Source organism: Salvelinus fontinalis, chromosome 9 (assembly GCF_029448725.1).
Source record: "Salvelinus fontinalis isolate EN_2023a chromosome 9, ASM2944872v1, whole genome shotgun sequence".
Taxonomy (NCBI): Eukaryota; Metazoa; Chordata; class Actinopteri; order Salmoniformes; family Salmonidae; genus Salvelinus; species Salvelinus fontinalis.
The window spans coordinates 16,788,748-16,860,836 of NC_074673.1; the positions used below are offsets into that span (position 1 = coordinate 16,788,748).

The following is a 72,089-nucleotide window of genomic DNA, read 5'->3' on the forward strand; positions in this document are numbered from 1 at the left end:
GCATCACTTGTTTTAGTGCTGAGAGGCAGGTTTGTATGGTGGGCTCGGTCAGTGGGGCCTGACTGCTTCATTAGTCCCTGTGGCTATGCTGAGCTGGGTGCTCTTTGTGACATTTCCCATCTTGACTGAAATGAAAACCCACTCAGCAGCTTTTGCTCCTTTCCTCTCCTCCTCTCCCCCCAGGAGCCATAGCACTGGAACCAAGACCTGTCACAACAGAGTGCCTAAAACAAACCTCTCCACACTGCATGGGCCCAGAAAAATGCCCCTCAACTAAAGGGAACTAAATAGCACCAGGCGGTACTAACTGTAAATGACTCATGAGGCCACAAGACCATACTGCACATTACTGCCATAGAACCCACAGTCATTGCATAGAACACACATGTACATACATGTTTTGAGCACTCCTCCTATTAATCCACAAAAAGAAGATCAAATCATTTTGCTTATTATTTCATCAATAAAACCTGGTAAAAAGGGATATTACAGAACATGTTGCATTAACATCAGTAACAACATTACTGTGGGTATAGGCTGCTAGAGGCAAAAGGCACAGTTACAGCTCTTCCCAACCACAGCTGCACCAGTCCTCCACACCATGCCAGGCAGGTTCTGTACCAGTCAGCTATGCCCTCATGCCTGCAACCTCTCCCATCTGTCACACACACACACACACACACACACACACACACACACACACACACACACACACACACACACACACACACACACACACACACACACACACACACACACACACACACACATTCACATACACACACACACACACACACACACACACACACACACACACACACACACACACACACACACACACACACACACACACACACACACACACACAAAACAACATAGACAACATGTACACTAAGAAACACCTTGTTTGCACAGGCACCTGCAGTTGCATCTCAGATAGCCCTGTAAAATATGAAACAAAAACTGGAGCAGCATGATATGGTGCAAGGGAAAGAAGCTTTTTCTCCTGAGTTCACAGGTAGGTTAAGAAGCGGAGTAGAGGAGAGTGGTTCTGGAGGGAGAGAAGGCTTTAGGCTGGCTGCACATCCATGTGCCTGTGTCTTCTCTCCTGCACCAGGTCTGTTGGGGTTGTCGATGGTTAGGCATATGCTGACTGGCAGGGGAATCTGCTTTTGTTCCAAGTCTTTCTCTCACTCCCTGGCTGTATACATCTCTGGCACAGGGTGCAATAACATTACTGTGACCTTAGCCCGTAACCTGGAAGAAACTGGAGGAAACTTCAGGACCAATAGATCACACAGGACTGATTAGACATGAGAAAACATATCTTCCTTTCAAGAATTCAACACGAGTGGAGGGATGGTAGAGTAGTGATATCACCTTGTCAGCCTAATGAGTGGATAATTAGGTCCAAGTTAATGGAATTAAACACTGCAATCTAATTTAATCAGAATGTGTCTCACTTTGTTCTCTCTTTTATTTCTGAACCAGATTATTCCTGATCCTGAAGCCGAGGATCATTGGGCTGCTAAGCCTTCTCTTTGGATGCTGCATTCAATTCATCAGTGGTGACGATTCTGCATTTCCAAGCACTTAAGAGCAATGCAATCAATGCAGGATGGCCACATTAGGGCAAGCTGATCAAGGGAGGTAGTGAGAGTACTGTTAGAGACAGAGAAGGATGCAACTCTGATGACGTGGCTTGCAGGTCAAAATCATGTGTGTGGCGGGGGGAACAATTTGGACTGGGCTGTTATGGTCAAATCTGCTGCAAAACGTCTGGCCGCCAGCAGTGTTTGGTTGTGAAAATTAGCATGTGTTCATCAACCTCGTTTGTGACATCAGAGAGACAGGGTAGGAGACAGAAAGGGGGGAGGAGGGTGCAGTCCCCTGGGGCACTGGGGATGGGAGGGGCATGGGATGGCAGGTGGGGGGGGGGGGGGTAGTTTAGGAGGTTGGGTAAGTCTTCTGGTCAGCACTGGCTGCTGTGAGATGTCAGTCCCATCTAGCACAACCCTGTACCACAAGGTGAGTCAGTTAGACTGACACATTTGTTCTTTAGACTGACACATTTGGTCTGTTTTTATGTCAATACAAATACTCGTACAGTCATTTACCTACAAAGGATGGATTTTCTTCCACTGAAACAATTCAGTATTAAGCAGAAATTACATCTACAATGGTGTGTTCATATTCCTAATGTAAAGACAATAGGTATAGCAGGTGAGAAAAGAGATGGCATCACACATTGATTCACCTGTTAAAAAGCCCTGTCTGTAACAAAGCCCAGACAAAGCTCAGTTTTCTACATTTCCATAGGGCATCCTAGAGAACTGGAGCAAATTACGCTGACTATCAAGATCGGCATCAATTATGGTATGACGTTTCACTGGAGTTTTGGGAAAGGACTTTAAGAGCAACTTGGATGGGTGACATTAAGAGATTGCAATTGCCTGTTAAAGTGTCCCATGTGTCAGCTATTTGTAGCTGCAGTAAAAAACAGACAGGATGGAGTAAAGGGATGTCAGTGGCTGCCACTGCCAGTCCACTCACAGACATCAGATGTAGCTAGCCTTTTACTGCTGAGAAAAAAAATGTCTTCTGACTCATATTTGACTTTCATTTGACACAGATAAATGCACTTTATGTCTCTTCACACAGATTTCACCACAGGTAAACATAAGCATGATGATGTTATTTGTTGTCACAGTAATTCCTAGCAATTAAGTTAGTATTCAATGTGTTATACCGTTGTGTCGTCCGGAGTTTTGACCTTGCTAATGTATGACCTTGGGTTCACTGGTAACAGTAATCTGCATTTTTATTATCTGCAGATTTATTGTCGACTACTGACTTCTACAGAGTCTAAATGAAATCTTTCTGCTGCAATGATTTCACAAATTTCATTAACAGAGTCCATCAGTAGGAATATGACAAACCTAATTGGAAAAATATTGTGTAAGTGTGTCCAGTGAAAGATAAATCTTTTAATTACATTTTCTTTGAACCAAATGTGTTTATTATGGGTGAATAATGATTAACCTTTCAAATGGGACTGACATTTCCCTTTTTCCTCCAAATGCAGAATTAATGTACATTTTAAAATCATTAGTTGAATTTCCAGGATGATACTTTGGTTCTTTTGTCTGTTGAACTGTTATAGATGTTACAACCCTTCAGATTGTTTGCCTCCTTCATCATGACTTAAAAAAATAAAAAAAAACATTAATAATTTTTAGCCAAGCGTGCAGCACCTCATTTAGCAGAGCATTCTTTCTTTATGTGTGCCTCCTGACATGCAATCAAAGTTTTTATCAGTCCAGAAAATCTGCAGTTTAGAAATATACTTGCAGCAATCAGATAACCCAGGATTGGCATGTTGGGGGGAGAGATAGAGGATTAAATGAAGTGGAGAAGAGCTAGGCATGGTTAAACAGAGCAAAACAAAGAGTCAGCATCTTCAAAGTGATAGGGTGATAATAGGTTCTTGTTATTAACCTACTGCCTAACAATCTCTCTGCATGAAAACAGCTTCATTTCATCTACAAGTTGCAGTGAATAACAACCATAGAGTAAGCCATTTTCACGCTGGCTGCACATCTGCCTGCATATGTTTTCAGAGGAGGTCTCAGAGGTCTTCCTAATCATGCCATCTCTCTCAAGCACAATTACAATGCTCATAATGAAGGGCAGTCAAAGTCTAGAAATGTAGGCTATCCCTACCCTGTGTAACTGTTCTAAAACATGTCTGTGGCCCCATGGGGCAATTCCGTCAGGCTATTCAGGTAGGGCTTTACTTGTTCATATCAATATTCACAATCCAATAAACTACTGGAGTTAAAACTATTTGATATATTTTTTGAGTGTTTCTATCGTCGGACGCGCGCGCGTGACACACAAACAGAGACCGAGCTGCGGACCCGGTTGCTTAATACTCTGGACAGTAATGTGGTGAGGAAAAACACGGGTCCATTAAAACATCTCCCACCCTTCCCGACCCTCATTAAATACACGGCCAGTCTTGTTAAAATACAAGCCATATTTGCGCTTAATGATCTCGAAAGAAATATAATTGACTGTGCATTACCATCCAAATGGCCTCCCAGCACACGATGTGTACCGTACATATTTCTGGAGCGATGGCTGATTCATTCAACATCAACTGTTTGCGTATGAAGAAAGTGTTTGACCAAATAGAACCATGGATTTGACCCCTCAGTCCATTACTCGTTACGTAACAGTTCCAAAGATACAAACGGAGAAATAATATTATGTTACATAATATATTATACTCGTGCATTGCAGTAGACTACTAGGCTTCTAAACAGTGATGGCTCTGAAGCTGCGACCTAAAATGAGCTGTCCTTTCAGCACCACATATTGTCTTTCAGTCCACAACTCAAGTAATTCAAAAGTTTTGTTAAATGCAAGTGGTAGTTAGTTTGGTTCTAAAGAAATATAAAATTGTGCTTACTCACAAGTTTGAACCTGTGCCAAAAAGTTTTTTAAAATCATTGTGTCATTTCTCAGTTCCATCAAAACGTAACTATTAAAAACTAAAAACCACAAAGAAAGTGCTGTCAGACTATTTTAATCGTAGGCAATCTAAGACATCCCATGGATTTATGCTATTTTCTACCGCTAGAGGGCATTCCAACATTATGCACCAGGCAACCGCTGCAGCGTGAGTTTGAGAAAGTACCAGCGGTGGAGGAACCCTGCGTACGACGGAGGCAACTGAACAGTTTACCACACTGCCACGGACTCTCAAGTGAATTTTCAAAATCATTCGACCTCAAACGTTAACCTTACTAATTACTTTACTAAGAATAATAATTTGGTGAGACTCAAAAAAATGCACAGGAAATGCACAGAAAATGCACAGAAACAGAGCGCTTAAAGTGAAGCAATAAGCAAAGTTTTTATCCACAAAGTTATTTGTTTTCTGAAAGAGTTAGTCTTATTGATCTCTCTACTTCGGTAAACTGCTTTGGTGTGCCTATAGGACAATCAACTGAGCATATATTTTTTTAAATGCTGATTTTGTTCTATGCAGAACTCCCTAGTGTGTTTTTAGCACTTGATTGTAGTCCTTGATTTGTGGAGAATTGTCTGAAGTGTTGTGTAAGCGTTAAGGACTGTTGAGTGTCCGAACTTTCCATCTGTTGTCTATATTAGAGCTAATCAAAGTCCTTAGGCCTGGCACAAGTGGGCTAGTCCACTATTCCTGCAGACAATACAAAAATAACAAGAACTTTTATTTACAATTACTATTCCTTGATAAGCAGTGGCATGTTTATCCTGTCTTTGTGCATGTGAGAGCGTGGACCCAATCCCTGAATATATGCATTAATTATGGGACAGAGAGAGAGGAGTCTCTTAACATCTGTAAACACTGTGTTGATTGTATGTGGCAATGGAGCATCCAGCCACAAAATGTTTCTTATTTTAGAGTTCTGTGGAATAATTTGTGTTTTCAGTCAAAGTGCAGCACAGATCATTAACAAAGGTATGTATGTCCAGACCACATTTCCCCCACGTAGAATACATTTTTTTCCCCAAAAGTTACACCAAAGTAGCCATAATTCATGACAGACAATTGACATGTTCATTTTGCAAACTAATGGCTGATCCTAGTTTGAGAAACATGCGGGCAACCCAAACTTACGCGAAAATCTCTCGTTGACACATGAGTAATGCGTAATTACGCGCGCACGTTTGACATTTTTGTGTGTATACACAACCACTGTCATGGAGAAAAGTAGTTAACATTTATTCAAACCAGTTTATCGTCCTTCCTGTTTAATCGTTTGGCCTCTACCATACATGAGCAACAAGCTGATTTAGTGTAGCTGTAAAAAGGCGGACACAGTCATGGCACAGTGGTCACCATTTTGGATTCTATTTGTATCATACAATAAATGTCAGTATTTGCATTGAGTATGGTCATGCAGCTGAGGAGATGTGTTGATAACATGAACATGGGTCAATGACCGTGTTATCATGTGCTGCAGCCAGAGGGGAGGCCCGGATCCAATGATGGATGATATGATCAAAATAGAGAATGACATATGTAGTCACCTGACCCCAATGCATTAGATAGTATTTTGAGATTGTGCAATATGGAGCTACAGAAAGCTTATACAAGTGGGTATCATACAACATGAATGTGTATTGGCAGTATAGGCCGCTGAGCGGTGCATAGAATAGTAATGCTTAGCCTATTATACAATCTTGGTTCCCTTTAAAAAATGTATATATTTGCACACACTTACAAGGAGAAAAAACGGCAAAGTGATTAAGAAAATTCAGAATCCGAGGAACAGCATTTACAGCATTACAGCATTTCTAAACAACTTGGAAAATTAATTTTATGGCAAATGTTTAAATGTATTATAAAAAGATTGGTTGTATTTGCTTGTTACATTTTTATAATAAATAAATAATTACTGAGCGTTATTATAAAGAAGAAAATATGCCACTGCTCACGTGGTCCGCTATCTCCCAACGTTCGAGTTGTGCCATTAAACTAACGCGTTGTGACTGCTCCTCTCTCTTGTGACAAAGTTTTACAGCTGCTTCGAAATCAATAGATGTCAAAGAAATATGAAAACTATCATGACGACGAACCTGCAAGATTTACGAAAAACGTGCCCCTATTCTCAAGACCACAGATTAATTCAACTCAAATTTAGGTCGAATTGTATTTAGTATACATTGTTTCATCCCGCAGATAATGTCAGTCAGTCACATATGTTGGGGTTGTAGTGTAATTTGTAATGTTCTTCATGTGGTCTACAGCTTTAACACTCTTTAATTAAAAACATAATTAAGGGTCTATCTTAAGCAATACCATAACCAGATGGTTTTCTGTCAACAGTAGCCTAGACGAAGTGAGGACTTGTGCTGACTTGTCACTAGGCGGCCATTCATGCTCATTCAAAGTGAGAAAAAAGCCTCTGAACTTAAAACGAAACCAGAAAAAAAAGTATTTCTAGGATTTCATTAATAAATGAAATCAATTGATTCAAAAATGTCCCACAACCAAGGGAACGTGTGTGTGTGTGTGTGTGTGTGTGTGTGTGTGTGTGTGTGTGTGTGTGTGTGTGTGTGTGTGTGTGTGTGTGTGTGTGTGTGTGTGTGTGTGAGAGAGTGAGTGTGTTTACCTGCCTATGAACTACAGATAGCACTCAATGGGCTCGATCATAACCAAATAAAGGGATTCTGATTCCCCCATGCATTAACAGGAATTACATTCTATATAGGATATAGTCTATATATTCTTCAATTATCTTCAAAATATCTACTTTTTATCAAAATGTCTATTCTACAGAAATGGTCATTCTCCATGTAAGTCTATTTTCCAGACAGTTTGTCGTTCTTATTTTCTGATTTAGTGTGTTGCTGTTTTACATACCATGCTTACCTCTGTTTATTCTAAATACGCACTTATAAATGTCTTTTGTCATATAAACATAGTATTATTTGGTAACTAAAAGGAGAGAGAAAGGAGATAAAGAAATGTTTGTTTAACTCTAATGTAGCATGACTCCTTTGTAGTGGCTATGTAGTATGTAGTAGCTGAGAATAAAACGGTTTTCTTGGGAGAGATATTGGTGTCATTTCATTTGAGCCATGCTGTACCCCCTTTCTGTGGTACACAGCACGCACACTTTGCTTTCACTGCAGTCTACTGGACTGTAGCACCTGGAGCTGCCTCGACGGGGAAATTAGCATTGATATGGATTTAGTTGAAATGCAATCTTTTAAATCTTTGCGAGAGGGAGGAAAATAATTACACTTTCAGCAAATTGCCAGGGGTCACTGTCGCCGTGGACCCAACATGCTGATTCCATCACAATAGAGTGTACATGGAGCAAAGCACCGGCTGAGATTGCAGTGTTAATGGAAGAAGTCGCTGGGGAATGGGGAGTGGTGGGGGTGTATCAGGCATAAACTAATTCAACGCTCAAAGCATCTAGCCTGCATTTGGTCTACTTTATATTTTCACTGAGTCTAATGTAGGGGAATGGACTCGTGATCACTGCAAAGGAGAGGATGAGATTCTCGGCTTGAGGATTTGCCTTGTGTCCATTATACATGAGAACAGGTGATTTGTTCCTAGTCAGCTAGAAAACATATTACATTCACTTTATATACAAGGCTAGCAAGCAGTTTTGCTGAGCAACATTGTAGTAGGCTTATATAATATCAGCTTGAAACTTAACTTATAGATGCTCATATGTTCATGATCCTTGTGTCCTGTTCTGTCCAGGCCCCATCCTGTAAGTTCCAAACCCAATCTCTTTCCTGGCTAAACTAAATTCTACACCTATGCTCCACACTCAGAAGAGATATTAGCATAATGCCACAGGTGGTAAATCAAGTTAAGGCAAATACAAAACAGACCTGGTAGATAATGTAGGCCTATGTGGAGGTGGAGAGAGAGAGAGAGAGAGAGAGAGAGAGAGAGAGAGAGAGAGAGAGAGAGAGAGAGAGAGAGAGAGAGAGAGAGAGAGAGAGAGAGAGAGAGAGAGAGAGAGAGAGAGAGAGAGAGAGAAAAAAAACAGCATTGGCCTCTAGCTTGGTCTGTCTCATAGGTGGGGGCATAGTGGAATGCTGCACTTTTTATGGATTTATGATCAGAACACGAGATCAAGGTCAGCCTGCCTGATGTTACTGATCAAATGAGAAAGGAAATAACCATTTATGGAGTGGAATCTGGACCAGATACTTTAGAACTATGGTGTGGGGTGCAAACAAGTTTGGGATTCAGCACATGGTGGTCAGATCAATAGTGTTCCTAGTTTCTGTAGCAAATGTAACCTATTATAACATATCACGACCCTATTCAAAATCGCAATCTAATTTTCACTATAGTGGCAGAAGGGAACCAACCGAGGTAAATTGCAATCCTCATGGCTTAATGAAGTAAATAATTCCATCCCTCTAATTCAGCGTGCTGGAAGAGAACATTCCACCGACACAGTTCTTGTCTCTGCATGAGCATAGCCCTCATGCCTCATTTTACACCATGGGTGTATTTAAACAAGTCAAAGTGTTATCTGACACGTATGGGATACCGTTTGTTAAATCTGATTGAACAATACAAATCATTATCGGTAAAAAGCGTTTGAAAATATACTTGTATTTGATTAATGATGTGCGTTATGGCCATTAATTTCGGACTGTGGAGAGAGGGGTGTAATCACATGTTTAAACACTCCGGCACTTAGAACGGTGTTGGACGTCCGCGTTGAGAGTGATTCGTTTGTTAGAGGAGATGTGTCCTCATTTGTCTTGTCAACATGGCTGGTATTCTCGTTAGCGTGCATGTTCCCCTTGTCATCGTACGTGCCATATACGTCTTCACTAACTCCCCACTTGTGTGGCGTGGAAATGACAAATATGTTACTTTTTCCCCCCCTGTACAATTTGGTTCATTATTGTAGCCAGGACGTTGCATCAAAGTCATTGTGAGTGGAGAGTAGTCGGAAGGTGTCAATCTCAGTATTTTGCTTCTTCCCTGTCTATATTTAATCTTATTACCAGGGCCAAGGAGTAAGAGCCAATCCTTCTGTTATATTCTCAAGTTTAAAAAACATCGAGCATGGACGCTGGCGGGATCAGCAGCAAATATATGTCTATGAATGTTATCAAAGGTTTTGTTGTAGGAATACTCAAATGCATGTCCTGAGAATGTTTTTGTGCGAATGAAGGAATAATCTTATTGTCCTGTTAGAGAAGAGGGTAGGTTTACTGATGGAGGGTCTTTCCGCCCGATGTACTTTCAAATACATTGTAAATCGAACTCAGCCTTGTCACGTCGAGAAAAAGTGTATTTCTAGCATGCAGGATGGGGCTGTCGACTAGGAACAAATTGCATCCAATCACCCCGAGGGAATGCAGCTAATGTCCCAGTCAAGGCCTGGACTAGGGGCAGAACAACCAATGAAACACTCAGCTATAGATTTATTAGAATATTTAACAGAGAAAAATAGTAAATAGAAGCAGAGAAAAATAACAATATAAAAGTACAATTGGCCTTAAAATAACTACTAATAACTTTATTTAGATTATGTAATTTTCTGGACCAGTATTTCCACAAGTAATTTGCTTTATATGTTTGCTTAAAGGTTAAGGTAAATGTCATAACTGAATGGTGACACGTGCTTTCCAGTAGACTGTAAAAGAGAGTTGATTGCCAAATTAATATTTTATCATTTATATCGTCAAAGATGAACTCCCCTGCTATTTTGAATGCTACTTCCAACAATCTAATAACAAACAAATACATTACAAGTATATTAGGCCTCCCAAACCACATGGACCATATGGACAAAAACGTCTAGGCCTACCAGAAGAAAAATAAAACCAAATTGAACACAATATCATTTTTAAGCATACCTCACTCCATTAAAACATCCAACAGTTATTCCAGACGAGCCGTGGGTAATCAACTCACAGCTGTACTGTGGTAACATGGTCAGTCCCTGGACTTTTACAATCAGACTCGCCGCAAACAAATGCTTCGGGATGTAGGACATGTGTTATTGCTACCACCGCTCTGGCTAGGGAATCAAGTGAGATCATTCATGTATTTGTTTTTCATTTTCTCAGTTTGAGTGAGCACAAGATTGGATCCCCTGTAAATTAATGGTGCCATTGCATGTACAAATGTTTTCCAAACCTTCTTTATTAGATTTTGTTATATAAATATTTGTATTTGTATTTATAATATTAACATTATTATAACATATTAATACAACATATTATTATTTGTATTAACATTATAATTATAATTATTTTATGTTTCGTAGAAAATACTTACATTTTTTCATTTTCACCTATATGCTGTGGCCTACATCACACACACACACACACGCACGCACGCACGCACGCGCGCGCGCACACACACACACACACACACACAGACGTACAACAGAGGGCCAAGATGAGTAAGGAAGGCTGGCTGGCCAGATTTCAGTTTCCGCCTGATCGGGTTCTGGAAAGGGGGCTAGCAGAGAGAGGGAAAGACAGCACCTGGACTGGCTTTAGCGTCCCATCTCCTTTTATTGACAGCCTGATAAGCGGCCCGAAGCCGTGTGGTTTCCAGCGGTGAGCTAGAGAACCCTGCAGTTGCAGGATTTCACACAGTTCCTTAATGGTGTCGCCACTAAACAATCAACCAAACTCTACAATATACCTCACTGCTATTCCATGATTTTAAATAAATATTTAATTTTGTATGTCTTTTTCGCGCTTTAGGCTATTTGTGTATTGTGCACGCAAACCTTATTGTTTTGGGTTAATAACACTGATTATTGTGGTCCCCATATCTCCAAGAGGTCAGAAAGACAATTATTTGACCTATGTTCATTTCGTTAGGTTTGTCGAGACAAGACAAACTAAGCTGCATTACGTTATTAGATTTAGCACAATGTCCTGTAGGCTAGATGTTAAGAAGCAATAGTCCACTTCCGTTGAATATGTTCATGTTTTCTTGACATGGCCTCTGTTAGCTGAATGAGACATAATATTTCAAAGAGCACAACATTGGTCCAGGCTAAGACCTAGTTTACCAAATAATGAACCAGTCAGTCAAACGTTTGGCTTAATTGGTGGCAATATCCTACTTTGTTTTTGGCTATTTTCTGTACTGCTCTTGTTTAGGCTGCAGAGGGCTGTAACTTACATCCAAAAATAACTTGACACTCTGAACACAATGCATCAGAAATGACTATTCTAACTTGACACTGAACACAATGCATCAGAAATGACTATTCTAACTTGACACTAAACACAATGCATCAGAAATTATGACTATCGAACTTGACACTAAACACAATGCATCAGAAATTATGACTATTCGAACTTGACACCGAACACAATACACACGCCTTAGGCTACATCAACTAAATCAGCTAGAAAGTGACTAAATAGATGAAATTCGGAGATAAATAGGACATTCGCTCATCAATGCATTCTGTTTGATTGGCATACGAGTGGTTATTCTCATAAGAAAGTGTATTGGCTGGCATATATTGCATGAGCATAAGCGTAATGCACAAGTAGGTTTGGACATCTCCCGCGACTTCCTAGTTAGCAGAGTGATAAGTGGTGTCCAAAGTGACGTGTAGCGTCACTGCGGCCAATCACTGCCAAGTTGTGGATGATATTATGGTAAAGTTGGTGGTAGAAGCGACAGGGTCATTTTACATGATCATCGACTTGAAAACAGACCTGCAATTCAATACATGAAAACCATGGACTCTAAATGTCACATTCTTTCTTCTCTTTTATGATGATCAACACTGACTGGAAACACAAGTGAAGTGGATCTTTACTTTCTTCCAGGTAGGACTTTAAAAATATTTATCTGTCAACCATTACGCTTTATATTGCGTTCCTGGCTTGGTGGCTTGGATATATGAATCCTTACTATTCAGCAAAGCGGTCTGCAAACCTATTTTTCCTTTGCATGAGTGTTCCCACTGAGCTTCGAGGAAACATGTTTATTGAACCCGAGGTAAGTCTTCACGTGATAGTAAGTAGGGGAATGTTGTCCAGATTGCTTAAACAGTTAAACAAGCTAGACAATGGATTTAAGAAATGTAAACGTAGCATTTGATGGATTTAATCCAACAACAGTTTTACGTAAGCATGTTTAATGCTTAGGCAAATGATATAAATAATAACAATTATAATAATTATTGTTGTGTTTCGTGTGTTATTAGGTTTTAGAGTTGATATAACCGGAGGCTATTTTTCTAGTTGTATGCCCTTTTAAATTGTTAAAAGCATGTGAGTATGACAACACGTCCGTGAGTGTACTGTTTGTACACAGCAGTTTACCTCATGACTAAATTGAACAATTTCCACACCTTCCTATTTAGGGGCATTTATAGAGGAATATGTTTATGCTGCTTCAGGAAGTAAATAATCTGGCAATGAAACATTTCATGAAATATGACAAGATCTTCAGTTGCACTTTACATTCGGAATATGGGCCTGCATCACAATTAATAAAAACATAGGCCTGCAGGTATAGCCATAACAAAACATGTTACTACCCCCCTCCATACAGGAGTGAATGGTTAGACCTATATGACAAAACATGTATTCATTCAGCAGTAGATAATTTATGTCAAGTATAGCCTAGCTGCAATTTATAATATGTTAGCTGTGATACTCCAAGATCAAGTGCTAGTCTACTAGTTAGCTGTTGAATATAATAATAAACCTCCTAAAACCTCACGTTCCCCACAAACGATCCTCTCCATAACTTCTTATAAATCAATGGCTGTATCAACCCACTTTATTCGCTTCGGCTGATACTTTTGTCTCTCTCTCTCTTTCTTTCTCTCTCTATCTCTCCCTGTCCTGTTTTCAATGATGACGTCAGCCACATTCAGTGCCACCTCCCCTTATGATTTTTTGAGGGGGGGGTCAAAACTTTTAGGGGGTGCTCAAAAACCACTTTGCCAGAGGGAAAAGAGCGACAAGATTCCAGTATTTTCCCATGGTCTGAGAAAGTACTTTGTGCTAATCCAAAACTGCGCTAATTGATAATTTTCCACATAGCAATTGCAACTCGTGGATGTTTCCTGAGTTGTTCCAATTAATGGATTTACAGTTTAAATGTTGTTGTTTTTCACTTGTTGATTTCGAGAAATGTGTTCTGGAGTCAAGTAACAAGATAACTCAACCACAAGAAAACAACAAGGCGGATTACATCTTTCCAAAGAATGAAATGATCCATAGGTGCTATTGTTGAGCATTGTTACAACAGCTTGATCTGGGATCTTCTCATTGAATGGAGTGAAGCAGAAGGAATTGTGGTTTGTACATTACAATATAACAAATGTTGTTAGCAGTGCACTGCATGGTTCTTCAGTGGGTTTATGGACATGAAAGACGACTTTTTGGTAGCCTAGTTTTAGGGTAAAAATGTAATGATGTATTTCGCCCATAGATGTGCATCAAAGCAATTCTAACTGCATTTTCAACATGCGTTGACAGTGTCAGGTGTTGTTTATTTGAATGCATAAAATGTTTGGCCTATGCTGTGCATGCTCAGAAAGCTTCATCAAATATCATATTAAAACGTTAGTATTTATTTAACTAGGCAAGTCATTTAAGAACAAATTCTTATTTACAATGACGGCCTACCCCGGCCAAACCCTAACGACGCTGGGGCAATTGTGCGCCGGTATATAGGAATCCCAATCACGGCCGAATGTGATACAGCTTGGAACCGAACCAGGGTCTGTAGTGACACTAGCACTGAGATGCAGTGCCTTAGACCGCTGTGCTACTCGGGAGCCCGAGTGAGCTCATCTTAAACATCTTTGATATTGACATACTATTAACCAATATTTTACTACACAGAAACCTTAAAATAACCACATTGTAAGGGTGGCCTATAGTTTATGTAGCCTACAGATAAATATAATCTTGCTCTTATACAAATAATGTAATTAGAATAATTTGCAATTTTATCCCTGATTCTAAGACACATATAGCCTACTTTATTGCATCTAACTATATATTCCACATATGACAGCAGAGTTCCTTGGAATAAAAAAAATTGCCACATTGGTAGCCTAACTTCGTTAGCACTTCTGCGCACTGCAAAAACAGTGTGCCAAAATGTGTAGGCAACAGTAAACCGTCCACGTCATAAGAATTTGCAGCAAGGATTGTAGAGGATTGGAATGAAAGTTTTGTGCAAATATTAGGAAGTGACAGAGTTTCACCACGGGACTCGAGATGACAGTGCATGACGGTCGCGGCAGCTCATTATCCTAGCCGCCCTTTCATTGCGATGCAAACTCTTTGGCAGTGTCGTTTGTCTTCTCATTGTACTTTAGTTGGGAATGCAATGGTTGTCAGGACTTATTCAGTTTATTGATGAGCTCTGACTTTTAGCACTTTTCACATGTCAAAGGAAGTCAAGTGTATGCATCCACGAGTTCATTTTATGCTCTGCGCCTCCCGACACTTTTCTCCCCTCTTGCAGGTTACCCCACCATGCCACAGCCCCCCTTGTTTCTTATCCCACGACCCGGAATCTATTCCATTTGAATAAATGATGGGAACACCCATAGCCGAGACTGGTGCTCCAAGTGTAAAGTCAAATGCAGGCACGGAGGGGTTGATTTGGAGGGTATGGTGTGCGTTAATGGCCAGGCATTCAACAAATGTAGGTCTGCTGTGTGGTCATGACTGCAAAGTCATTTGCTTATATTTACGTCCTGTGTTATCTGTCCTTTAGAATCTTGGACGCTGCGTCTTGGCTATCATTTGGTCCATTGAAAATGAAGTAAGATTATCGTTCTCTCTATTATATTAATTTAGTCCATAGATATTGTTTATAATTTCGGTCTAAACAACCAAATCTACGATGTGATGTCATAATCAACAGCGACAAGTGCAGAAAGTTTGCAATTATGACACTGCACTTCTGGTTGCTGCGTAAAGATCGCTTTCAGAAGTGATAGCCAGATAATTCCTAAACTGAATCTTTCAATTCAGCCTTTTGATAAAACATATATATATATATATATATATATATATATATATATATATATATATATATATATATATATATATATATATATATAAATGTTAATATTACAAATAGATAAGCTATCAATTTATATAGGTTAAATTAGTAAAGTGGTGCTTTGTTGGTCTTTATCAGTGGACTATCAGTGTAAACGATAAAGATGGACTGCAAATTGTGAATGTTGATTAATTTGAGGTCGGCGCGCACCATGTGTTCACCGCCCGTATGTCCATGTATAACTTCAGGTTCATCGTTAGTGTAGGAAAGCTTGTCTGCGTCCCACGATGGTGGAGCCCTGTGAGTTGCACTTGCCATTCCTTATCCAATGGTTAGCCTTCAATAGCATCCAATAGCATTCCTAAAGGACATTTTCAGTGTGTGTGTGTGTGTGTGTGTGTGTGTGTGTGTGTGTGTGTGTGTGTGTGTGTGCGTGTGTGTGTGTGCGCGTGTTTGTGTGTGCGCGCGTGTGTGTGTGTATGTTAGAGAGGGAGAAGTGAATTTGCATGAGCAGAGTTATTAGTAGGTTTGAAAAGCTAGCACTGGCTCTGCCCCGTTTCCCGCTCTGCACGGCGGAGTAGGAGGAAGTGTTTCGCTGGAAGATGATGACAGAGGTCAGGCACTGCTAATCGGCCACTGAAGAGGAGTGGAGGCGAGGCACAGACCAGGAACACATACATTAATACACTTGTACCATCACCAATCAGCATAGGTGCGCTGCTCTGCGCTACTCTCTCCCTCTCCCCTCTCTCTTTCTCTCCCTCTCCCTTTCTCTCTCTCTCACCAACTCACGAGCGCACATTTTCAGTCTAGCGCAGCCCTGACAACCCATTTTATTGTCAATCTCTGCTTCCTTCGCAGGGATTTCCATCTCTATTCAAGATCACTTGGAACATATATACAAGACAAACTCTTCGCAGGGGCTATCCAGCACTGTGGTTCCGTCTCATTTGTGCTCAGACTTATCAACTAAGGCTTTGGCTGCAGTGTACACAGGATGCCTCAAAAAGGTAAGCTCTGATTTCTTGGCACTTTGTACCTAGCCTACATTTCAGACAGCACGCATTATTCACTCGTATAGCCTATAGCGTACACATTACACCATTTTAGAGTGAAACATCAAAAAGTAGGTTAAGTGTTGGAAATGCTAATTAAACTCCAAGTTAATAACGTTTAAGTTTTTGTAATTTAGGAAGAGTCCGAAAGGCTCAAAAGTTTGTAGTGCTGGTCATTTAACAAAGGAACTTTGGTACGCAGACTAGTGGCAGCCTAATTTGAACATTTGGGTTCGCACCCTTATGTATTTCTACTGTGCTTTTGCTTTTATTCCGTCGGTGCTTGCAGTTATCTTAATGCTTATGTATGACAGGGAAGAGTAAAAAGTCAGGCCAAGACAATGATCAGTCCAAAGAATGGGGACGTGATGATGCGATGACCAAGGGTGTCAAGTTGAATCATACAGTCGGCCTCACCGGGCGCCATCACAAAAAATGGTCTTTTAACTTTTTCCTAAGTTTGGCAAATGTTTAATCATTTTCAGAATACATTTTCCTCTATTCAATGACAATTTAAGTATTATACTTACTGAACTCAAATAGTAATGTTTTTAACATGCAGGATATATATGTGAAAACAATTCAGAAAGAAACTCGAATAGATTAGTCTATTATAGCTATTTCTCCACACAAAGTAATAATGATTAGAATAAGTGCATAGTTACGTTTTACGTACTACAAATATAAGACAATACAGAAAAATCACAACTTCAAAACCATTGTTTATATTAGTGGTTAATGACCTAATATGTTTATAACATTAGGCTATGCAATATGCTTTTGGCTCTTCCAGTACGATATTGCTTTTGTCAAAATATATGGTAGCTATATATAGTGGTGGATATATCAAATGTTACTGTGTTCAACTTCCTGCCAGGACATTGTTCATTTATGGAGTTTTTCTGCATATAAATGAAGGGAATAATCAGGAATAATATAGACCTTACAAGTCTGAAGATGCATGTTCAATTAAAATGGTTGTAGTTGTGAATTAAAACGGGCAAAATACAGATGAGGCCTTCCTCTTTTACAGACTGCATCAAATCAATTATACAATTCTAGTTAGACTTGCACAATAAGCTAATTATTGACACATTAAAAAGTGTGGCTTACAAGTAGACTGCTTCCGGGTTAAGTTTATGCTTAAATAATTTCTATATCAAGTGAGTTGAATGATTAAAGGTTAATGGATTATTTTACACATACAATCAAAATAAACTCGAAACGCTTTACTTTGCTCTTCCCCATTTTCCATTGCATTATTGTATTTGAAAAGAATTAGAAGAGAGAATGAGAAAAATCAAATACATGCTTTGTAGCTACACCTGTCTAATTATAAACGTATATAATCAGTGAACCAATAGTGCATTTCATTTTCCTAACTTTATTTTTGAAAATTATTATAAATTATGAGTTATGATGATGAGTTAGTTGAATTTACAGCTTCCTTAGAATATCTTCATACATATGAATAGTAGCTTGGTTCTATGCTTGGATGTAAGCTATTTATTTGTGGATGCACACTGTAAATACACACACAGTCAGTCCATTGCCTGTTTAAAAAGGAGAAGATAAAAAGGGAGAAAATCAAAGCGTGGACTATTTCCTTAGTGGCCTCCTTTTCGGCAAATGTTTTGAATGGGCTCTTTATGGCAATTGTCTTTTTCCAATTGAGCACCCCACTGAGCTGTTGTATATTTTTTTACAATCCTAACGACACACACCAGCAACAGAATTACCTCCAGATATTTAAAACAAGAAATTGAGTTTCCATTTTCCAAATCGAGACAAACAAAAAAAGCAGAGGGGTACGGACACCGGGTCACGGCAAGCAGCAGTGTAACTGTGGCGGTGTGAGAGGGTGTTGTGCTGGGCATGGTTGCAGTGGGAGGGGGTTGCTCCCTACAGCTCTTTGTATTCCTGAGAGTTGTTGGTACGTTTAGTTCGAGGCTGTGTAGCTAGTTAGTGAGCCTGAGTTATGCTCTCTGGGTTCTGGTGTAGAAGCAGAAAGGACGCCATTGTTGAAATTCTGCAGGCTTTGTTGGAGAGCCTTCACCCCCTCCCGATGTCACTTTCCAAAGCAGCCAAGCGAGGTAGACAGCGTGTGTCACTAGACGACTACATATAAAGCCATCTTAAACGTATATTACTGACTAAAGTTTTCACGGCCAATATAATAACAGTAATATTTTAGATCTTAATATGCAAATGTATTCAAAATTCCTTAACTTTCTTTCTTAAAAGTAGCCCGCTTACTCTCAATACACCTAAAATACACTCAAACGCTGATAATAAACTATTGAACGTTTTCTAAAATTACTGCAATGCTATTTATCTCATGAAATGAGTTAGAAAATATTGCAGTAAGTCTGACTTAATAAAAACGAAAGCTCAGGTGCCTACTAATAAAATGTTTTGCTTTGTCCATAGGGAGAATATATTAACTAGTGAGAAGCAGATGAGAGATTCTTTAAATTGTTTTAAGCGGACAGTCCACACTGTTTCCAGGCAAGTTTAAACACTGAATATATATATATTCAAAAATCTATAGAACAACAAACGATATTATGCTCTCATATTATGAAATATCAATGAATAATAGCCTAATGCATCCTGAGGTATTCATGAGTAATATAGTTCCCACCGTAATTGTCTAATTGCACCAAATCAATGTCTGCGATGTGTATGTATCCTGAGTATTGTAATATTATTAGCAATACTGATCATTGCTATTCTTTCCCCATGACTAATAGAATACTATAACCGGGCCACGTGGGAATCTGGCGTCGCGTCCATGATGCAAAACAGTAAGTGAATGTTTTTTTCAGAGTAACTATATACACTGAGCAGTAAAGAAATATGTGGCACATAACATTTATGCTGCATATGTTGGTTTGCATGTTTGTGTAGAATAAGGCCAAGATTTTTCGACGTGTTTACAATTTCTGAATTAGGAATGTTTTATATATGCACATTCACATTATTTTGATTCACACAGTTGTATTTGTATCAGTGGACTTTGACTAGTATGCTTCTATTAACCTGTAAGTGTAACAACTGAAATACAGCCGAAAATCACTATCACGAACTATCAGAGAAGAGGCTAGCAGGAAGTAGAAGGCCTCGGTGGTTGTATTTATTGGCTAATTACACACAACTTCCAAATAAGTTGTGTTGTCACATATAGGCCTACACAATAATAATACAACACCAATAGAAAGAAAGAAAGTAAGAAAGAAAGAAAGAAGAGGAAAATATATTCTTGATATGCACTAATGGACATTGCATGCATCTCATGGAGAATATGTCATGTTTATGAAAATGTTATTCCTTCTGTATAACCACAGTGTGAGGGTAATGCTTTGATGAGACTTTCAGAGTATTTTTTTATGAACACATTGGGACTATAAACGTTAGAGCAGTATTTACATATTTGAGATGCTATTCAGTAATTCATAATTTTGTATCGTTGACAGAGTGACAATAAAATACATATATTTTCTTTTTTAATGCTGGACAAGAGGTGTATGACTATAACGAAGGTGTGTGGAATGGCTTACTCTCATTCTCTTAAAATCAACGACACGTTTGTGCTGCAGTGTGCTTTCATATTTATGCTAATACATTATATTGTCTTGGCTTAGCCTTGCACCATGTATATTTTTATATCAGGACTAAATGTAACAACTTATAGACGTAGGCTCAGAGGGAAAATGTGACGCAGACACTTGAAAGACCTCCAACCAAACAAAGCATCTGAATCTAGGTCAGTTTAAGTAGGCCCTATGAAATAATTCAACGGTGATGTGAAGTCCCATATTCCCTCTCACGTTTGAAAAGAGAACTGACGTCTTCAAATAATTGCAATATACGAGTTTTTTCTTTGCATGAAAAAAAAATACCGCATCAAAATGTACATTGTGTCTGTTCCTTACTTTTTAAATGGACCTACTGGCTACCAAACTATTAGGGCTATATATTATCCTGTCATCAAGATTGTATAGAACTATACCTTCATTTATCTCTTGTTACGTTTTTACATTGTGGTGGCAATGGACTGTGGTGATCTCTTGAGCGAAATGCTGAGCAGATATGATTCGGGTGAGGCCTTCAGTTTGTCTAAAGGTCGCGGCTGGCTCTGCAGGCTTTGTGCTAATAACTCCTGGGTGTATATGGAACTGAGCGTCCAAATTGACGCCATATGTTTTCCTATTAATTGACTTGCAATAGAATACAAGGCGCATAATCATTGCCACCAGGCGAGATCGACACCACTCACCGTGGGGAATTATTTAATGATTGAGATTTAACCTTTCGAGTGAAAGTTAGATTGGATATTCTTATCTCTGTGTGGCAGTGATCAAGTGAATTTATATGAGCACTAGGCCTATACGGGAGGCGCGTTCAAAGCCAATAAATCTTCAATATGCTTTTCCCTGCTGCCCTATCAAATGCACAAACACAATTGATTTAATCTAATCCTGGAATTAACCCCAACATAGCGATGGATTTGCTCTTCTCCTGAGCTTATAGCCTATATTTACACCCTGATTTTGGCTAGAATTTGTGAATTTAGCACAATGGCAGTAGACAACAAATTCACAAGCAGGTGTAATTTTCTTTTTTAAGGCCTAATGTAATATTATAATTGATGTAGGGCTTACCTATTATTTAATTATTATTTGAAAACACAATAACAAAACATATATAAAACAAGGGAGAGTGCAAACATCTACAGCAGACTCATAATAACAAATATGGTTTGTCGCTTGAAAAAAAAAAAGGATGTCACTTTTGATATATTAAGAGCGACGCGCGCTCCCATCCTCGTGCCCGCGCACAGCCCCTTGGCTACCATAAAATGAAGCTTCCCTTGAAGGGTAAATGAGTAGACTCCAATTTAGTCTGAGTGATATCCAAATGCAGACAGAAAGGGTCGTTTTATCATGCTACTATTTGTCGTGACGATGCCATTTCCAAAAGCAGAGCAGTGTCATAAAGTGACATGCCTGCCACAAGTGCTCCAACTGATCTTTTCAATTAGCCTTCCATGCATGATCCAGGGCGACTTCCGCCTATTTCCAGAAATTAACATCAAACTTGACGTGTAGCTAGCTTTACTCTAAAGACAAATGTCAGCCAGGCTCATCATATTTTCCCCCTCTTCTATATTTGGAGCTTATTTATTGCTAAGGAGCTTGTGCTCTTGGAGTCAATTTAACGGGAGGCTTCGAAGGGAAGGGAGCGGACAACTAGAGCAAACGTAGGCGGCTACAAGGAGGCTGCTTTTCTATTGGACTTCAGGTTTGGTTTGGTTTTCTGGGCTATCCTAAACTGGATATTGTTAATGAACTCGCATGAAACCTGTTTAAATTAGCGTTTATGGTGTTTTAGCTGGTGTAATATCAAGTTGATATAAAGTTGGATTAGGTGACGATTTGTTTTTAGTCTTGAAATTATACTGTAATTACTACCTTAAAATGCTGTGCCGCAAATGCCATTACGCTATTTGATCTTAAAGCTTTGCAAAGATGCACAAATCTCGGATCAGTGGGCTGGAGATGTTTTGGTCGAGATCATACCACACCGCTAATCAATGTTCTGCTCGTGTGATTAGAACAAGAATGTAGAAAATAATGACATCGGAAAGCATTTCGAAAAATTTACAGATGAATAATGGCAATCATTACAGACTTCAAATTCCAGCGTGATTTTCCCGATGTTTGGTGTTGAACGTCCAGTTTACTTTATTGTCTCCTGTTCTGTTTGATAACTTTTATTTTGGATAGTTAACATCTAAACGCTTGCATCGGAGACATCTGTATTGAAGAGGCTGCTGTTTTTATAAAATCACAGCTCTTGATTAATGGCTTAACTAAAGAGAGTGCACCCCCTGTCTCTGCCCAGGTCACAGCGGAGTGAATCAGCTTGGCGGAGTGTTCGTCAACGGCAGACCCCTGCCCGACACCACCAGACAGAAAATAGTCGAGCTTGCTCACAGTGGCGCGCGGCCGTGCGATATATCCAGGATTCTGCAGGTGATAACACTGCATTCTTCTCTCTGTCTGCATCAGTAAAACGCTTTAGAATATGATTCCTAATGCGTGATGTTTATTTAGAATATATACCAACTCAATGCACATTCAACTATTGTCAGTTCAAACCATTTTAAGTTGCAGTTTTGAAAATATAATATTACGCACGAATAAATAGGCTACTTCATTGTAGCAATGAATTATGGTTTGTGGTGATACCAGGATATGCTAGGATACAACCTGCAAACACAACCATCCAAAGTAGATGCCGTGATCCAGTGCAAATTAAATTACCCTACCATTCAAGGTATATTTCTTGTGTTATAGACCCATGGTGATGCAAAAGTTCAAGTGCTGGACAATGAAAACGTAAGCGTAACAATGTTTGTAGTATAAACATATATTTCACATTAGTCTTAAATAATGTATGTGATTTGTGTCTATTGTTTTCTATTTAGGTGTCAAACGGCTGTGTGAGTAAGATTCTGGGCAGATACTATGAAACCGGCTCCATCAGACCAAGGGCGATCGGGGGTAGCAAACCAAGAGTAGCAACTCCCGAGGTGGTCGGAAAAATTGCAGTATACAAGAGGGAGTGCCCTTCAATCTTCGCCTGGGAAATTCGTGACAGACTGCTATCCGAGGGGGTCTGCACAAACGATAATATACCCAGTGTAAGTTCATTGAGTGTAAGTTATTAGTCATACCATTTTATAGGCCTATACGCTTAAAAAAATGACCATGAACAACTGACCTCCATATTGGTTATGATTATGCACCTGTTTCAGAATAATTACACAAATTGAAAATGTAATTGATATTTTGTTAATCTCCCATTTCGATAGCGATTTTCTTATCCAAATACATATTGTGAATGTGAGGGTATGCATGCACTTATGTGACAGATCACTTGCAAGCCAATGTGCCGTCCCAACAAGGGAAACAAGCGCCAAGCGCGTTTCATTCATGTGAAGGATTTTGGATTTGTCTTTCAGGTGTCGTCGATAAACAGAGTACTGCGCAACCTGGCTAGCGAGAAGCAACAGATGGGCGCAGATGGCATGTATGAGAAGTTGAGAATGCTGAACGGTCAGACTGGGACGTGGGGGACCCGGCCAGGCTGGTACCCCGGAACCTCAGTGCCAGGACAGCCCAACCCAGGTAAGAGAATCACTGGATTGGATGAGTGAAGTGCGGGTGTCTTTATTATGTTGTTTTTATAACGATTAATTACTATTATTATTATAAGTAGTAGTAGTATCGTAGGCTGTATGATTATATTATGCCTATATTATTACAATAGTGTTATTACCAAAATAAACTATAATATTTCATTTTTATTTTATCGTGTTACAACATTATTAGGCTAAATTATTGTTACATTGTTTAAAGTAACATGGGAAAAAAATTACTTTTCCGAAAATCTTTGAGTTCAGTTGATATTGTTTATCACTAACGCATCTGGTTCATAAGACTTATCTGACTTATGCATGGAACTATAATTAATTTGTAACCAAACACTTTTGGGAAGCATAGATGAACGTCTAATTCTGATGTGAGAGTGTGAGAGCTTGTTGAGATTCAAATATTACTTGGTTGATTCGACTAGTTATTACATTGCAAATTCTGTTTTTCTATCAACTTTTTTTTACAAAATGGTTGTAATTTCACCATTTAGTCTTCACGATTTAGTCTGCACGATTGATCCATTCCCAGGCCTATAGGCCTACTATATTTTGCATTGACCGAGGCTGAAAAATATCTGAAGCTGTGTGCGGAATATCTGTACAAAGGATGTTTCTGTCACACGCAAGAATTTGTTATGGGAACAGTTCTGTCGCTATGTAATTGCTCATTAGAGAACGTTTTGTTTCTCATTAAGGCGACATGAATAAGCGTCTAGTTTGAGGAGACAGCTGTAGAAATGTTCCACCGGAGACCTCTGGACACGATATGGCATCACTTGCCAATTAGACACGTCAGTTTTAAGAGAACTAAACAATATAGTATGGACACTATAGATATACAAATAATCGTGTTTTCCCCCTCATAATATCTGCAGTTTTTTGTTGTTGTTGGCAACTATATCTGTCTCGCGAATTGCTTTGATGGGCCTACATTTGTATTTTTTCACTATACATTTTTTTCCAACTCTTAAAGTCCTATTGGCTTTGGAGCTCTTGGTAGAATGAAGTAACCCCAACAATTACATTAAGGTGAAAGGTGAAGATGAAAGGTGAAGATGACAGGTGATGATGACAGGTGACCAAGTGTCATGAGTAACAAATGGTAGCCTATTTTTTATTAGCAATAATATATATATATATATATGTCTATTTATTTTATTGTATTTTTTGTTATTATTATTATTATTATTATTAACTAGGCACTACTGTTATTATAATAGTATCATAATAGTATTAAGTATATAATCTAAACCTATATAATCTTATCACAATGATATAGGCTAATATTATTATATATGAATAATAACGCTGTTGTTGTTTGTACTTCAAATGTATCTATTTTATCCTGTCTATTCAAAATGTGTGTGTAAACACAACCAGCTATACCAACATCATATGCTCACTTATGTTCTGCCATAAGTGTCTAAACTTGCGTGTAGTGCGATTTCAAGGGCATTAAGAATCCATTACTCTGGAAGCATACGGTTGGGTGAGGTCTCAGAGGGGGACAAATATGGTCTCAATCTGATAAACGCCATGCAACAGTGAATAAAATAACGAATTCATCAGAGTGACGGGGCCTAAAAAGAGATAACTCTTTCATAAGGAGAGGGTAAAAGCTCTCCCTGGCTATTTCGTGTTTTTAGGGATCAACGTGACGGTTTTTCTAATCTTTTTCTTTCTAGAGGACTAAAGCTGCCTATAGGGTTTAAGCACTTTCTCTTTCAGGGGTCCCAGAATGTTTTACGTTTCTATTTACGGTTATCTATGTTTTGGCTTGTTTTACTCCTCACCGATTGTGACACGTGATACTATGGAACGGTATATTTCCCAGCGTCTTTCATTAATGAAAACAAATCCCAAATCTAGCGACAGTTGATCTGGCTGAGGGATAATAGGATGCACATTCACTCCTTTTGACAGATTAGCTACAAAACAATAGCGCACTGGCCACTGATAAACTTTCTTTTTGGAGAGACATTTAAAGGGGATAGCTTAATCGTTGCGTATGTTTACACCTGGTTCTGAATAATGCATTTGGTTTTGAAACTACAAATCTGTCAGAAAGACATACACATAACGTCAAAGCAGAGTGAATAAGATACCCACATATGATGATGAGTCACTGCTGATGTGTTTTTCAAATATATCAAGATTATATTACTTATATTCCTTACCAATACAGTTTATGACTATACTGAGCAACCTGCCCGGGAAGAAAAAAACACCAAATGTAAATTGGTAATCACCTGCACAATAAACTGTCAAAGCAGATGTATCTAGGCCTACATAACCAGTCTATATCATCTTGCTACATAGACATAATGTAATGGAGCAAAGGGATGCTGAATAAAGTGTTTAACAACGCCACTCACTGAGGCCCCCTAACTCACTGTTGGTTTCCCTGTCCCCTTTATGTAGGCCTAACAAACAGGGCCTGAGCAAGTGATGTCTCATTCAGCATGTGCTGGGTGATTTTCTTCTATGGCCTAAAGAAGGTATAAATCCTAACTGGCGTTGAACAGGGCATCCTAGGAGACAGTGATTAATGATAGCAGTGCATAAAGGTTAACATACTAAGCTGAAAAGTCTGTTGACTGGAATCCTCCAGCTACAATGAAGGGTACTGAGTGCCTCGAGAGAATCCCTTTGTTGCCTTCTCCAATTGTGTCCTCAAAATTCTGCCCACGAAAGTTTGCCAACCCCTCCATAGACCGTGAATTGAATAGTTTCCCTTATGCTCTTGGTTTTGTGTGGTCGTGAAAAATAGCTTTTATTCAAGTGTTGGGGGTTATTTCAAAGGGTGCATAAACATCCATGTGGAAAAAGCTAACATTTAAAAAGGGAACGTTTGGATTTTAAAGCATTTCAGGGGATCTGAATAGGTTCTACCTCATTTTGTTGTATTTCAGCACGACAGGCATTGTTACATGGTCATAAAAGATCTAAGCCAAAGGAAATATTTTCCCACTAAATTGTATAGCCTTTTCTATAGCCTGGTGTGACTAATAATATCTGGTCGAAATAATGCAATGAATTGTCTAACCAAGTCAATATCAGCTGGAAGAAGCAGAGAACTCAAGAAGTCTTAACATTTCACTTATTTTAAGATCATATTTTACACACAGATGGGTTTTGGGCAAAACTCTAACATGGTCACATTTACTTCCCAACAGGTGCACTCATGCTAAGCATGGAAGCTGAAGAAGGAGTGATAGCTTGTATTGATTGATTGATTCTGTATGTTTCAGATGGTTGTCCACAGTCAGACGGTGGAGGTGAGAACACTAATTCAATAAGTTCGAATGGAGAAGACTCGGATGAGACCCAAATGAGACTTCAGCTCAAAAGAAAACTGCAAAGGAACCGCACTTCGTTCACACAAGAACAGATAGAAGCGCTTGAGAAAGGTAAATTATACCGCCACTGTCACATGTTCTTGTCCAACTGTCGGCCAAAGTAATCTCATTAATGAGCTGGTGATAATAAATTAGTCTATTTTACACAAAAGTAAAGCATCATGGCTGACTCATATCTAGGTCTATTTATTTTGAATATCACCACAGATTACTGTTTTCAGAAGAATTTATTCACTGCAAATGATCCTTTTTTCAACAACTACATTAGTCTGAATGATTTTTTAGGCATATGTTATGTATAACACATTTAATGACTTCCTCTGTAGTTCATACTAATGTTGTTTTTGTTTCAGAGTTTGAAAGAACTCACTATCCAGATGTTTTCGCAAGGGAAAGACTTGCTGCAAAAATTGACCTCCCAGAGGCCAGAATACAGGTACAGCAACCGCTCCTTGTGCCCATTAACAGCACCTTGAATGTAGGAATGTTAGAACCACATTCACAGAAGTGGCAGAAGACAAATCCAACACTGACCTTTGAAACATGACTGTGGTTTCAGGTGTGGTTTTCAAATAGGAGGGCAAAGTGGAGGAGGGAGGAGAAACTCCGGAATCAAAGGCGACAAGCCAGTAACTCCTCCAGTCACATCCCTATCAGCAGCAGTTTCAGCACCAGTGTCTACCAGCCCATCCCACAGACCACAGCACCAGGTTGGAGTCAGTGATCTTTATCAAAACGTTATGTTCCTCAGTTACATTCCACCGTCATGTATTGCCTGTAGGGACTATTTTTGTGATGTTAGTACTGTAGCCTAATCAGAATGGTGAACAAATATTTATTGTACGAATATGTGTGAGAGTCAGGAGAGCCACACATTCCATTCTATGTTCCTGCATGTCAATGATACAAATGGCAATCAGGCACAGACTGGTATCTAAAATACCTTTCTATATCCCCCCCTGCAGTGTCGTTCTCCTCAGGATCCATGTTGGGAAGACCAGACACAGCCCTTACAAACACATACAATGCCCTGCCACCTATGCCAAGCTTCACCATGGCCAACAACCTGCCTATGCAAGTAAGTACATCACTGTCAGATCCAATAATAAATGCACTATTTTGGCGTTGTTTTTGTAATTACTTAGCATAGCATCTAAATGAATGACCATGATAAAGATATGTTGTAAACCTATATAAAGTATACGGCGGCAGGTAGTCTAGTGGTTAGAGCGTTGGAGTGGTAACCGAAAGGTTGCTAGATTGAATCCTTGAGCTGAGGTAAAAAGGTAAAAAGCTGTCGTTCTGCCCCTGAACAAGGCAGTTAACCCACTTTTCCTAGACCGTCATTGTAATTAAGAATGTGTTCTTAACTGACTTGCCTAGTTTAAATAAAGGTGAAATAAATAAATAAATAAATAAAAACACATACTTGTCACACAAGTTAATGCTGTAACTTGCAATGCTGTATTAAATACTATGATGAATTTCTAGCTGAAATATGATAGACAATATTTTTGTTCCCATGCTTGACGTGGCCCATCCCTTAGTAATACAGTCGGAGATGCTGCTAGGTGACAGAGAAGCAGGTGAATCTGACTGTCCTGTGTGTTGTCCCCTCAGGCCCCTGTGTCCAGCCAGACCTCCTACTCCTGCATGCTGCCCACCAGTCCCTCAGTCAACGGACGGAGCTACGACACGTACACCCCTCCTCATATGCAGGCACATATGAACAGCCAATCAATGGCTGGTTCAGGTGGCAACTCAACAGGTAAGCAGAGAAAAATGCGTGACAAAATAAACAAAATCGAAGAAATTACAAAACACCATTTGCAAATGTTAGTAGGCCTTCAGAAATGATTCACACCCCTTGACTTTTTCCACATTTTGTTGCATTACAACCTGAATTTAAAATGTATTCAATTTCGATTTTTTTTGGTCACAGGCCTACACACATTACCCCATAATGTCAAAGTGGAATTATGTTTTTAGAAATATTTACACATTTTTTAAAACCGAAAAGCTGATACGTCTTAAGTCAATAAGTTTTCAATCCCTTTGTTATGTCAAGCCAAAGTAAGTTCAGGAGAAAACATTTTTTTTTTTAACAAGTCACATAATAAGTTCATGGACTCAATTTGGTGCAATAATAGTGTTTAACATAATTTTTTAATGACTACCTCATCTCTGTACCGCACACATACAATTATCTGTAAGGTCCCTCAGTCGAGCAGTGAATTTCAAGCACAGATTCAACCACAAAGGCCAGGGAGGTTTTCTAATGCCTCGCAAAAAAGGGGCACCTATTGGAATATAGGTAAAAAAGTTATTAATTACACTTTGGATGGTGTACCAATACACCCAGTCACCGCAAAGATACAGGCATCTTTCCTAACTCAGTTGCTGGAGAGGAAGGAAACCACTTAGGGATTTCACCATGAGGCCAATGGTGACTTTAAAACAGTTACAGAGTTTAATGGCTGTGATAGGAGAAAACTGAGGATGGATCAACAACATTGTAGTTACTCCACAATACTAATCCAATTGACACAGTGAAAAGAAGAAGCCTGTACAGAATAAAAAATATCCGCAGCAAGGCACTAAAGTAATACTGCAATAAATGTGGCAAAGCAATTCACTTTTTGTCCTGAATACAGTGTTATGTTTGGGGCAAATCCAATACAACACATTACTGAGTACCAATCTCCACATTTCAAGCATAGTGGTGGCTGCATCATGTTATGGGTATGCTTGTAATCATTAAGGTCTGGGGAGAGTTTCAGGATAAAAAAGAAATGGAATGGAGCTAAGCACAGGCAAATTCCTAGAGGAAAACCTGGTTCAGTCTGCTTTCCACCAGACACTGTGAGATGAATTCACCTTTCAGTAGGACAATAACCTAAAACACAAGGCCAAATATACACTGGAGCTGCTTACCAAGAAGACAATGAATGTTCCTCAGTGGCCGAGTTAAAGTTTGACTTAAATCTGCTTGAAAATCTATGGCAAGACCGGAAAATGGTTGTCTGGCAATGATCAACAATCAATTTGACAGCGCTTGAAGAATCTTGAAAAGAATAATGGCAAATGTTGCACAATCTAGGTGTGGAAAGCTCTTAGAGACTTACCCAGAAAGACTCATAGCTGTAATCGCTGCAAAAGGTGATTCTAACATGTAGTGACTCAGTGGCTTGAATACTTATGTTATCGAGATAGATTAGTGTTTTATTTTTCATAAATGTTTTGCAAATGTTAAAAAAATATCTACTTTGACATTAGAGTATTTTGTGTAAATCGTTGACAATTTTTTTTAATAAAATCCATTTTAATTCCACTTTCTAAAACAACAAAATGTGGAAAAAGTCAAGGGGTGTGAATGCTTTCTGAAGGCACTGTATTTTGATAGATAGGTAATATAGATGTTCACATGCAAAAAAATAAAAATAAATATTGAACATGTCAATTATATGGAGATTCTTGTTTACAATAATTCTATTATGGGAATACTGCTGTGTTTGCTAAAACTTGAATGTTACTGAGCAGACACTAAAAGGTACTGACTGTATGGTGCCAGAACTGATCCACCGCTCTGTGTTTGTTGTGTCAGGTCTCATCTCTCCTGGAGTATCTGTTCCTGTTCAAGTCCCAGGCAGTGAAGCAGACATGTCCCAGTACTGGCCCAGGCTACAGTAAAGACTTTCAACGTGCGACTCCTTGGATATTGTCTCGAAAGAAGAAGCTGTCCGGCAGTATTTTATTACAGACCTGAGAAAATACTCTAAAAGAGACTATTTTGTACTGGGATTGGGCCACTCTCTGTCATTCTTTGGCCATAAAGACTTGAAGAAGAAAAAAAGAGAAAGGACTTCTGTAAAGTGCCCTGTGTAACATCGTAAATGGGGGGGGGGGGGGAAACTAGCTGTTTTCAGTTTCCAACTTCTGTCATTTTTGGTGTATTTGTATATGGCCAGTTGTATGTCATGATGAAAAAAGAACAACGTGGATGGACAGTGAAACTGAGTTGGTCCTTGCTTCTGCTGAAAAGAAGATCATTTGTGAAGAATTTTCTTCCATGAATATTTTTTATCAATGTATATCAAGAAGCTCTCCCAGTCTGTGTACAGAATGTGGACTCTGGTGAAACAAGTTTGTATCATTCCAGGTACCAGTTGGGTATGAGAAGCCTGTTTCTCTATTCTTTTCTTTTCAAAAGCTTGCTGGCAGAAACATTGTAAATGGAAAGCATTAACCGCTGAAATGGAGTTGAAAAAAACTTTTGGTAGCTAAAAACGGTAGATTGTGTCTTCGATATAATTCAGTTTGTTATGTCGAAATGTAAGTATTTGTCTTCCCTAGCAGTCTCCCGGAACAATTTCTATAATAAAGTTAATTTCATTTATATTTCTCAGAATATCCTATATGTTTTACACATTTTAATTTAATTTCATTCAATCGGGTACAAGTTATTTGTTATAGTTGTACTTAAGTGTTTTACTTGACTTTGTGCTACTAAATTACTCTCACTGCAACAATGCATAGGAATGCAAGGCCTGCCAGAGTTTAAAGCCTTTTGAGGTTTGCATCTATACATATCCAAATTAACCATTGTTGATTGTACAAACAGACCAAAGCCTTTGTATATAATTTATTACACAACCTCCATTTCCTTTTGTAGTCTTCTGTTGCCAATTTTGTAAAGATTTTGGTACCTTTTAGATAGGTACAGAGTTTTAAATGTTAGTCTATCAGTTGGTCTTTCACTTATGAGCAACAATCTTTCCTTACAGTGGATGACCTGAGCTCATTTCACACTCTCAGTTCCGTGCTAGCCTAGACTATTGTATGGATGGGGAGTCAAATTCAATTGTATTTCAAATATTTCCGTATCAATTTATTTAAGCATTCTTGTATTTTGTCAAAATATAAAAGTAATTTTGTACAGTATGATAGTGTCTAAGTGGGAGCTTTATGTTTCTAACTAATTCTATCAAAACAACATGCTATTGATGATGGTAATGAGTGTATGTTGCTGCAACATTCAGGACCTATAACATTGGTAAACAAAACGTTGTCATAAGATCATCATACAGCCATAATGATTTCATGCAAGTAGACATCATTTATCTCATATGACGGCAAAATACGTTTATCTTACATGAAGACTATAGGAAGAATGTAGTATTACTTATATACAACAAGAACCTTCTGAAAATGTAGCTGTTATAGTTTGGAAAATATTTTATATTACCCAAAGGTCAATAGTACTTGGATAACTAGTGGGCCCTATGAATGCCAAATTCTGAACAATCACACTCCAATGCTAAACCACCAAGAGTAGGATATACAGCACAAACAGGTCTGGGTTCAGGCTAACGATTGTCCTGCTCTTCCTACACATTTGTGGGTATTTCAGTCCAAACAAGCCACATGTAGTAACTGATATAAAGGAACGTGAGTAAGATATCCACATTGGAAAACGTTTAGAGAAAGAAACCATTTAGAGGGAGAGAGCCCATGTCACAATGCCTGCTATGCTGTGCATAGAGCTTTACATTGTCTATTTAAAGACAATTATGCTCCCACGCCTTCATATGTACATTACAATATCATGACAATTATATGTTTCCAAGCTTGATCCGCTCATTATGTACTTCTTGGTATAACTAGTAAGTTTTCTCAAACTATGATTTAGTGCACACATATCATATTTCAGAATAGACACTTATAACAGCTATCATCTTTCAGAATAGACACTTATAACAGCTATCATCTTTCAGAATAGACTTATAACAGCTATCATCTTTCAGAATAGACACTTATAACAGCTATCATCTTTCAGAATAGATACTTATAACAGCTATCATCTTTCAGAATAGACACTTATAACAGCTATCATCTTTAAGAATAGACACTTATAACAGCTATCATCTTTCAGAATAGACACTTATAACAGCTATCATCTTTAAGAATAGACACTTATAACAGCTATCATCTTTCAGAATAGACACTTATAACAGCTATCATCTTTCAGAATAGACACTTATAACAGCTATCATCTTTCAGAATAGACACTTATAACAGCTATCATCTTTCAGAATAGACATTTATAACAGCTATCACATTTCAGAATAGACACTTATAACAGCTATCATCTTACAGAATAGACACTTATAACAGCTATCATATTTCAGAATAGACACTATTTCAAACAATTATGAGGGTTCTCTCCATGGTTCTCTCCAGGGTTCTCTCCATGGTTCTCTCCATGGTCCTCTACAGGGTTCTCTCCATCATACACTTCAGGCCTAGCTTTATTATCTAGATCACTTGACTTAAGATAGCTGCAATCAAGAATCCATACAATGATGCCAAACTCTCAGTAATGAGAATAAGTTTCTGGACCATGGACTTTCCTCAAGTACATCTAACACTGAAACACACCTCTTTTCCTATGGATTTACCTTCTGTCTGTTCGAAAGAGCAGGTATACATTTGTGATTGGGTTCCCCTCTAGCTCTAGCTAGTGTAGGAGTTGAGGAGGTTACAGATGTAGGATATTAATTTGAGCCAGTTTGCTACAGCAGCATCAGGAAATGTGAATGATCATGTCAATTATTAATTCATACATTTCTTTTGTAGGGGTTGATAAAACATTTTTGTGAGGGAAGATCAAGTCTGAAATTTCAAAGTGGAAAATATAAACTTCAGAGGCCTTTTGAAATCTCAAATACATTACACATTTTATGCAGGAAAGCTCTTCTGGAACAGGGTGATTAAACTAAGACCCTACACCTGTATGAGGAGGTGAGGTTTAGAGTGGGACAAATATGATAAAGAGGGAGGAACAGACAGGGGGCTAGCAGGGGAACATGACTGTTTGGAGAGCAGCCTTCAGGAAGCAGGCCCAAAACAGACAGTGGACTGGGAGAGGCTTCTTCTTTCCTAAAGGGGAAAGGGGGACTGGCTTCACAATTGGAATGCAATCAGCACCAAATAACCAGGGACTGTCTAGGGCTCCTTCTCTGTGGTCTCTTTTGCCAGCCATCCATTGGTACATAGCAACCATTATTCTCCTGTAAGGATTCAAGCCATGTCCGTATTGGTGCCTGGCCTCAATCTCAGTTGTGACGCTCTACAGAAGGATTGTCAGCCATTGGGCTCTATAACATAACAGAGACAACGCACTTTATCCGTTTGAATGGTTGCGTTAGTTGAGTCTCTGCTTAAGAATCTCTTCTGCAGTGTTCTAGGTAGAGCAGATCTGTGGACACAGAGAGGGGTTGATGTGTCACTGATCGTAGCTGCTGTTCAGCAGTCAAATAGGAGCTACTGGACATAGACAGAAATGGGAATGTATCTCTTTCATACTTTTATTGGGGACATTTATAAAAGTGAGCCAGTTTGTGGTCAGGAAGGAGAGAGACTGTTCCTTTGAGCTGTCTGATATATGAGACAGAGTAGAGAGGAGAGGAGACCCCAAAGAGACACAGATAATGCTCGAAGCACAATGTCAACTGATTTTTATTTCTTCTACATAACAAGATGTAAATGACATTGATGATACTAGGCTGGAACCAGTGAGGCATCAACACACACCGGCAGTCATTATTATAAAAACAACAATGCTGGGAACATTCAATGTTCAATGAACATATTCTTTATCTCTTTTTGACTAACAGAAGAAATCACATTTCCTAAGGCACTGTTGGTGGTAGCTGTCCAATGAGGCTTAACATATCTGATTGACAGCACTGGCATAAATACCATAATGCCATTTATTAGTATGTAATCAACAGTGGAGCCAATCAGCCAATCATAAGCCATGGACAAGTGGCAACCAGTTAGAATGAGTAAAAGGTGTGAAACAAGGGGCAACCTTGAACATGATAGTTTCACACCCACCAGACTTACATTGGTAGACTTTGCATTTGTAGAGCACACAATGTGACACGTATCACCTAGCTGTGCGTGCGATTCAGTCAGATATGGCTGTGTCAGGACAGGACCAATGTTTCTGCTCAATGGAACACAGAGCTGATAATATTCATGTTGAGCCGCTAGCACTCCCATCACAAAATATTGAAATTAAGCAGGAAATGCTGCACTGCTGTACACGTCTGCCAGAGTTTGATCTGATTCGTTCTCGTGCCGTCACAGAAGTGTTTTGTTTTTGTTGGCAAACATCTCTGATGAAACCTGAAGCAAGTCACCTGAAATAAGGCCTTTTCTTAATGCCCTGAATGGGCTTGTTTTTGTGCTGGTCAACCCTTCCTAGAACTTCAAAAGACTTGGACGATGTGTTATAGGTGTTTGTGTAGATCCATTGCTGTACTCTTGCAGAGAGCCATATTGATTGTGAGAGCATGGAATGGTAGTTTGGTGGTCTAGTGACAGAAGTGGTTAAAGAGAGAAGGCAGAGGTAATCCAGGTGGCTTCTACCTGTGGCTATATGCCTTTAGGCCTCTGCTCTGACTGCAGCCTGTTGGATTCTGCCAAATAGAGTTTTCTGCTCAAATGACTAGTCTGGAGGCAATGTTTCTACAGAGAAGGAGGAAGATAGAGGAAGAGAGGACGCGAGAGAGAGAGATAGAGAGAGAGGGCAAGAGGGGGCAAGAGCGAGAGGGGGAGAGAGAGAGAGATTGAGAGAGCTATTGCATTTGTATTTAGGCAGCAGCTACCATTCCTGGGGTCCAAACACATTAGGTAGGACGTGAGGAGGTTACAGATGTAGGATCTTAATTTGAACCAGTATGCTACAGCAGGAAAATAATTCTGCAGCACCAGGAAATGTGAATAATTATAACTAATGGAATTTCTTTTAGTGGTTAATACATTATTCGTAAGGGGAAATCAAGTCTGAAATTTTAAAGTGGAAATGACAAACTTCAGAAACCTTTTCAAACCTCAAATACACTACTATTTAAAAATGTCCTGCTTTGCAGGAAAGTTCTCCCGCAACAGGGTGATCAAATTAAGATCCTACATCTGTAGAGGAAGAGGGAGAAGGATAGAGAGAGACACTTTGTCACAGATTTAGCTTTTAAGGAGTATTTAAATATGACAGGACACAATTATCCTCGGCGATGTCATCCGCTGCAGATGTGCTCGCTGAAATAATTCCACACTGTTCCTTTCAGCGAGGCGTGCGAGCTAACTCATCAGAGAAACAAATGTCAACCCGTTCCGTCGTGTTTATGCAGCTGTGTCTAACATAATAAACAAAAATAAGATCATTTGGAATTCAGCACAAACATAGAGATCAAAATGGCTGATTTTACTGCCACTAACACCCCGTGAAGGCAGGCAAGGAGTGCTCCAGCGTTTCATTACGCTACTGTGTTTATGCTAAACAGGTAATTTTCCAACAAGGTTTCTACTTAACAGACCAAGAGGAAAGCAACCTATTCCCTGGAATTGGCAAGAGGAGGGAAACACACGTAGGTTTCCCATCTTATACATGCTGCAGCTTTCAGTGTTTACATATACAGGTTGGAATAACATTTTAATGTGACAGAGGCCTTTCTGTTGAATACAGCAATGGAACAAGTCTCTCAAAGTATAAACTTAAGCTCATTTCAATATTCTGAAAAAGTAGCTCAACAAAACACATCAGAATAAGATGCCAACACAAGTGATTACGCTTGGTACACATTCTGTTGCATGTGCTCTATGTGTGTGTGGACATACAGCTATAAGCCAAACACTTACATTGATAATCCTAAATGAAACCACACTCAGACTGAGAGTCATTGGAGTTTAGAGGTGGTGTTCCATGCTAACTCCACACCAGCAGCTCTAATCCTCCCCCGAGCAGGCCAGTGTGCCAACAGTCCTAACAAAGGGCCGTTTAAGCACTGCTCTGTGTGTAAATCCACATAAGGTAACGTACAACGTGTTAAAAGGGGTTAAGAGTGGCACTTGATGAACAATGCTGTGGGATGAGGAGGGGATGAGAAGGGTGCTTTTCTCCCTGCTGAGGGGTTTTCATAAGAGGACTTGTAATTTGCAGTAAGAGCCACTTCATCCGCCTCCTTACCCAACACCACCTCAGCCCTCCAGCCGTGCAGATAAAGGACAGCTCCTGTCCTGTCCACACAGGCATACTTATCTCCTGGCTAATGAAAGTGCCTGATGACCATCTCCTTTGTGGGTGTTTACAGGGACACAAGTGAAGAGTGGAGCTTCGAATAGAACCACAGCCACTAGATTGGAACTGAAGTGACTCTTCAGTCCCTGATCCCTTTCTTCTCCAAGACTCCTCTACACACTACACTGGCTGGTTGAATGGTGGGTCTGATTTACGGGTTTTGTTTACACAAGAACAAGTGGACATTTGTCAAATTGGATGACAAACCACTTCCGGAACGCTTAACTTACTGGAATTTGAATACTGTACATCAAGGGTTGATTTGAGTGCAGTAGTGGTCTAGGCTGTGTATCAGTCCAGCTAGGTAAGTGACAGTGGTGTAACAGTGAGGTGACATCAGATGATGGCGGCCGGCTGGGGGAGCAAGGTCAGGGACAGACCAGAGGAGGGATGGATGGAGGGAGAGTGAGTGAGGGTTGACAGACACATTTGTAGCAGATGGAGCGGGGGAGGGGACGCGGGGGGACGATTGTCTCGAGATCTCCACTCTTCGCCCACTCCTGCTTTCATGAGCCTTTTGATTCGGGGCCCAGAGAGACAGACAGAGAGCGAGCATCTCTCTGGCAGATCCTGGCAGCGGTGGGCAGGGGGGACTGAGGGAAGAGTCCCACTGTCACAGCCGTCCCAGCCAAGGGGCCTCTGGGAGGTGGCGGGATGGCAGTTGCTCTCCTTTGTTCCGTTCTTCCCACCTGTGGATGGAGGAGGAGGAGGCAGGAACCTGCTACAGATACAATACTTCGTAAACAGATGTGCACCTTAGGCAGTTCTAAGTTGACATGAAAAACAAGTCTAACTAAGTAAAACTTGATTAAATACTTAAGGCTTATAAATGGAGCTTTCTGTTCAACCATATAAGTCCATTTCATATCTGAGGAGCATTCATTTTCCTTTTTTTCTCCAGGTTAATATTTTTCTGCAATGCTTTACCACGTTGTATTGCCACTGTTGGTTTACAAACGTGCCCTGTGGTTAATGTAAAGTATTAGAGCGTGTGTTCTCGGTCATGATGAAGATCTCCATCTACATACAAGTGGGAGTGGAAGCGATGTGGATTGTGTGTAAGTGAAGCCAGGATCAGGAGGGATCCAATATAAAGACTTTGGCCTAGATTAAATCAGATTAAGTGTTAACCAGCGATAGCAGACAACCGCATAGCAGATGTTTTGGAAGTGTTGGAGGTGGAACTGCATTGGAGCCATCAAATCGGTGATCAGCTGCTTTTGCGATCATTGTCACTAAGACACCCGCCCCACTCGCGTTAGAAGTTCAGAAGGAGAAAGTGTTGGTTATATAGAAATCATTGAAAATTATTCAAATAAATAATGAGGGTTTCTATCCTCATAATGGAGGTGTAGATTCCATCTCACATTCCAGCCTTTGGAAAAAGGCTGCATGGGATTACAGACTCTGTACAGCCAATGGCAACGTCCGCTTTAGGTATAATGCCAGGAGCCACTTGTAGATTTGACAGCTCTAACGCAGTTCCACCTCCGACACGGCCAAAACAACCACCATGTGAATGGTGGATAAAGTGGGTCTAATTGAATAGAGCTCAAGTGAGGTTGAAATGTGTTGATGTCACTTAAACCAGTCAATCATTTGTGACCTAAATAAATGGAGATTAGGAAAATAACCTCACTATAGCATCATTGGAATTCCGTTGGCTGGAGTTTATGGCAAATAACTGAAGTATTAGGTGCTAATTCAATAAGTATTTCTTTCCTGGGGTTTTATCTCCAATTCTAAAACCATACTAGAAATGTTTGAAGAGGAAAAATACATCATATATACAGTTGAAGTCGGAAGTTTACATACACTTAAGTTGGAGTCATTAGAACTCATTTTTCAACCACTCCACAAATTTCTTGTTAACACTCTAATTTTGGCAAGTCAGTTAGGACATCTACTTTGTGCATGACACAAGAAATGTTTTCAACAATTGTTTACAGATAGATTATTTCACTTATAATTCACTGTATCACAATTTCAGTGAGTCAGAAGTTTACATACACTAAGTTGACTGTGCCTTTAAACAACTTGGAAAAGTCCAGAAAATGTTGTCATGGCTTTAGAAGATTCTGATAGGCTAATTGACATCATTTGAGTCAATTGGAGGTGTACCTGTGGATGTATTTCAAGGCCTACATTCTAACTCAGTGCCTCTTTGCTTGACATCATGGGGAAATCAGCCAAGACCTCAGGAAAAGAATTGTAGACCTCCACAAGTATGGTTCATCCTTGGGAGCAATTTCCAAATGCCTGACGGTACCACGTTCATCTGTACAAACAATAGTATGCAAGTATAAACACCATGGGACCACGCAGCCATCATACCGCTCAGGAAGGAAACACGAGAAATTGCCAAGAAACTGAACATCTCGTACAACGTTGTGTAATACTCCCTTCACAGAACAGCACAAACTGGCCCTAACCAGAATAGAAAGAGGAGTGGGAGGTCCCAGTGCACAACTGAGCAAGAGGACAAGTACATTAGAGAATCTAGTTTGAGAAACAGACGACTCACAAGTCCTCAACTGGCAGCTTCATTAAATAGTGCCCACAAAACACCAGTATCAACGTCAACAGTGAAGAGGAAACTCCGGAATGCTGGCCTTCTAGGCAGAGTTGCAAAGAAAAAGCCATTTCTCAGACTGGCCAATAAAAATAAAATATTAAGATGGGCAAAAGAACACAGACACTGGACAGATGAACTCTGCCAGCATCCCGGAGTCGCCTCTTCACTGTTGACGTTGAGACTGGTGTTTTGCGGGTACTATTTAATGAAGCTGCCAGTTGAGGACTTGTGAGTCGTCTGTTTCTCAAACTAGAAACTCTAATGTACTTGTCATCTTACTCAGTTGTGCCCTCCTCTGTCTATTCTGGTTAGAGCCAGTTTGCGCTGTTCTGTGAAGGAAGTAGTAAACAGCGTTGTATGAGAGCTTCAGTTTTTTGGCAATTTCTCGCATGGAATAGCGTTCATTTTTCAGAACAAGAATAGATGATGAGTTTCAGAAGAAAGTTCTTTGTTTCTGGCCATTTTGAGCCTGTAATCGAACCCACAAATGCTGATGCTCAAGATACTCAACTAATCTAAAGAAGGCCAGTTTTTTTACTTCTTTAATCAGAACAACAGTTTTCAGCTGTGCTAACATAATTGCAAAAGGGTTATCTAATGACCAATTCGCTTTTTAAAATGATAAACTTGGATTAGCTAACACAATGTGCCATTGGAACACAGGAGTGATGGTTGCTAATAATGGGCCTCTGTATGCCTATTTAGATATTCGATAAAAAATCTGCCATTTCCAGCTACAATAGTAATTTACAACATTAACAATGTCTGCACTGTATTTTTGATAAATTTAATGGACAACATTTTTTTCTAAAACAAGGACATTCTAAGTGACCCCAAACTTGTGAATGGTATTGCATAGAAATATATCTATACAGTTGAAGTCGGAAGTTTACATACACCTTAGCCAAATACATTTAAATTCAGTTATTCACAATTCCTGACATTTAATCCTAGTAAAAAATCCCTCTTAGGTCAGTTAGGATCACCACTTTATTTTAAGAATGTGAAATGTCAGAATAATAGTAGAGAAAATGATTTATTTCAGCTTTTATTTCTTTCATCACATTCCCAGTGGGTCAGAAGTTTACATACACTCAATTAGTATTTGGTAGCATTGCCTTTAAATTGTTTAACTTTGGTCAAACGTTTCGGGTAGCCTTCCACAAGCTTCCCACAATAAAGTGTGTGCATTTTGGCCCATTCCTCCTGACAGAGCTGGTGTAACTGAGTCAGGTTTGTAGGCCTCCTTGCTCGTGCACCACGCTTTTTCAGGTCATCCCACACATTTTCTATAGGATTGAGGTCAGGGCTTTGTGATGGCCACTCCAATACCTTGACTTTGTTGTCCTTAAGCCATTTTGCCACAACTTTGGAAGTATGCTTGGGGTCATTGTCCATTTGGAAGACCCATTTGCGACCAAGCTTTAACTTCCTGATTGATTTTCTTGAGATGTTGCTTCGATATATCCACATCATTTTCCTTTCCTCATGAAGCCATCTATTTTGTGAAGTGCACCAGTCCCTCCTGCAGCAAAGCACCCCCACAACATGATGTTGCCACCCCCATGCTTCACGGTTGGGATGGTGTTCTTCAGCTTGCAAGCCTCCCCCTTTTTCCTCCAAACATAATGATGGTCACTATGGCCAAATAGTTCTATTTTTGTTTCATCAGACCAGACTACGGTTGCAAACCATAGTCTGGCTTTTTTATGGTGGTTTTGGGGCAGTGCCTTCTTCCTTACTGATTGGCCTTTCAGGTTATGTTGATATAGGACTCGTTTTACTGTGGCTATAGATACTTTTGTACCTGTTTCCTCCAGCATTTTCACAAGGTCCTTTACTGTTGTTCTGGGATTGATCACACCAAAGTACATTCATCTCTAGGAGACAGAACGCGTCTCCTTCCTATGTGATATGATGGCTGCGTGGTTCTATGGTGTTTATACTTGCATACTATTGTTTGTACAGATGAACATGGTACCTTCAAGCATTTGGAAATTGCTCCCAAGGTTGAACCAGACTTGTGAAGGAGTTCTTGGCTGATTTCTTTTGATTTTCCCATGATGTCAAGCAAAGAGGCACTGAGTTTGAAGGTAGGCCTTGAAATACATCCACAGGTACACCTCCAATTGACTCAAATTATGTCAACAAGCCTATCAGAATCTTCTAAAGCCATGACATCATTTTCTGGAATTTTCCAAGCTGTTTAAAGGCACAGTCAACTTAGTGTATGTAAACTTCTGACCCATTTGAATTGTGATACAGTGAATTATAAGCAAAATAATCTGCCTGTTCACAATTGTTGGAAAATTGACTTGTGTCATGCACAAAGTAGATGTCCTAACCGACTTGCCAAAACTATAGTTTGTTAACAAGAAATTTGTGGAGTGGTTGAAAAACGAGTTTTAATGACTCCAACCTAAGTGTACTTCGACTTCAACTGTATACATATATATATGTGTGTTTTTTTGCCTCTTCAAACAAAAGAAAAAACACAGAAGTGTCTTCTACCTGTGTCTTCATGATGCCTATAGGCCTTTGCTCTGACTGCAGCCTGTTGGATTCTGCCAAATACAGTTTTCTGCTCGAATGACTCAATGTATATAACAAGTCTGGAGACAGTGTTTCTACAGAAATGGAGGAAGATAGTGAAAGAAAGGAAGCGAGAGAGCGAGAGAGGGAGGGAGAAAGAGAGAGAGATGTAGAAAGAGAGAGAGAGAGAGAGAGAGAGAGAGAGAGGGAGAAATAGAGCTATACTAAGGGAGCTTAGAGAACAAAACTCAAACTTCATTAATCCAAGCCCTACGTGCAATCCGAACCTCTTTGACTCCAGCGAAAGATGCAACTCCTACCCTAACATTAGCCTGAACCTAAACCCCTAACACATACCTCACTGTAAACCGGGGGTAAGATTGCCATCAAAACTTGTTTCACAGTAATTCTACCCTGCTGTCTACTCAAAGACGTCTGCTTTTTAAATCATCTTGAGATGGAACTCAGCTCTACAGTCAGTCACACATACAGAATTACAAGGTGTTGTTCTGGGGCTATACAAGGTGTTGTTCTGGGGCTATACAAGGTGTTGTTCTGGGGCTTTTCGGGGTGTTGTTCTGGGGCTATACAAGGTATTGTTCTGGGGCTATACAAGGTGTTGTTCTGGGGCTATTCAATGTGTTGTTCTGGGGCTATACAAGGTGTTGTTCTGGGGCTATGCAAGGTGTTGTTCTGGGGCTATTCAAGGTGTTGTTCTGGGGCTATTCAAGGTGTTGTTCTGGGGCTATTCAAGGTGTTGTTCTGGGGCTATAAAAGGTGTTGTTTTGGGGCTATACAAGCTGTTGTTCTGGGGCTATTCAAGGTGTTGTTCTGGGGCTATACAAGGTGTTGTTCTGGGGCTATACAAGGTGTTGTTCTGGGGCTATTCAAGGTGTTGTTCTGGGGCTATACAAGGTATTGTTCTGGGGCTATACAAGGTGTTGTTCTGGGGCTATACAAGGTGTTGTTCTGGGGCTATTCAATGTGTTGTTCTGGGGCTATGCAAGGTGTTGTTCTGGGGCTATTCAAGGTGTTGTTCTGGGGCTATTCAAGGTGTTGTTCTGGGGCTATTCAAGGTGTTGTTCTGGGGCTATAAAAGGTGTTGTTTAGGGGCTATACAAGCTGTTGTTCTGGGGCTATTCAAGGTGTTGTTCTGGGGCTATTCAAGGTGTTGTTCTGGGGCTATACAAGGTGTTGTTCTGGGGCTATTCAAGCTGTTGTTCTGGGGCTATACAAGGTGTTGTTCTGGGGCTATACAAGGTGTTTTTCTGGGGCTTTTCAAGGTGTTGTTCTGGGACTATACAAGGTGTTGTTCTGGGGCTATACAAGGTGTTGTTCTGGGGCTTTTCAGGGTGTTGTTCTGGGGCTATACAAGGTGTTGTTCTGGGGCTATACAAGGTGTTGTTCTGGGGCTATACAAGGTGTTGTTCTGGGGCTATTCAAGGTGTTGTTCTGGGGCTATACAAGGTATTGTTCTGGGGCTATACAAGGTGTTGTTCTGGGGCTATTCAAGGTGTTGTTCTGGGGCTATTCAAGGTGTTGTTCTGGGGCTATACAAGGTGTTGTTCTGGGGCTATTCAAGGTGTTGTTCTGGGGCTATACAAGGTATTGTTCTGGGGCTATACAAGGTGTTGTTCTGGGGCTATACAAGGTGTTGTTCTGGGGCTATTCAATGTGTTGTTCTGGGGCTATGCAAGGTGTTGTTCTGGGGCTATTCAAGGTGTTGTTCTGGGGCTATTCAAGGTGTTGTTCTGGGGCTATTCAAGGTGTTGTTCTGGGGCTATAAAAGGTGTTGTTTAGGGGCTATACAAGCTGTTGTTCTGGGGCTATTCAAGGTGTTGTTCTGGGGCTATTCAAGGTGTTGTTCTGGGGCTATACAAGGTGTTGTTCTGGGGCTATTCAAGCTGTTGTTCTGGGGCTATACAAGGTGTTGTTCTGGGGCTATACAAGGTGTTTTTCTGGGGCTTTTCAAGGTGTTGTTCTGGGACTATACAAGGTGTTGTTCTGGGGCTATACAAGGTGTTGTTCTGGGGCTTTTCAGGGTGTTGTTCTGGGGCTATACAAGGTGTTGTTCTGGGGCTATACAAGGTGTTGTTCTGGGGCTTTTCAGGGTGTTGTTCTGGGGTTATTCAAGGTGTTGTTCTGGGGCTATTCAATGTGTTGTTCTGGGGCTATACAAGGTGTTGTTCTGGGGCTTTTCAGGGTGTTGTTCTGGGGCTATACAAGGTATTGTTCTGGGGCTATAAAAGGTGTTGTTCTGGGGCTATACAAGGTGTTGTTCTGGGGCTATTCAAGGTGTTGTTCTGGGGCTATTCAAGGTGTTGTTCTGGGGCTATACAAGGTGTTGTTCTGGGGCTATACAAGGTGTTGTTCTGGGGCTATTCAAGGGCTTTTCAACTTTTCATTCTAATAAAAAAACTATAGCACACGAGAGAGATTTGATGATGATTTTATGAACCAAAAAGCAATGTGTAAATCTGATGTATTTTTTTTCACATAAATGTTTTTCCTGGTCTAAACATACTTTATGGTGCAAATGTATGTGATTAAAAAAAAATATATTCCACTCAAGTCCAAATAAGCAGATCCATATTCTGTTTAAAGGTCTATATGTACTACTTAGCTGGTAGTCTGCCTAGTCCAGTCTATTGTCTGTAGGTTGGGATGTAGGCCTGGTACAGACCTAAGGGGTTGTGAGGCAAGCTGGGCACGACAGGACAGTGAGTGTTCAATATTTGATCATAGCGAGCACTCGCCGAGGGGCTGGGGGGAGGAATGAAGACAGCACAGCGTGTACGGGGAAAATACATGTAAGCGCTGCCTTCACATTAAATACACTGTCTTGAAAAACTTGTAGCCCCACGTATTATAACAGGCTACTGTCTCTGAGAGGTGAACAGTCCCCTCCTCATATACCCATTCCCTTTGATTCATCTCAACTAGTCATTTATTAGTATAGATTCACTCCATATAATAGCGCTACAAACAATGTCTCTCATTATATAATTATTTCAGTACAATTAGCAGCCTTATCATTCTATCAGGTTAGAAAAAGCGTTTGTTTTTTGTAAATAATTTTATTTAAACAAAACAAAAAACGCTGTACTGTTCTGATCTCATCTACATTGTTAGGATTTGTGATTTAAAAAACTACAAATATTCTCAGGCCACTTAGCTATATTTTTCTGGCCAGAAATCATCGATATACATTTCTCTGTGTTTAAATGTTCTTGTTCATTTTAGTAGAGAATATGCACAGCCTTGTGCAGAACAGATCCTCTGATTGGCTGTCCCCTCTACGTGTAGCTCTAGCCTGGAGACGTCAGCTTAATTAGCCGTAAAATGAGCCAAAGCAACTATTTATCAGGCTTAAAGAGGAGTGTGGAGCCCAGCCGCACAATGGAGATGCACCTTGTATTGGATCTGCTGGAGTAGTCTGACAGCCACTGTACAGATGACAGGATGGTGACAGGACAGCCTCAGGATGAGTGGGCCAGCGTGTTCATCAATACGGTTATTAGCTACTGTAATCATCTCATTGCAACCCAATCTCTTAGATCATTTGTCACTATTATGCCATAATAGCATCAAATATGTCAGGTATGTTGACAGGCTATTCAAATAATCAAATCAAATGTTATTTATTTGTCACATGTGCCAAATGCAACTTACCCTGAAATGCTTACTTAGATTTTTTTTTAAACTAGGCAAGTCAGTTAAGAAAAAAGTCTTATTTACAATGACAGCCTATACTGGCCCAATTGTGCACTGTCCTATGGGACTCTGTGATACAGCCTGGATTTGAACCAGGGTGTCTATAGTGACACCTCTAACACTGAGATGCAGTGTCTTAGACCACTGCACCACTCAGGAGCCCTAAGTGGCACAAGCCCTTAATAGAGTTAAGAAAATATTTACTAACTAAACTAAAGTCAAAAATAAAATAAAAAGTAACACAATAAAATAGCAATAACGAGGCTATATACAGGGGGTACCGGTACAGAATCAGTGTGTGGGGGTACAGGTTAATCAAGGTCATTTGTATCAATCAAATGTATTCATAAAGCCCTTCTTACATCAGCTGATGTCACAAAGTGCTGTACAGAAACCCAGCATAAAACCCCAAACCGCAAGCAATGCAGGTGTAGAAGCACAGTGGCTAGGAGTAACTCCCTAGAAAGGCCAGAACCTAGGAAGAAACCTAGAGAGGAACCAGGCTATGAGGGGTGGCCAGTCCTTTTCTGGCTGTGCCGGGTGGAGATTATAACAGAACATGGCCAAGATGTTCAAATGTTCATAGATAACCAGCAGGGTCAAATAATAATAATCACAGTGGTTGTCGAGTGTGCAACAGGTCAGCACCTCAGGAGTAAATGTCAGTTGGCTTTTCATAGCCAATTATTCAGAGTATCTCTACCGCTCCTGCTGTCTCTAGAGAGTTGAAAACAGCAGGTCTGGGACAGGTAGCACATCCGGTGAACAGGTCACGATTCCATAGCAGCAGGCAGAACAGTTGAAACTGGAGCAGCTGTACGGCCAGGTGGACTGGGGACAACAAGGAGTCATCAGGCCAGGTAGTCCTGAGGCATGGTCCTAGGGCTCAGGTCCTCCGAGAGAAAGAAAGAAATATAGAAAGAGAGAAAGAAAGAGAGAAAAAGAGAAAAAGAGAGAAAGAGAGAGAGAATTAGAAAGAGCATACTTAAATTCACACAGGACACCGGAAATGTAAATGTAAATAAGAGACAGGAGAAATAATCCAGAAATAACAGACTGACCCTAGCCCCCCAACACATAAACTACTGCACCATAAACACTGGAGGCTGACACAGGGGAAGTCGGAAGACACTGAGGCCCCATCTGACGATTCCCCCGGACAGGGCAAAACAGGCAGGATATAACCCCACCCACTTTGCAAATCACAGCCCCCACACCACTAGAGGGATATCTTCAACCACCAACTTACCATCCTGAAACAAGGCCGAGTATAGCCCACAAAGATCTCCGCCACGGCACAACCCAAGGGGGGGCGCCAACCCAGACAGGAAGATCACGTCAGTGACTCAACCCACTCAAGTGACGCACCCCTCCTAGGGACGGCATGGAAGAGCACCAGTAAGCCAGTGACTCAGCCCCTGTAATAGGGTTAGAGGCAGAGAATCCCAGTGGAGAGAGGGGAACCGGCCAGGCAGAGACAGCAAGGGCGGTTCGTTGCTCCAGTGCCTTTCCATTCACCTTCACACTCCTGGGCCAGACTACACTCAATCATATGACCCACTGAAGAGATGAGTCTTCAATAAAGACGTAAAGGTTGAGACTGAGTCTGCGTCTCTCACATGGGTAGGCAGACCATTCCATAAAAATGGAGCTCTATAGGAGAAAGCCCTGCCTCCAGTTGTTTGCTGTAGTGACACCTCTAGCGACACCTCCAGCTGTTTGCTGTAGTGACACCTCTATTTGTACATGCAGGTATGGGTAAAGTGACTATAATAATACCCCTTAATAATATCAACAGTAATATTATCCCAGGTCTGGAGTTGGTTTTACCCATTACTTCCCTGTTACAGTAGCTCTGTACTGTATGTCAATACATGTGGAGCATTAGGACAACGTTTCATTCATGCAGGTTTCTCAGACAGGGCCTGACTAGGCCTGGAAGTGACAGTATTTACAAGCAGAGCTCTGCATGGAGATGGCTGGAACTCTGTCCTCTGACGAGACATTTTCAAGCACACAACATGAAGTTCAAGCACAGTTTAAATGAGCTGCGTTTCACAGCTGAAAGGCCACCCAGGGGTTACTGTGTCACGCAGCTCCAAAAAGAGGGGCCCTATCTGGTAGAGCCTTGGTGGGAGGAGTGCCCCAGCTGGTGGGGGATACACTTGCAGACACATCATGTAGAGTGTTGGTCCCATGTTTCATGAGCTGAAGTGGGGGATCCCGGCAATTTTCCATACGCACAAAAATTATTTCAAATTTGGGCGCAGGTTTGTTAAGGGATACAGCAAAACAATGCATCAATAAAGAAATGAAAAACAATCCCCATTATGTAATAATAAATGATGTAGGTCTATTTGTGTGTGCATGTGCTGAGAAGAGGAGTGGATCTCTTTTCTAAGACCCTCCAACATAAAGGAGCTGTAATGTTAACTAGGCCTTTTGGTGAGCACCAGTGAGGTGGAAGGAGCCATGAATCAAGCTTAGAGATGGTGGGTCATGATGGAACGAGTCAGGTCTGGGTGAGAAGACCACTGGGATAGGGAGGGAGTGTGGTCCAGGAGAGCGGACCACTGGGATAGGGAGGGAGTGGGGTCCAGGAGAGAGGACCACTGAGATAGGGAGGGAGTGGGGTCCAGGAGAGAGGACCACTGGGATAGGGAGGGAGTGGGGTCCAGGAGAGAGGACCACTGGGATAGGGAGGGAGTGGGGTCCAGGAGAGACGACCACTGGGATAGGGAGGGAGTGGGGTTCAAGAGAGAAGACCACTGGGATAGGGAGGGAGTGGGTCCCGGAGAGAGGACCACTGGGATAGGGAGGGAGTGGGGTCCAGGAGAGAGGACCACTGGGATAGGGAGGGAGTGGGGTCCAGGAGAGACGACCACTGGGATAGGGAGGGAGTGGGGTTCAAGAGAGAAGACCACTGGGATAGGGAGGGAGTGGGTCCCGGAGAGAGGACCACTGGGATAGGGAGGGAGTGGGGTCCAGGAGAGAGGACCACTGGGATAGGGAGGGAGTGTGGTCCAGGAGAGAGGACCACTGGGATAGGGAGGGAGTGGGGTCTGGGTGAGAGGACCACTGGGATAGGGAGGGAGTGGGGTCCAGGAGAGACGACCACTGGGATAGGGTGGGAGTGTGGTCCAGGAGAGAGGACCACTGGGATAGGGAGGGAGTGGGGTCCAGGAGAGACGACCACTGGGATAGGGAGGGAGTGGGGTCTGGGTGAGAGGACCACTGGGATAGGGAGGGAGTGGGGTCCAGGAGAGACGACCACTGGGATAGGGAGGGAGTGGGGTTCAGGAGAGAAGACCACTGGGATAGGGAGGGAGTGGGGTCCAGGAGAGACGACCACTGGGATAGGGAGGGAGTGGGTCCAGGAGAGAGGACCACTGGAATAGGGAGGGAGTGGGGTCCAGGAGAGACGACCACTGGGATAGGGAGGGAGTGTGGTCTGGGGGAGAAGACCACTGGGATAGGGAGGGAGTGGGGTCCAGGAGAGACGACCACTGGGATAGGGTGGGAGTGTGGTCCAGGAGAGAGGACCACTGGGATAGGGAGGGAGTGGGGTTCAAGAGAGAAGACCACTGGGATAGGGAGGGAGTGGGTCCCGGAGAGAGGACCACTGGGATAGGGAGGGAGTGTGGTCCAGGAGAGAGGACCCCTGGGATAGGGAGGGAGTGGGGTCCAGGAGAGACGACCACTGGGATAGGGAGGGAGTGGGGTCTGGGTGAGAGGACCACTGGGATAGGGAGGGAGTGGGGTTCAAGAGAGAAGACCACTGGGATAGGGAGGGAGTGGGGTCCAGGAGAGACGACCACTGGGATAGGGAGGGAGTGGGGTTCAAGAGAGAAGACCACTGGGATAGGGAGGGAGTGGGGTCTGGGTGAGAGGACCACTGGGATAGGGAGGGAGTGGGGTTCAAGAGAGAAGACCACTGGGATAGGGAGGGAGTGGGTCCAGGAGAGAGGACCACTGGAATAGGGAGGGAGTGGGGTCCAGGAGAGACGACCACTGGGATAGGGAGGGAGTGGGGTCCAGGAGAGACGACCACTGGGATAGGGAGGGAGTGGGGTTCAAGAGAGAAGACCACTGGGATATGGAGGGAGTGGGTCCAGGAGAGAGGACCACTGGAATAGGGAGGGAGTGGGGTCCAGGAGAGACGACCACTGGGATAGGGAGGGAGTGTGGTCTGGGGGAGAAGACCACTGGGATAGGGAGGGAGTGGGGTCCAGGAGAGAGGACCACTGGGATAGGGAGGGAGTGGGGTCCAGGAGAGAGGACCACTGGGATAGGGAGGGAGTGGGGTCCAGGAGAGAGGACCACTGGGATAGGGATGGAGTGTGGTCTGGGGGAGAAGACCACTGGGAATAACCCATCATAAGCCACTGGTGACCTTTCAAAAGAAAGCTTGTGCCAAGATGACATCACTCCTGAGAGAAAACCCCACCACACTTGGGATTTTGCAGGCCTGCACTGAAAAGGTGTTGCCTATAGTAACCTTCCATACCATAGCAGGCATGCTGCACACTGGTGCCTATTGTCCCTCCCACTTCAACTATCCTGGACTGGGCCTCACATTAGCACACAGCACCTTCATGGCTCTGGATTCAGCTATCCCACTCATCTACTCTCTCATTTTTTTTCTTCTCAGGACTCAAATGGTATACTCTTGGAATACTTTACACTTTCCAGTACTGAAATTAATTGAGTACGTTGCAATCTATTCCTTTCCCATTGCTATAGTCAGACTGAACTGACTAATCAATGGTGGGAAGAATTAGGCTTTTGCTTCAGTCTGAGTTAGTCTTCCCTGTGTTGCTGTCCCCGTGGGCTAGCTCTTCCGTTTAGCCTGAGTTAGTCCTCCCTGTGTTGCTGTCCCTGTGGGCTAGCTCTTCTGTTTAGCCTGAGTTAGTCCTCCCTGTGTTTGTCCCTGTAGGCTAGCTCTTCTGTTTAGCCTGAGTTAGTCCTCCCTGTGTTTGTCCCTGTAGGCTAGCTCTTCTGTTTAGCCTGAGTTAGTCCTCCCTGTGTTGCTGTCCCTGTGGGCTAGCTCTTCTGTTTAGCCTGAGTTAGTCCTCCCTGTGTTGCTGTCCCTGTGGGCTAGCTCTTCTGTTTAGCCTGAGTTAGTCCTCCCTGTGTTTGTCCCTGTAGGCTAGCTCTTCTGTTTAGCCTGAGTTAGTCCTCCCTGTGTTTGTCCCTGTAAGCTAGCTCTTCTGTTTAGCCTGAGTTAGTCATCCCTGTGTTTCTGTCCTTGTAAGCTAGCTCTTCTGTTTAGCCTGAGTTAGTCCTTCCTGTGTTGCTGTCCCTGTGGGCTAGCTCTTTTGTTTAGCCTGAGTTAGTCCTCCCTGTGTTGCTGTCCCTGTGGGCTAGCTCTTTTGTTTAGCCTGAGCTAGTCCTCCCTGTGTTGCTGTTGCTGTGGGCCAGCTCTTCTGTTTAGCCTGAGCTAGTCATCCCTGTGTTTCTGTCCCTGTGGGCTAGCTCTTCTGTTTAGCCTGAGTTAGTCCTCCCTGTGTTGCTGTTGCTGTGGGCTAGCTCTTCTGTTTAGCCTGAGCTAGTCATCCCTGTGTTTCTGTCCCTGTGGGCTAGCTCTTCTGTTTAGCCTGAGTTAGTCCTCCCTGTGTTGCTGTTGCGGTGGGCTAGCTCTTCTGTTTAGCCTGAGTTAGTCCTCCCTGTGTTGCTGTTGCTTTGGGCTAGCTCTTCTGTTTAGTCTGAGTTAGTCCTCCCTGTGTTTGTCCCTGTGGGCTAGCTCTTCTGTTTAGCCTGAGTTAGAGTCCTCCCTGTGTTGCTGTCCCCGTGGGCTAGCTCTTCTGTTTAGCCTGAGTTAGTCCCCCCTGTGCTGCTGTCCCTGTGGGCTAGCTCTTCTGTTTAGCCTGAGTTAGTCCTCCCTGTGTTGCTGTCCCTGTGGGCTAGCTCTTCTGTTTAGCCTGAGTTAGAGTCCTCCCTGTGTTGCTGTCCCTGTGGGCTAGCTCTTCTGTTTAGCCTGAGTTAGTCCTCCCTGTGTTGCTGTCCCTGTGGGCTAGCTCTTCTGTTTAGCCTGAGTTAGTCCTCCCTGTGTTTGTCCCTGTAGGCTAGCTCTTCTGTTTAGCCTGAGTTAGTCCTCCCTGTGTTTGTCCCTGTAAGCTAGCTCTTCTGTTTAGCCTGAGTTAGTCATCCCTGTGTTTCTGTCCTTGTAAGCTAGCTCTTCTGTTTAGCCTGAGTTAGTCCTCCCTGTGTTGCTGTCCCTGTGGGCTAGCTCTTTTGTTTAGCCTGAGTTAGTCCTCCCTGTGTTGCTGTCCCTGTGGGCTAGCTCTTTTGTTTAGCCTGAGTTAGTCCTCCCTGTGTTGCTGTCCCTGTGGGCTAGCTCTTCTGTTTAGCCTGAGTTAGTCCTCCCTGTGTTTCTGTCCCTGTAAGCTAGCTCTTCTGTTGAGCCTCCAGTAGGTGAGTCCCGGGTCCATTCATTCAGACACCTTTAGGGTTTACAGGGTGTCACAGCAAATGAGGCATCAACCCAACCAGCCTGTCAAAAATTCACAGCCTGCTCTTTTTGCACATTCCCAAGGTCTCTCCCCATGCAGTTGCCTGTTGCATGGTCTCTCCCCATGCAGTTGCCTGTTGCATGGTCTCTCCCCATGCAGTTGCCTGTTGCATGGTCTCTCCCCATGCAGTTGCCTGTTGCATGGTCTCTCCCCATGCAGTTGCCTGTTGCATGGTCTCTCCCCATGCAGTTGCCTGTTGCATGGTCTCTCCCCATGCAGTTGCCTGTTGCATGGTCTCTCCCCATGCAGTTGCCTGTTGCATGGTCTTTTGCCATGCTGTTGTTGTTTGGAATCTGTTGAGTTTGATTCATTTTCTTATATTATGTGTGTTAGACAGGTTGACTATCTATCTCAATAAAATTAAACCCAGACTTGATTGCCCCATAATGCTAAATTAAATCCTTATTATATGTATGGAGTACCTTGTGTTAATGGTGAGGTAGAACTGCTGCCCCACATTAGTCCTGGGTGTATTACAGTAGTTGCCCTGAGACCCCAAGCCAGGCCCATGATGGACTTTAGGTACATTGGACATGTATGTAGTGTGACGCACTATGAGTCAGTGGAGTGGTCCCTAGTGTCGATATGGTGTGGTGGTGCTGGAGAGAAGGGCACTGTTCTGATGCACTGTGCCTGTCAGAGGTGATCTCACTCTGGGTAAGGAGTGCAGGAGCGGGACACTGCTGATGAGGAGGACAATGCCCAGTCTATTTTGTCAAAATGATGGAATCGTGGTCACCTCACTGGACAGAAAACATTGCTCTGTATTTAGAGTTTTATTAGGATCCCCATTAACTGTTGCAAAGGCAGCTGCTACTCTTCCTGGGGTCCACACAGAAAACAAATGTTTGTAAGGGTGTGTGTGTGCTTCTGTGTGTGTGCTTGTGTGTATGTCAGGGTTTCCATTCAGAAAATGGACAACGTGATCATGAAGATTTTAATTTGAGAAATGGACCGGACCCATATTCCAATAAATCTTAACAGAACATGCAACTCCTGTAATGAAGCAGCCAACAAAACATCATTTGCCAAAATGCAATTTACAGGAAAACACTAATCAAATCAAATCAAATTGTATTTGTCACAGGTGTAGAAATGCTTACTTACAGTGGGGCAAAAAAGTGGTTAGTCAGCCACCAATTGTGCAAGTTCTCCCACTTAAAAAGATGAGAGAGACCTGTAATTATCATCATGGGTACACTTCAACTATGACAGACAAAATGAGAAAATAAATCCAGAAAATTACATTGTAGGATTTTTAATGAATTTATTTGCAAATTATGGTGGAAAATAAGTATTTGGTCAATAACAAATGGTTATCTCAATACTTTGTTATATACCCTTTGTTGGCAATGACAGAGGTCAAACGTTTTCTGTAAGTCTTCACAAGGTTTTCACACACTGTTGCTGGTATTTTGGCCCATTCCTCCATGCAGATCTCCTCTAGAGCAGTGTTGTTTTGGGGCTGTTGCTGGGCAACACGGACTTTCAACTCCCTCCAAAGATTTTCTATGGGGTTGAGATCTGGAGACTGGCTAGGCCACCCCAGGACCTTGAAATGCTTCTTACGAAGCCACTCCTTCGTTGGCCAGGCGGTGTGTTTGGGATCATTGTCATGCTGAAAGACCCAGCCACGTTTCATCTTCAATGCCCTTGCTGATGGAAGGAGGTTTTCACTCAAAATCTCACGATACATGGCCCCATTCATTCTTTCCTTTGCACGGATCAGTCGTCCTAGTCCCTTTGCAGAAAAACAGCCCCAAAGCAATCAATCAATCAATTTTATTTTATATAGCCCTTCGTACATCAGATAATATCTCGAAGTGCTGTACAGAAACCCAGCCTAAAACCCCAAACAGCTAGAATGCAGGTGTAGAAGCACGGTGGCTAGGAAAAACTCCCTAGAAAGGCCAAAACCTAGGAAGAAACCTAGAGAGGAACCAGGCTATGAGGGGTGGCCAGTCCTCTTCTGGCTGTGCCGGGTGGAGATTATAACAGAACTATGCCAAGATGTTCAAAAATGTTCATAAGTGACAAGCATGGTCAAATAATAATCATGAATAATTTTCAGTTGGCTTTTCATAGCTGATCATTAAGAGTTGAAAAACAACAGGTCTGGGACAGGTGGCGGTTCCATAACCGCAGGCAGAACAGCTGAAACTGGAATAGCAGCAAGGCCAGGCGGACTGGGGACAGCAAGGAGTCACCACGGGCGGCAGTCCCGACGCATGGTCCTAGGGCCCAGGTCCTCCGAGAGAAAGAAAGAGAGAAGGAGAAAATTAGAGAGAGCCAAGATTTTCAAAATGTTCATAAATGACAAGCATGGTCAAATAATAATCAGGAATAAATCTGTTGGCTTTTCATAGCCGATCATTAAGAGTTGAAAACAGCAGGTCTGGGACAGGTAGGGGTTCCATAACCGCAGGCAGAAGAGTTGAAAAGCATGATGTTTCCACCCCCATGCTTCACAGTAGGTATGGTGTTTTTTGGATGCAACTCAGCATTCTTTGTCCTCCGAACACGACGAGTTGAGTTTTTACCAAAAAGTTATATTTTGGTTTCATCTGACCATATGACATTCTCCCAATCTTCTTCTGGATCATCCAAATGCTCTCTAGCAAACTTCAGATGGGCCTGGACATGTACTGGCTTAAGCAGGGGGACACGTCTGGCACTGCAGGATTTGAGTCCCTGGCGGCGTAGTGTGTTACTGATGGTAGGCTTTGTTACTTTGGTCCCAGCTCTCTGCAGGTCATTCACTAGGTTCCGTGTGGTTCTGGGATTTTTGCTCACCGTTCTTGTGATAATTTTGACCCCACGGGGTGAGACCTTGCGTGGAGCCCCAGATCGAGGGAGATTATCAGTGGTCTTGTATGTCTTCCATTTCCTAATAATTGCTCCCACAGTTGATTTCTTCAAACCAAGCTGCTTACCTATTGCAGATTCAATCTTCCCAGCCTGGTGCAGGTCTACAATTTTGTTTCTGGTGTCCTTTGACAGCTCTTTGGTCTTGGCCATAGTGGAGTTTGGAGTGTGACTGTTGGAGGTTGTGGACAGGTGTCTTTTATACTGATAACAAGTTCAAACAGGTGCCATTAATACAGGTAATGAGTGGAGGACAGAGGAGCCTCTTAAAGAAGAAGTTACAGGTCTGTGAGAGCCAGAAATCTTGCTTGTTTGTAGGTGTCCAAATACTTATTTTCCACCATAATTTGCAAATAAATAAATAAAAAATCCTACAATGTGATTTTCTGGATTTTTTTTCTCATTTTGTCTGTCATAGTTGAAGTGTACCTATGATGGCCTCTCTCATCTTTTTAAGTGGGAGAACTTGCACAATTGGTGGCTGACTAAATACTTTTTTGCCCCACTGTATGTACAGGGGTAAGAGGTAATTGAGGTAAATATGTACATACAATGAGTGTACAAAACATTAGGAACACTAGCTCTCTCCATGACATAGACTGACCCAGGTGAATCCAGGTGAAAGCTATGATCCCTTATTGATATCACTTGATAAATCCACTTCAATCAGTGTAGATGAAGGGGAGGAGACAGGTTAAAGAAGGATTTTTAAGCCTTGAGACATTTGAGACATGGACTGTGTATGTGTGCCATTCATAGGGTGAATTGGGAAGACAAAATATTTAAGTGCCCTTGAGCATGGTATGGTAGTAGGAGCCAGGCGCACCTGTTTGAGTGTGTCAAGAACTGCAACGCTGCTGGGTTTTCACGCGCAACAGTTTCCCGTGTGTATTAAAACCCTAGACCCACTCTAACCTGGAAGCTTACAAGAAATCCCGCTATGCCCTGCGACGAACCATCAAACAGGCAAAGAGTCAATACAGGGCTAAAATTGAATCATACTACACCGGCTCCGACGCTCGTCGGATGTGGCAGGGCTTGCAAACTATTACAGACTACTAAGGGAAGCACAGCCGCGAGCTGCCCAGTGACACGAGCCTACCAGACGAGCTAAATCACTTCTATGCTTGCTTCCAGGCAAGCAACACCGAGGCATGCATGAGAGCATCAGCTGTTCCGGATGACTGTGTGATCACGCTCTCCGTAGCCGACGTGAGTAAGACTTTTAAACAGGTCAACATACACAAGGCTGTGGGCCCAGACGGATTACCAGGATGTGTGCTCCGGGTATGTGCTGACCAACTGGCAAGTGTCTTCACTGACATTTTTAACATGATTGAGTCCCTGATTGAGTCTGTAATACCAACATGTTTCAAGCAGACCACCATAGTCCCTGTGCCCAAGAACACAAAGGCAACCTGCCTAAATGACTACAGACCCGTAGCACTCACGTCCGTAGCCATGAAGTGCTTTGAAAGGTTGGTAATGGCTCACATCAACACCATTATCCCAGAAGCCCTAGACCCACTCCAATTTGCATACCGCCCAAACAGATCCACAGATGATGCAATTTCTATTGCACTCCACACTGCCCTTTCCCACCTGGACAAAGGAACACCTTTGTGAGAATGCTATTCATTGACTACAGCTCAGCGTTCAACACCATAGTACCCTCAAAGCTCATCACTAAGCTAAGGAACCTGGGACTAAACACCTCTCTCTGCAACTGGATCCTGGAATTCCTGACGGGCCGCTCCCAGATGGTGAGGGTAGGTAGCAACACATCTGCCACGCTGATCCTCAACACTGGGGCCCCTCAATGTTGTGTACTTAGTCCCCTCCTGTACTCCTTGTTCACCCACGACTGCATGGCCAGGCACGACTCCAACACCATCATTAAGTTTGCTGACGACACAACAGTGGTAGGCCTGTTCACCGACAACGACAAGACAGCCTATAGGGAGGAGGTCAGAGACCTGGCCGGGTGGTGCCAGAACAACAACCTATCCCTCAACGTAACCAAGACTAAGATGATTGTGGACTACAGGAAAAGGAGCACCGAGCATGTCCCCATTCTCATCGACGGGGCTGTAGTGGAGCAGGTTGAGAGCTCAAGTTCCTTGGTGTCCACATCAACAACAAACTAGAATGGTCCAAACACACCAAGGCAGTCGTGAAGAAGGCACGACGAAGCCTATTCCCCCTCAGGAAACTAAAAAGATTTGGCATGGGTCCTGAGATCCCCAAAAGGTTCTACAGCTGCAACATCGAGAGCATCCTGACCGGTTGCATCACTACCTGGTACGGCAATTGCTCGGCCTCTGACTGCAAGGCACTTCAGAGGGTAGTGAGTACGGCCCAGTACATCACTGGGGCAAAGCTGCCTGCCATCCAGGACCTCTACACCAGGCGGTGTCAGAGGAAGTCCCTAAAAATTGTCAACGACGCCAGCCACCCCAGTCATAGACTGTTCTCTCTACTACCGCATGGCAAGCGGTACCGGAGTGCCAAGTCTAGGACAAAAAGGCTTCTCAACAGTTTTTACCCCCAAACCATAAGACTCCTGAACAGGTAACCAAATGTTTACCCGGACTATTTGCATTGTGTGTCCCCCCCAACCTCTCTTTTACGCTGCTTCTACTCTCTGTTTATCAAATATGCATAGTCACTTTAACTATACATTGATGTACATACTACCTCAATTGGCCTGACCAACCAGTGCTCCACATTGGCTAACTGGGCTATCTGCATTGTGTCCCACCCACCACCCGCCAACCCCTCTTTTACTCTACTGCTACTCTCTGTTCATCATTTATGCATAATCACTTTAACCATACCAACATGTACATACTACCTCAATAAGCCTGACTAACCGGTGTCTGTATATAGCCTTGCTACTGTTATTTTCAAATGTCTTTTTACTGTTGTTTTATTTCTTTACTTACTTGCACACACACACACACACACACACACACACACACACACACACACACACACACACACACACACACACACACACACACACACACACACACACACACACATACCTTTTTTCCGCACTATTGGTTAGAGCCTGTAAGTAAGCATTTCACTGTAACATCTACACCTGTTGTATTTGGCGCATGTGACAAATAAACTTTGATTTTATTTGATTTGAAGAATGGTCCACCACCCAAAGGACATCCAGCCAACTTGACACAACATGGGCCAGCATTCCTGTGGAACACTTTCGACACCTTGTAGTGTAAATGCCCCAACGAACTAAGGCTGTTCTGAGGGCAAAAAGGGGTGCATCTCAGTATTAGGAAGGTGTTCCTAATGTTTTGTAAACTCAGTGCACAGGTAGGGATAAAGTGACAAGACAACAGGATAGATAATAAACAGCAACAGCAGCATATGTGATGAATCAAAATAGTTAACCAATAGCTACATGGACTAACTATTTTGTCTTATGGCTTGGGGGTAGAAGCTGTTCAGGGTCCTGTTGGTTCCAGACTTGGTGCATCGGTACCGCATGCTGTGTGGTAGGAGAGAGAACAGTCTATGACTTGGGTGGCTGGAGTCTGACAATTCTTAAGGCCTTCCTCTGACACCACCTATTATATAGGTCCTGGATGGCAGGGAGCTTGGACCCAGTGATGTACTGGGCCGTACGCACTACCCTCTTTGCGGTTGGATGCCAAGCAGTGATGCAGCCAGTCAAGATGCTCTCAATGTTGCAGCTGTAGAACTTTTTGAGGATCTGAGGGCCCATGACGAATCTTCTCAGCCTCCTGAGGGGGAAGAGGCGTTGTCGTGCCCTCTTCACGACTGTGTTGGTGTGTGTGGGCCATGATAATTCTTTAGTGATGTGGACACTGAGGAACTTGAAGCTCTCGACCTCTTCCACTACAGCCCTGTCGATGTGGATGGGGGAGTGCTTGGCCCTCTGTTTCCTGTAGTCCATGATCAACTCCTTGTTCTTGCTGAGGTTGAGTGAGAGGTTGTTGTCCTGGTCTCTCCAGGTCTCTGACCTCCTCCCTGTAGGCTGTCTCATCTTCGTCGGTAATCAGGCTTACCACCGTTGTGTTGTCTGCTAACTTAATGGTGTTGGAGTCGTGCACGGTCACACAGCCGTGGGTGAACAGGGAGTACAGGAGGGGAATAAGCACGCATCCCTGGGAGCCCTCGTGTTGAGGGTCAGCGTGGTGGATGTGTTGTTGCCTACCCTCACCACCTGGGGGCGGCCCGTCAGGAAGCATTCTAAACAGGGCACCTGAGAGGTTCCATATGTGACCGAGATGAAAATGTCAGTTGGAAACATAGAAAGAGAGGGAATCTAAAGTGCGTGCGTTGCTGATATGACTAGGATTGTGCCTTTGGCTTCTGGAAAATGAAAGAAAGTTGATATGAAAACCATTAGAACGGGAGAGAAATGCTGGTTTCAGTGGCATACGAGGAAGTCTTTATAAAATAGTTTTCTCCACATTTCAATGGTGGGATTTTGGCTAGGTTACTTTGAAGCAAGTTAAGACATGCCTCACAATATGAAGTAAAATGTTCAGGTTTCAAACAATTATGTACATGTTTTCAAAATGCATACTACCTCCAGCTGACATTGTAAAATGGTGGGTGACGCGCTTATAGCCTTATAGAATGGCGAATGGGAGGCCCGCTTCAATTACCAGTTGAGAAAGTTGCTCTTTTAAATCGTGGACAACTAAACAGTTTAAAACACGCGATTGCATCTAGAATTGTTTCGCAATGAATGTGTTTACTGCATAAAATGAATGAGTTTACCACATAAAATGAATGGGTTTACTGCATAAAATGAATGGGTTTACTGCATCAAATTAATGTGTTTACTGCATCAAATGAATGGGTTTACTGCATAAAATGAATGGGTTTACTGCATAAAATGAATGGGTTTACTGCATAAAATGAGTTTACTGCATAAAATGAATGTGTTTACTGCATAAAATGAATGTGTTTACTGCATAAAATGAATGTGTTTGCTGCATAAAATGAGTTTACTGCATAAAATGAATGTGTTTACTGCATAAAATGAATGTGTTTACTGCATAAAATTAATGTGTTTGCTGCATAAAATGAGTTTACTGCATAAAATGAATGTGTTTACTGCATAAAATGAATGGGTTTACTGCATAAAATGAATGTGTTTGCTGCATAAAATAAATGGGTTTACTGCATAAAATGAATGTGTTTACTGCATAAAATGAATGTGTTTACAGCATAAAATGAATGTGTTTACTGCATAAAATGAATGGGTTTACTGCATAAAATGAATGGGTTTACTGCATAAAATGAATGGGTTTACTGCATAAAATGAATGGGTTTACTGCATAAAATGAATGGGTTTACTGCATAAAATGAGTTTACTGCATAAAATGAATGTGTTTACTGCATAAAATGAATGTGTTTACTGCATAAAATGAATGTGTTTGCTGCATAAAATGAGTTTACTGCATAAAATGAATGTGTTTACTGCATAAAATGAATGTGTTTACAGCATAAAATGAATGTGTTTACTGTATAAAATGAATGTGTTTACTGCATAAAATGAATGGGTTTACTGCATAAAATGAATGGGTTTACTGCATAAAATGAATGGGTTTACTGCATAAAATGAGTTTACTGCATAAAATGAGTTTACTGCATAAAATGAATTTGTTTACTGCATAAAATGAATGGGTTTACTGCATAAAATGAATGTGTTTACTGCATAAAATGAATGTTTATACTGCATAAAATGAATGTGTTTACTGCATAAAATGAATGTGTTTACTGCATAAAATGAATGGGTTTACTGCATAAAATGAATTTGTTTACTGCATAAAATTAATGGGTTTACTGCATAAAATGAATGTGTTACATTTACGTCATTTAGCAGACGCTCTTATCCAGAGCGACTTACAAATTGGAAAGTTCATACATATTGAACCCTGGTCCCCCCGTGGGAAATGAACCCACAACCCTGGCGTTGCAAGCGCCATGCTCTACCAACTGAGCCACACGGGACCTGTTTACTGCATAAAATGAATGTGTTTACTGCATAAAATGAATGTGTTTGCTGCATAAAATAAATGGGTTTACTGCATAAAATGAATGTGTTTACTGCATAAAATGAATGTGTTTACTGCATAAAATGAATGTGTTTACTGTATAAAATGAATGTGTTTACTGCATAAAATGAATGTGTTTACTGCATAAAATGAATGTGTTTACTGCATAAAATGAATGGGTTTACTGCACAAAATGAATGTGTTTACTGCATAAAATGAATGTGTTTACTGCATAAAATGAATGTGTTTACTGCATAAAATGAATGGGTTTACTGCATAAAATGAATGGGTTTACTGCATAAAATGAATGGGTTTACTGCCTAAAATGAATGTGTTTACTGCATAAAATGAATGGGTTTACTGCATAAAATGAATGTGTTTACTGCATAAAATGAATGGGTTTACTGCATAAAATGAATGTGTTTACTGCATAAAAGCGCACGTTTCACTCCAGCCGCAACAAGCAGAGAATCTGCAGTAGCTTTATAGCACTGAGGTGATATTTCGCTCAAAATAGGCCCTGTATGCAGTGTGAGTGTGATAAATAAGATACATGATGACTAAAGAGAATACACACACACCAATTCAATTCTACGAAAATGTGCAAATTAACCTATAGACCGATAAGCATGACGGTCAATGTATTTCCATCGACTAACAGAAAGTATTGTTTTGCAATGTTTTTTTTCTCCTGGTTAATTTAGCCTGCAACAATTTAATTTATCGGCTTTTCATTTTTTTAATCTGCCAAAAGCCGGCAATTACCGGCTAACGGTAATGTTGAGGGTTTCCCTCACACAGGGGTACCAATTATGTAGTATAGTGTTCGCTTTAATACAAAGAAAATACATATAGATAGATGCTGATCCAAAGGGAAATGCAACCATGTATAAAGGAGAGAGGTGATCATCAGGTTATCAGTGCAGCTTTCAGCAGACAGAAAGTTATCTCATTCACCTCCCTGTGTCTGTTCTGTGACCAGTCTCACACACAAATACACCTCTCCTCTGTCTGTCTGCTCTGTCTAGCCTCATTAAAACCCCTCTGGCTTCACCCAGGCTCCAACTAAAAGCTTTTAAAAAAGACCACAGCTAGATCAACCAATGAATTAAAGATAAGCAAATAAATAATTTTAGATAATTCCCTAACATCTACTGAATGTGCTGCAAATACATGAATATGTCTGAACTTGATATTCTATATTTAGCAGTACAAGAAATCAAGAGTCAACCTACAAAAGTACAATTTTTTCTTTACAAGACAATCCATGAACAGTGAGGTCAGTTGCACCAGTCCATTTCTCTCTCCAACACCGCCCTTCATCTTCTTACTGAACTGATCCACCAACTCTGATGCCTCTGATGCTTCATTGTTCAAGCCCAGCATCGCCAGCATCGCCAGCACCATAAACACTTCTTCACAGCCCCGAATACCAACAGTCCTCTTTCTGGGAAACTGTTTCTGAATCTAATAATTATCCTCTTCATCCTTTTAATTCAGTCTTCAGTGTGTTTGGCTGTGGACTGGGCTGACTGGGCTGTCTGCCAGGCTGGGGCAGAGTTAGAGTTGTCAGGAGGATTACAGTCATACGCAGCACTCAGCAGGAGGCCGAGCAGCCCGCAATTACCCAGCCCTGCGCGGCTCCTTTGATTTAGAGGAAACTTTCAGAAAATGGCTAAAACGTTGAATAATATGCCATTAGCGACTCCCAGTCCAGTACAGAAAAGAGTCCCCCCCTCTTTGGTATACACTCCAAACTGTTTGTTGCAAAGACCGCCATACAATTAGCTACCGGCTGGAAACAACATGAAAATCTAACAATGTTTTATTTCTATTTGTATTCATTTCTCCACCGACTAGGCTAAACACCTGGGAGTTGAGCAACCATTTTAATTTATCTTTCCAACTCAGTGGAAGTTATAAAAACCTCTTTGAGAGTTGTTAAGAGGAGTAATCACTTTCCTCCCCCAAAAATATATCCGTATATTCTATTGTGACGGAGCACTGAATTAAATCTTTTCAAACTGAATCTTTTATATGATGGCCTGGATTTTTAAATGAAAATGGGGGTCAACTTCTCTCATTTTCCTGACAAAGGAGTGAAAGAGGGGACTGAGCGGACTTGATGGCTGCAGCAGAAGGTGATGTGATAAAAAGGAGACTGCGAGCGCCGCTCAGCTCACATCAATGCCGCATTGTGAGCTCTGCCTGAGACAAACGAGCACTGGCCACAATCTGAACGCTGTAATTAAATTTCACACAATATGAGGCAGCAAATGACATGTAAATTATGAATGGCGGATTCCTTGCTTTCCATGACAGTGTTAAATAAGGGAGGTGTAAGTGAAATCATTAGATAATGCCGGTTTGGGGGGAGGGAGGCTTTTCAAAGGTCGTCTTCGAGGGCCTACAGCCAGCTCTGCTACAAACGGTGTAGTCGGAGACCATTTCAAACGGCACTGGGACAATGAGGAACCCAGCCTTGATTGTGTTTGTCTATCTAGGTATAAAATAGACATTATGGGCATATTGTCCTGCCCAACAAGATGCTCCAGCTTGCTCTGAAGGGAAGTGAGATAAGTGGATGTACTTCACTAGTTCCTTGTTTCTCTCACCAATTATCCCTAAATAAATAGACACAGCCCACTGGCACCAACAATGAAATATAGCTTGAAAGGGAAGAAAAGACCATTTTAAAACCATTGGCATGCATATAAAAGTACTGTTGGGTAATTGCAGGGAGAGAAGGACACAGCGGAGAAGCTGGAGCTTTTCATTCACTGTTTCCTTCAAAAGGAAGAGAAGATCAAAGAAGAAAATAACTGACCCCAGTTCAGAAAAGTGGCTGCTTCATCCACAAAGAGTGACCGTTTTATCCAGGCTTGAATATCAGTCTTATAACACTGTACAATGCTGCACAACATCTTCACATAAACTCCTCAAACCACATAGAATTGAGATCTGTCTCACTAACAAACAAAAATCAAAATTCCAAGTGGTACAAAATGCAACTATTTTGTTGTAACTACACAAGCAAGGAAACTTTGAAACAAAAATGTGCTAATAATGCAACATAAGTTGTCAAGATCACAAGTTTGATCTTGTGAAGTGAAGCTCCCAAAAAATGATTAAAAAGTAATGTGAGCTGCACTGTAGGCTATCATATACAGCCCTAGCCTACTTAATTAGGACAAGTCTCCTTTGGGCCTGCTCTGAGGAGAGAAGAGAGAATAGGCAAGTCCATAGTGTCTGTAAGGAAGCTCATTAAAAATACAGCATGCTGCAGAGAGAGAGAGAGATAGAGAGAGGGGAGGGAGGGAGACGGGGCGGGAGAGAGAGAGGGGGGGAGAGGGGAGTGAGGGAGAAAGGGGAGAGGGAGAGAGGGGAGGGGGAGAGAGAGTGAGGGGCGGGGGGAGTGAGTAAGAGGGAGAGGGAGAGAGGGGGACAGAGAGAGGGGGGTGAGAGAGCGTCTCTCCCCACACAGCATCTTTCTGCTTGAGTAGCTCCAAGAGGCCTGCAGGATAAATCTCCCTCTCTCGTCTCAAGTAGTTGTCTTGCACCCACCGCCGAAAGAGAAAAGAGCCACAACTTGTTAGTCAACAGCAGCTCTGAGGGGCTGGGGAGGGGTGTAGAGGGAGGGGGAAAAGCCACTGTGGATCCACATACTGCACACGGTATTCCAGAGAGAAAGAAACCTCCTCTTCCATGTATCATATCAAAACAGCACAAGATATTTGGGTATGTTGATGGGAAAATCATGATTGAGATGAAGATTTTACTTCATGTTACTCTACAGCAAAAGTTTGAAGTGTGAAAATAAAATAAAATAATTTAGCAGAAATAGCAATTAACCATAGACAACCATAGAATCATCAAATATAAGTATTACTTTTTACTTATCTAAAAACGGAAAACAAAGGACACACAGGCTATAAATTCTGAATAATCAAGACTGTTGAACACATAAAACACTGTAAGAAAACAGTATAAAATCTACCAGTCATTATCAATGTCTCATCATGACTGTATGAAAACAACACAGATACTTCTCCTGCACTTCAGATAAACCAATGTGACTTTCTATTTAACCCTGAGTATCCCCACTTCTCCTCTCATCTCTCTGTGTGTGATGAGAGTGGAGGGGAGAGAGAGTGGCCCCAGGGCCAGCCCTGTCAGCTCCAAGTGCTCTAGGGCTGGCCTGCACATGGATTAACCCTGATAGAGCCCTGGCCCCCAGGCCACATGGCTGTCCTGAACCGACTTCAGCTAGAGTTCACCCTTATAGGCTCAACACCAACTCTCCTCTCCTCTCTGGGCAGGCCCACAACCACTCATATACACTCATGCATATACACTCATACAATCACACCAATGAGGCTATGATTCTCAGAGGAGCCACTTTGCCCTGCTGTGTGGCTAATGGCTACAGCTCCACAGAGATGGCTTCTCGCCCTGTCTTTGAATGGAAAACACAAATAGCTGTATATTATTCAAAGGCAATATTAAAGAAATGCCTGATTATCTTTCCCCTGGTAGAGTTCGAAAACATTAAAACAATGTCAACCGCTCATTCGCCGGCTTTTGAAAAGAGGAAAATTAATTATTTCAAATACAAGCGCTCCTTTTATGAGCGCAGACTTATTTGCATTGAGGAAAATTCAGCAGAAGTAATTGATGCACACTGAATGAACTCAATTTTAATTCCAAATTTCCTGAAAGTCCCCAGGCACACGTGTGTTGGATGCAAGCGGCCAAACAAACAGGCGTGATATGAAAAGGGAACACGAGGAGGGAATATTACAACAATCAGAGGACAAAAGGAGCGCAAAACTGTTTGAACGCCGCAAATGAATGATGAAGCCTTCATTCAGCCACAGCAGGTATACTATGGCAAACTGACAGTTGATGTCTTCATATAAATGTAAGAATTTACATTCTAATTACAAATAATTTACATCTTAATCACTGTGGTACTCATTGTTCAGTATTTTCCTACAGTAATGAACAACAACACTGTTCTGCTTTTTCAGACAGAAACTAAACAGGCTATTCACTTCTGGGAATTATATGAACATTGTTTGCCCATATTAAATGTATTTAGATGAATTTCAAGAGGTATAAAATATCTCACACAATTTTGAAGGTAGATATTAAGACCCATTATAAAATATAGGCTGCATACTAAATGGAATGAGTTGGTAAATCGTTGAATTTTATATTTCGAGATAGCAATGTCCTGGAAATTCAAAATGTAAATGAATGAAAACAGTATACTTCCCTAAACAGTTCCTACTACAAACAAACAAGTCGTATAATGTTACTCATGTGAGCCCATCTCCTAAAGATCAGCCCTGAACTCTGACTATTGTGCTAACATTCTCAAAACAGAGCATAGCATTCCATCTGCTCTATAATCAGGCACTCCTGGCGACTCCTGCTGCACCTTTGCATGCTGAGAGAGGGCTAAGGTAGAGAGAGAGAGAGAGAGAGAGAGAGAGAGAGAGAGAGAGAGAGAGAGAGAGAGAGAGAGAGAGAGAGAGAGAGAGAGAGAGAGAGAGAGAAAGAGAGAGAGAGAGGGACTTGGAGAAGAACTCTGAGGCAGTTTATGAGAAAAAAAGAGAAGAGCAGGAGGACATCTCCACAGCATCAAAGGGCCCCACACTCTCTTCCCAGAGGCCCACACTCTCGTCCCAGAGGCCCACACTCTAAACTGGACCTGGCCTGGAGAGAGAGGCTCCTCACATGCAACCCTACAAGCACTGATGGAATATGCATGGTCAATGACGCCCTGCATTTTAATACCCTCGTTCCACTGAGGAAATTGATGCTTATTTTATGCCAGATGCCATGGCTCACCATAGACACATTGTAGAGAAGATAAGACGTGTCTTAATTATCAGTAATGAAGCAGGCATAAGCTGCTCACTTAGATATAATATACTAAATTACCTTTTTGGCTGGCAGGGATGATAAAAGGTATCTGTTTCATGAATCATGCCTCATTTAGCCGCTGGTCTTTGTGTGGCCTAATGTTTGGAGAATGACTTTTAAAGTCAAGCGTAAATGGTGTTAAAGTGTATTAAATTGATTTAGCGTTTTGGGACTGATGGTACATTATTTTTGCAGTACTAAAGGAGTCTGCTGCGGTTGGTTATCTGAGGGTTCTTATTAGAGGAGATACGGCTGGGATGTGGACCTCGCCTGTCTAGCTGTATTTCTCCCCATCTCCTGAAACCCTTTCTAACTTCTTTCTCACTTTCCTCAACACTGAAGTAAATCATTTTGGATCACATTTTAAAAAATTGGCTAAAATTGAAAAAGGCATATCCTTAAGAGAGTTTAAAGGCAGGAGAGAGGGCCTGGTGTGATGGAGTGGTGAGGAGAGCCAGACAGTCTGACATATATACAGTAGAGGGACGGTTCTCTACTGAATTCTATTGGCTAGCGACACAAAGGAACTTGTTTCTGACATGAATTGACTCAAACAAATGTAGCTTAACAACATTATCAATAATGTCGTAAACATTGTTGATAAAGAAGCATTAAACACACTACAGTCTAGACTTATATGACCAATGAAATGACACCACCAACACACCAAGTCGCACAAACAGCGACGACAATTCTCATACAAAACGGGTTGGTTTATTCTGTGGAGAACTAGGGGATAGTGTGGAGAGTGTGTTGGATGCGACAAAGGCGCAACCCCGAGGGAGACAGTGGCCTGTAAATTAACATCTGTTCTGGTTCAACATTCAGCTGAACTGGCGAGCTGTGGCAGAGGTGCCACCAGAAGCATTGTGCCCGTCGCAGCAGAGTGGGAAACGAAAAGAAAGAGGAAGGAAGTGGGCTAAAAAAATAAGAACATTTGAAAATGGGGAGATGATGGAAAGAGACAGACAGGATCGAGAGGAAAAAAACAAGTGTGGCTGAGACTACTTGGTCAACGTTTCCCCTAGAGATAGAAAGAAAAACAAAAAGACAAGAGGGAGAACGAGAGGACATGAGTTTAGGAATGTAAATGCAAGATTAGTGGGGGTAGAGGAAGGTGTGGCTGGGAAGGTGTGTGTGTGTGTGTGTGTGTGTGTGTGTGTGTGTGTGTGTGTGTGTGTGTGTGTGTGTGTGTGTGTGTGTGTGTGTGTGTGTGTGTGTGTGTGTGTGTGTGTGTGTGTGTGTACAGTGTGTGTGTGTGTACAGTATGTGTGTGTGTGTGGGTACAGTATGTGTGTGTGTGTGTGGCTACAGTATGTGTGTGTGTGTGTGTGTGTGGGTACAGTATGTGTGTGTGTGTGTGTGGGTACAGTATGTGTGTGTGTGTGGGTACAGTATGTATGTGTGCATGATAAATGTCTCAGTAGGTCTGTTCCAGTAAAAGCTATGCTGTAGAGAGTGAGTTGGGATCACATGTCTGGAGAGGCTTTCTTCTTCACTGCTACACATGCTCAGAGGATTGCATTTCAGGGGCTCCAGCACGCAATCTTTGCTATTCACTGAATACGCAATCTCACTAGCCAAATTTCTTCAATCCGCCACAATGCTTGAACAAACGTGCCACTGAGGAGGCTCTCCTGTAGACTTGACAGGAGAACCAACAAGAGCCTCCATGCTGTGGCTGAGCCGAGGTATTGCCCCAGAAAGGATCCACACTAAAAACAACATGGATGATTTATTGAGCTAAATGTGAGCACATGATCTCATGTGACACGTGGTATGTTCAGTCATTCACGTGGGTTCAGTATGTTTCTATATGTTGCATGAGGTGGTGCCTCAATGTTAAGTCATACAATGAAAAATGGATGACAGCTCAGGGACCTAAGGAGGGGTTGTCAAGTCATCACCTGCAGGCACGCCATCATTACATTTGTCCATTATAGATTGTAACAGAGGTAATTATTAGGCTGGGAATGGTTAAGACAATGATTTCTCTCAACAGGCGTAATAATAGACAGGCTATGTCAATGAAAGGAAATGTTTTATTTTATTTCAGTCAGGCTGTCACGCCCCGGCCTTAGTATTATTTGTTTTATTTATTATTTTAGTTAGGTCAGGGTGTGACATGGGGTACCAGCGAATTATTGGGCTACAATACCTCTTTTGCCAATTGGACTGGACCCTTTATTGCCGACACGGAGCCCCGCCGATCCATCACGACTGGTCTGCCAACGTAATTGTCCGAGGTGGTTTCAACAGGCTTTTCCATTGCGACGTTTCTGAATACCCATCTGCTAATTATTAGCTGTCTTATCGGCTGCTATCTAAATAAATATACCGGACAATTTTTTTTTCTTTTTTCCTGGGTCACTATATCTATTTTGCCAATTGGATCGATCCCCTCTACCACACGGAACCCCACTAATCTACCGACGGAAACGAACGAGGTGACAAAAAAATAAAATAAAATAAAAACAGACCTCCATCCTATGTTATCTTGCTACCGATAGCCAGCTACCCGGCCAGCTGTCTGGATCGCCGTGCCCCCAACCAACCTCTACTCACTGGACCCTTATGATCACTCGATTAAGCATGCCTCTCCTTAATGTAAATATGCCTTGTCCATTGCTGTTCTGGTTAGTGTTTATTGGCTTATTTCACTGTAGAGCCTCTAGCCCTGCTCACTATATATCCAACCTCTCAGTTCCACCACCCACATATGCGATGACATCACCTGGTTTCAATGATGTTTCTAGAGACTATATCTCTCTCATCATCACCCATTACCTAGGTTTACCTCCACTGTATTCACATCCTACCATACGTTTGTCTGTACATTATTCCTTGAAGCTATTTTATCACCCCCAGAAACTTCCTTTTACTCTCTGTTCTAGACGTTCCAAACGACCAATTCTCATAGCTTTTAGCTGTACCCTTATCCTACTCCTCCTCTGTTCCTCTGGTGATGTAGAGGTAAATCCAGGCCCTGCAGTACCTAGCTCCACTCCTATTCCCCAGGCGCTCTCTTTTGATGACTTCTGTAACCGTAATAGCCTTGGTTTCATGCATGTTAACATTAGAAGCCTCCTCCCTAAGTTTGTTTTGTTCACTGCTTTAGCACACTCTGCCAACCCAGATGTTTTAGCCGTGTCTGAATCCTGGCTTAGGAAGACCACCAAAAATTCTGACATTTTCATCCCTAACTACAAGATTTTCAGACAAGATAGAACGGCCAAAGGGGGCGGTGTTGCAATCTACTGCAAGGATTGCCTGCAGAGTTCTGTTTTACTATACAGGTCTGTTCCGAAACAATTTGAACTCCTACTTTTAAAAATCCACCTCTCTAAAAACAAGTCTCTCACTGTTGCCGCCTGCTATAGACCACCCTCTGCCCCCAGCTGTGCTCTGGACACCATATGTGAACTGATTGCCCCCCATCTATCTTCAGAGCTTGTGCTGCTAGGCGACCTAAATTGGAACATGCTTAACACCCCAGCCATCCTACAATCTAAGCTTGATGCCCTCAATCTCACACAAATTATCAATGAACCTACCAGGTATCACCCCAATTCCATAAACACGGGTACCCTCATAGACATCATCCTAACCAACTTGCCCTCCAAATACACCTCTGCTGTTTTCAACCAAGATCTCAGCGATCACTGCCTCATTGCCTGTATCCGTAATGGGACAGCGATCAAACGACCTCCACTCATCACTGTCAAACGCTCCCTGAAACACTTCAGCGAGCAGGCCTTTCTAATCGACCTGGCCGAGGTATCCTGGAAGGATATTGATCTCATCCCGTCAGTAGAGGATGCCTGGATATTTTTTAAAAATGCCTTCCTCACCATCTTGAATAAGCATGCCCCATTCAAGAAATTTAGAACCAGGAACAGATATAGCCCTTGGTTCTCTCCTGACCTGACTGCCCTTAACCAACAGAAAAACATCCTATGGCGTTCTGCATTAGCATCGAACAGCCCCCGTGATATGCAACTTTTCAGGGAAGCTAGAAACCAGTATACACAGGCAGTTAGAAAAGCCAAGGCTAGCTTTTTCAAGCAGAAATTTGCTTCCTGCAACACAAACTCAAAAAAGTTCTGGGACACTGTAAAGTCCATGGAGAATAAGAACACCTCCTCCCAGCTTCCAACTGCACTGAAGATAGGAAATACTGTCACCACCGACAAATCCATTATAATTGAGAATTTCAATAAGCATTTTTCTACGGCTGGCCATGCTTTCCACCTGGCTACCCCTACCCCGGTCAACAGCACTGCCCTCCCCTCTGCTACTCGCCCAAGCCTTCCCCATTTCTCTTTCTCCCAAATACAGTCAGCTGATGTTCTGAAAGAGCTGCAAAATCTGGACCCTTACAAATCAGCCGGGCTAGATAATCTGGACCCTTTCTTTCTAAAACTATCTGCTGAAATTTTTGCCACCCCTATTACCAGCCTTTTCAACCTCTCTTTCGTGTCGTCTGAGATTCCCAAAGATTGGAAAGCAGCTGCGGTTATCCCCCTCTTCAAAGGGGGAGACACTCTAGA

At 41.8% G+C, this 72,089-nt stretch overlaps 1 protein-coding gene across 5 annotated transcripts; it reads left to right on the plus strand.

The window, feature by feature from the left end:
• The first annotated feature begins 12,204 nt into the window (after positions 1-12,204).
• Positions 12,205-32,145, plus strand: LOC129862175 (paired box protein Pax-6-like). 5 transcript variants are annotated; one of them, XM_055933577.1, is made up of 15 exons: positions 15,877-16,280; positions 16,430-16,578; positions 19,054-19,131; positions 19,377-19,430; positions 20,145-20,165; positions 22,531-22,661; positions 22,986-23,027; positions 23,117-23,347; positions 23,654-23,819; positions 27,097-27,255; positions 27,558-27,640; positions 27,764-27,920; positions 28,170-28,282; positions 28,825-28,972; positions 30,809-32,145. In XM_055933577.1, exons 4-15 carry the CDS (start codon positions 19,418-19,420, stop codon positions 30,892-30,894), a joined length of 1,350 nt encoding a protein of 449 aa, XP_055789552.1. In that variant the 5' UTR covers positions 15,877-16,280; positions 16,430-16,578; positions 19,054-19,131; positions 19,377-19,417; the 3' UTR covers positions 30,895-32,145. The 5 variants fall into 5 exon arrangements, with proteins under 5 accessions (XP_055789550.1, XP_055789551.1, XP_055789549.1 ...); XM_055933575.1 differs by lacking the exons at positions 15,877-16,280; positions 19,054-19,131 and adding an exon at positions 12,205-12,357; XM_055933576.1 differs by lacking the exons at positions 15,877-16,280; positions 19,054-19,131 and adding an exon at positions 13,476-13,841.
• Positions 32,146-72,089: the final 39,944 nt, after the last annotated feature.

Bases quoted from the DNA above. Each gene is read 5' to 3' on its own strand.
- LOC129862175 (XM_055933575.1), top strand. The intron at 27,256-27,557 runs GTAAATTATACC...TTTTTGTTTCAG, and splicing joins GATAGAAGCGCTTGAGAAAG to AGTTTGAAAGAACTCACTAT. The intron at 28,283-28,824 runs GTAAGTACATCA...TTGTCCCCTCAG, and splicing joins CCAACAACCTGCCTATGCAA to GCCCCTGTGTCCAGCCAGAC.